This window comes from Indicator indicator, chromosome 28 (genome assembly GCF_027791375.1).
Source record: "Indicator indicator isolate 239-I01 chromosome 28, UM_Iind_1.1, whole genome shotgun sequence".
Taxonomy (NCBI): Eukaryota; Metazoa; Chordata; class Aves; order Piciformes; family Indicatoridae; genus Indicator; species Indicator indicator.
Genome location: NC_072037.1, coordinates 2,374,270 through 2,443,672, shown reverse-complemented (window position 1 = coordinate 2,443,672; position 69,403 = coordinate 2,374,270). Strand labels below are relative to the sequence as shown.

General features: G+C 53.3%; 2 protein-coding genes across 2 annotated transcripts; one reads left to right on the top strand and one right to left on the bottom strand.

The window, feature by feature from the left end:
- Nucleotides 1–27,035: 27,035 nt before the first annotated feature.
- On the bottom strand, nt 27,036–47,894 carry NELFB (negative elongation factor complex member B). Its single transcript, XM_054393421.1, has 13 exons — nt 47,793–47,894; nt 46,878–47,041; nt 46,583–46,682; nt 45,181–45,411; nt 43,244–43,429; nt 39,802–39,914; nt 38,429–38,531; nt 37,414–37,509; nt 35,033–35,175; nt 33,116–33,222; nt 30,318–30,459; nt 29,022–29,130; nt 27,036–27,437 (listed from the first exon to the last, which is right to left on the bottom strand). Exons 1-13 carry the CDS (start codon nt 47,892–47,894, stop codon nt 27,300–27,302), a joined length of 1,734 nt encoding a protein of 577 aa, XP_054249396.1. The 3' UTR covers nt 27,036–27,299.
- A 4,116-nt stretch (nt 47,895–52,010) lies between these two features.
- LOC128976371 (ectonucleoside triphosphate diphosphohydrolase 2-like) lies at nt 52,011–68,358 on the top strand. Its single transcript, XM_054393599.1, has 9 exons — nt 52,011–52,124; nt 55,362–55,479; nt 58,574–58,724; nt 59,614–59,773; nt 60,655–60,882; nt 63,661–63,921; nt 64,709–64,804; nt 66,580–66,711; nt 68,122–68,358. Exons 1-9 carry the CDS (start codon nt 52,011–52,013, stop codon nt 68,356–68,358), a joined length of 1,497 nt encoding a protein of 498 aa, XP_054249574.1.
- Nucleotides 68,359–69,403: the final 1,045 nt, after the last annotated feature.

The following is a 69,403-nucleotide window of genomic DNA, read 5'->3' as shown; positions in this document are numbered from 1 at the left end:
ACCTGGGGAACAGCCACTGTGTCACAGAGCTGAGGCACATCCTCACAGGGACTTTATGCTCTGGCATATGCAGTCTTAAGTACTTCTCCCACCTTCTTGCTCAGAAATATCCCAACACAAGCTGTGAACTTCATCTCCCAGGGCAAAAATTTCATCTCCTCTATCAGCAGAGGACTACAGCTGAGTTTCTTATCCAGCCTTCCTGGGACAGAGGAGTAGGTACATCAAGAGCATGGCACAGCCAGCTCTTTAGGATCATAAAATGATAGAATTGTTTGGGTTGGAAAAGCTCTCTAAGATCATCCAAGTCCAGCCATCAACACACCACCACCATGGCCACCAAACCATGGCCCCAAGTGCCATCCCCACAGGTTTCTTGAACACCTCCAGGGATGGGGACTCCTCCACCTCTCCAGGCAGCCTCTTCCAATCCCTGACCACTCTTGCAGCAAAGAATTTTTCCCTCATCTCCAACCTAACCCTCCCCTGGCACAATTTCAGGCCATTTACTCTCATTCTGTCACCTGATAATAGGGAGAAGAGACCAAACCCCACCTCACTGCAACCAGGGAGCTGTAGAAAGGTCTCCCCTCAGCCTCCTCTTCTCCAATGTGCCAATCCCTGACCACTCCTGCAGCAAAGAAATTTTTCCTCATCTCCAACCTAAACCTCCCCTGGTGCAGCTGGAGGCTATTTCCTCTCATCTTATCCCTTGTTATTAGGCAGAAGAGACCAACCCCCAGATCATTCCAATCTCCTTTCAGGGAGCTGTAGAGAGCAATGAGGTCTCTCCTCAGCCTCCTCTTCTCCAGGCTGAACACCCCCAGCTCCCTCAGCTGCTCCTCCCCAGCCCTGTTCTCCAGACCCTTCCCCAGCTTTGTTGCCCTTCTTTGAACCTTCTCTAACAACTCAATGTCTTCTTTCATTGCTTAACTTTGGAGAACACAAATGACAGTCCCTCAGGTGCCCCTCATTGTGGCAGAGGGGTCTGGATGCCTGACTCAGCTCTACCTTGGGCCAGGTGCCTGAGCAAACACAGCATCAAGCCCCAGGAGCAATTTGCAAACAGCCCAGCAGCAGACAAATGTGCAAATGGATCTGCTGGTGACCTCTGGATAATGAAGGCATAATCTGTTCCAACTCCCTTCCCTGTCTACTGCTGGGTAATGTGTCTGTGAGCCTGAGTCAGGCTCATAAATGGTTGGCAGCCAGAAAAAAAACACAACAACCAGGCTGTGTGTGAGCCAAACATTGTGTTCAGCAAAGGAGGCAGGCACTTGGCCATGGCCATGGGCTGGTAGGAGCTCAGGGTCAGCTCCACAGCTCCCACCCTGCTCACAACTGCTCCAGGGGGTGGCAGGATGTGACTCCTGCCTCTGCTGATCTGACTTGCTGTCTCAGTCACAGACTCTCATAAAAGAGCAGTGTTGGTTTCCTTTCCCATCTCTCTGCTCATTACAAAGTCATTCTTACATTCTGCTCAGCAGCTGGGAATGCTCCAAAGGATCATAGAAGGTTTGGGTTGGAAGGGACCTCCTGTGGCAGTTTAGGCTGGGTGCCCCCTGCCACTGCTGCATGAGATACACCTCTGGTGTCCTGGGTGCCCACCCACAGGGGTGGACACAGGAAACGACGTATTTCTACCCATAAATCCTGCACCCTATAAAGCCATCTGCAGAGTCATTCTCTTCCTCTTTCTTCCCTCTCTGCTCCCACGGGAGATGTCCTCTCTTATCGGGTAATGCCGGGGGAGTATCCTCAAGGCCTCTTAGGCCTGTCTAGGCCTAATGCCAGGAGGAGAATGGAGGGGGGGGCAGTCTCAGACCTGGCCAGCCTGAGACTTGCCTAGCAGCGGGAGGGGGAAGAAAGAGCCCTGGGGGGTTTGGGTTTACCCTCAGGTGGGAAGAAGGGAAGGATTGGGAAGCTTTGGGAATTCTGTGAGGGGTTCTGTACGCTTTGGGATACTCTTTGTCACTATGCTTTGTGGTTTGTAGTTCTCTGTAGCTTCACCAATTGCTTTTTCCATTTAAACTTTCCATCACTCTCCAATCCGTTTGTGTGAGTCTCATTCTTTTGTCCCTTTCGGGGCAAGAGACGATCTGTCTGGCCCCAAACCAGCACACCTCCAAAGCCCATCCAGCCCAACCCCCTCTGCACTCAGCAGGGACATCCTCCACTAGATCAGGTTGCCCAGAGCCCTGTCCAGCCTCACCTTGAATGTCTCTAAGGCTGGGGCCTCAACCACCTCCCTGGGCAACCTGTTCCAGTGTTCCACCACCCTCATAGTAAAGAACTTGTTCCTAACATCCAATCTAAATCTGCTCTGCTCTGCCCCTTGTCCTAATAACCACAATCTAGTGGCAGGGTCACTGCAGTGAACTGCATTTGATGGCAGAGCCCTGAGGCCCTGCTTCAGGAGCTTTCCCCTTCCACCCTTGGCTGAGTCATTTAGCAAGGGTGAAGCGAAGCAGACAAATATTCAGACTCCCAGTGACTGAGATTTACCAAGGAACCAGCATTTCCCAAGTGTCCTGACTGTCTGGGTGCCCCAGTGGAGGTACCTGGGATTGGTGACAAACTGGACACTTTGCAGTCACTTTGGGAAATGTTGCTTGCCAGCCACAAAGTCCTTCGGTGGGAGGAGAGGAAGATGAAATCATTTGGAGGCTTCCCAGGGATACCCAAGCAGGAGCAAATTTCCTTCTTCCCCCAGACAGGAGCAAATTTGCTTCTTCCCCCAGGCAGGAGCAAATTTGCTTCTTACCCCAGGCAGAAGCAAATTTCCTTCTTCCCACAAGCAGGAGAAGATTTGCTTCTTCCCTCAGGCAGGAGCAAATTTCCTTCTTCCCCCAAGCAGGAGCAAATTTCCTTCTTTCCCCAAGCAGGAGCAAATTTCCTTCTTTCCCCAAGCAGGAGCAAATTTGCTTCTTCCCTCAGGCAGAAGCAAATTTCCTTCTTCCCACAAGCAGGAGCAGATTTGCTTCTTCCCTCAGGCAGGAGCAAATTTCCTTCTTCCCCCAGGCAATCTAGAGGAGCCAGCTTTGGGAAGAAGAAAGAAAAGTCACTTCACTCTGTTGGGTGGCAAACCACTTGTCCCACCTCCCATGACCCCGATGCTAGCCGAGGTGTGTCCCCCAGCCCCTCAGCACGAAGGGATGGGCTCCCAGCAGGAGAGGCTTTGTTCCTTCTCAGCCACGCCGGCCTCAGTGCAAAGGAGAAAGCTGCAGGGTGCAGATCCTGGCGCCTGGAGGATGGTCCCATGCTGGCTGCTGCCCAGAAGTGGTTCAGTCAGTGCAGACCTCACGAGGGAAGGCTGCCTCGGGCTCAGAAGTCTCCCCCAGCAGGTCAGCCTCAGGCTTTCCGCACGATCCGCCCTGGCTTCCGCCAGTCCCTGTAGCGCTCCCTGCGCACCGAGTGCACCAGGGGCCGGGAGAAGCTGGAGTGGTTTGGTCTGCTGGGGTTGCTGGTGAGGAACAAAGGCAGACAGCATTATTGCCTGACAAACATGGTGGCCTTCTATGAACAGGTCACAACATTAAGAGATGAGGGGGGAGCAACTGATGTCACTGACCTGGACCTGAGCAAAGCTTTTGACACTGTCCCACACCACATCCTGCTCTCCAAACTGGTGACACACAGGTGTAATGGGTGGACCACGAGATGGATACAGAACTGCCTTGATGGCTGCACCCAAAGAGTGGCTGTCAATGGCTCCATGTCCCAGTGGAGGCCAGGGACAAGTGGAGTCCCTCAGGGATCAGTCCTGGGACCAGGCTTGTTCAACATCTTTGTTGGTGCCATGGACAGAGGCATTGAGTGCACCCTCACCAGGTTTGCTGATGACACCAAGCTGTGTGGTGCAGCAGACAGTCTGGAGGGAAGGGATCCATCCAGAGGGATCTGGACAGGCTGGAGGGAAGGGATCCATCCAGAGGGACCTGGACAGGCTGCAGAGCTGGGCACAAGCCAACCTCAGGAGGTTCAACAAGACCAAGGGCAAGGTCCTGCAGCTGGGTCAGGGCAATCCCAAGCACAGCTCCAGGCTGGGCAGGGACTGGCTGGAGAGCAGCCCTGAGGAGAGGGACTTGGGGGTGCTGAGGGAGGAGAAGCTCACCGGAAGCCAGCAGTGAGCACTTGCAGCCCAGAGAGCCAAGCAGAGCCTGGGCTGCAGCAGGAGAAGTGTGGCCAGCAGGGCAGGGAGGGGATTCTCCCCCTCTGCTCCACTCTGCTGAGACCACTCCTGGAGTACTGCATCCAGTTCTGGAGCCTCTATTGCAAGAGGGATCTGGAGGTGCTGGAAGGTGTCCAGAGAAGGGCCACAAGGATGAGCAGAGGGCTGGAGCACCTCTCCTATGAGGACAGACTGAGAGAGTTGGGGCTGTTCAGTCTGCAGAAAAGAAGGTTCCAAGGTGACCTTCTTGTGGCCTTCCAGGATCTGAAGGAGGCTACAAGGAAGCTGGGGAGGGACTTTTTATGGTGTCAGGGAGTGACAGGACTGAGGGGAATGGAACAAAGCTGGAAGTGGGGAGATTCAGACTGGATGTGAGGAAGAAGTTGTTGCCCATGAGAGTGGTGAGAGCCTGGAATGGGTTGTGCAGGGAGGTGGTTGAGGCTCCATCCCTGGAGGTGTTTGCAGCCAGGCTGGATGAGGCTCTGGCCAGCCTGCTGTGGTGTGAGGTGTCCCTGGGCATGGCAGGGGGGTTGGAACTGGCTGATCCTTGTGGTCCCTTCCAAGCCTGACTGATTCTGTGATTCTATTGGGGTGGGTCAGAGCCAGACCACATCCTCTGCATCCTGAAAGGACAGAGAATGGAGTTCAACACAGCTGCTGCCAGTGCTGGATCCTGCTTGCAGCCCCTGATGCTCCAGGTGCCTGTACTGCAGAGACCTGGGGTGAGCCTCTCCTGGGCACCTGATGGGACAATGAAGACCCTCTTTATCCCAGCTATTGGAGGGCTTGGGAAGAGCTGCTGAACCACAAGTGCTCAGGATCTCATAAGCAGCCCTGAGGACCATCCCCCTGAGCCTGGTGAGTCACCGAAACCAAACCCCTTGGCTCGATGAAATTTCCACTTCAAATATACTTTTGAGCATTTTTTTTTAAAACCACCTGAAAAGGTTATCCAGCCCTGGAACAGGCTGCCGGGGAAGGGCCTCAATCATCATCCCTGGAGATGTTTAAAAGCTGCTGAGGTGGAACTTCCTGGGTTCCAGTTTGTATCCACTGCCCCTTATCCTGTCACAGGGCACCACAGAACAGAGCCTGGCCCCTTCTTCTTGACACCCACCCCTCAGATGTTGATTCAGATAACCATTAATAAGATCCAGAACCATTGATAAGATGAGAACCATTGATGTGATCAAGTCCAACTCCCCTGCCAAAGTAAGGATCACCCAGGGCAGGTCACACAGGAATGGATCCAGGTGGTTTTGAAAGACTCCAGAGAAGACTCCACAAACTCTCTGGGCAGCTTGCTCCAGGGCTCTGTCACCCTCACTGTAAAGAATTTTCTCCTCATGGTGAGGTGAAATCTTCTCTGCTCCAGTTTGTATCCATTGTTCCTTGGCTTATTCCTGTGTACCACCCAAAAGAGTTTGCCCCCCTCCACTTGGTACCCAGCCCTCAGATATTTAGAGACATTGATCAGATCTCCTCTCAGCCTTCTCTTCTCCAGACTAAACAGCCCCAGGGCTCTCAGTCTCTCCTCACCAGACAGAGGTTGCAGTCCCCTCATCATCCTCACAGCCTCCATTGGACTCTCTCCAGTATATCCCAGTCCCTCTTGGACTGGGGAGCCCAGAATTGGACACAACACTCCAGATGGGATCTCACCAGGGCAGAGTAGAGGGGAATCACAGAATCACAGAATGTTAGGGGCTGGAAGGGACCTCGAGAGATCATCCAGTCCAACCCCCCTGCCAGAGCAGGGTCACCTAGAGCAGGTCACACAGGAACACATCCAGGTGGGTTTGGAATATCTCCAGAGAGGAAGACTCCACAACCTCTCTGGGCAGCCTGTTCCAGGGCTCTGTCACCCTCACAGGGAAAAAAAAAAATTCTTCCTCCTGTTCCCATGGAACTTCCTCTGTCTCAGCTCCCACCACTGCCCCTTGTGCTGGCATTGGGCATCACCCAGCAGAGCCTGGCTCCAGCCTCTGGGCACTCATCCTGCACATCTTTATCACCAGCAATGAGGTCACCTCTCAGGCTCCTCCTCTCCAAGCTCCAGAGCCCTCAGCTCCCTCAGGCTCTCCTCATGAGGAAGATGTTCCACTGCCTTCAGCAGCTCTGTGGCTCTGTGCTGGACTCTCTCAAGCAGTTCCCTGAGGGGCCCAGAACTGGACACAATATTCCAGATGTGGCCTCAGCAAGGCAGAGTAGAGAGGGAGGAGAACTTCTCTCGACCTATTGACCTATCCAGCCCAGGATACTATTGCCCTTTTCGGCCACCAGAACACATTGGTGGCTCATGGTCATGGAAGGAGAACCTCCCTTGACCACCCAGACATCATTGCCCCCGTGTCTGTAAGCAGTGGAGGGGGATAGGAAGGCAAGTCTGGTGGAGAGCAGGAGTGAGGTGGGACTCCAGGAGCAGCTGATGAATGGAAGTGTGGAGGGAGGGAGCTGCCAGCCGCGCTGGGAGCGGAGGACGAGGGAGCTGGGGGAAAGCTGTGAACGTGAGAAGGAGCTGCCTCCCAACACAGCTTGTTACTATCCAACAGCCACCGAAGGAGAGGGGGAGAGCCCTCAAACCCCTGCCTGTGCTGAGGGGGCGGGCAGGAGACAGCGCTCTCATGTCCTAATTAGCTGCTGCTTTGTCACTTCATTTCCTAATTGCTTTTCAAGTTAATTACTTGTAACAAACAGGCTGGGGAGGTGGCAGCTCAGGTCCTGTGGCAGGAGGTGAAGCTTCATCTCTCTAGCACTGGCTCAGTTCCAGGCTGTGCTGGGAAGTGAGGTGGCCTTACACCCACCTCTTCAAGGAGGTCTGCCTTGTTGTTGTTTTGGCTTTAAGCACTTACAGGAAGGTTTTGGGTGGCTTCCGGTGGCTTCCTTGGCAGGGTCTGCAAATCCTTCTTAGAAGTCAAGGATCCTGGGCTCCCAGATCACACCAGCCCCTCATCCTCATCCCTCCCAGCTCAGCTGTGATCCAGCAGTGAGAGGTGGCTCAGTGGCACAGCGGGAGCAGCTGTCACCCCCCACCGCTGCTGGCAGCCAGGCTGGTGCAGGTGTGGGCACACAGCCCCCTTCTGCCAGTTAAATCAAAGCCAGTGTGGTCACTTTCTGCTCTCAGGCTGCTGCCATATCAGCTGTGAGAGGGCAGGTGATCCTCAGGCCAGGCTGGCACAGACAGATGGCATCAGGACCAGAATCAGACCAACTGCTGTGCACTTCCCTTTTGAGCTGGCTTTGTGCTGTGGTGCTCCTGACCTGACACAAGGCTTGAGGAAGCTTTCTTGCATTGCTGAGCCATGGCTTGAACTCTTTGGAGAACCAGCCTACAGATGTCATCACCATTTCTGAGCATTTTCTGAGCACTATAGGCCCAAGCCTATCATGAAGCATGAACATCTGGCTCCAGCTGTGCTCTCTGAGCACTGGGAAACCTGACCTCAAGGGCTCATCACTCCAGAAGGTTTCAGCATTATTGCAGCAGGGGTGATGAGCCCAGGCTACAGCAGAATCAGTGTCCCTGCAGGATGATCTTAATTCATTTAAGATGATGCCAGCTCCTCCTGTAGCTTTTCAGTTCTGCAGGCTATAGAACTTCACCTGTGTGGGGTGCAGCCTGTGAACACTCCGTGTGACACACACAGCTGTGGTGGCTCTGCTTTCCCAAACTGGCTGGGGCCAGCTAGAGGAGCAGCAGGAGCAGGTATCAGAGCAGGGACAGGCTGGGCCAAGCCTGCTGTGACAGCAGGCAGGGTGGGCTGAGTGCTCAGCTCAGGTGAAGACTGCTGGGATGGCCCCAGGCTGCGAGGTCCTGCACAAACCATGCAGCCTGCTCCTACCTGCCCAGACAAGGCTGTGTTAGATGGCAGTTTCTGGAGATTTTTAGGGTTGGTGAGGCACCTTAGGTTCTCCTAAAAAAAATATATCAGCCTATGACATTATCCTGGCTGCTTGATGCAAGATGCTTGGTGGTCTCTAGGAAATAAAATGATTCCATCGTTTTTCTGTTTTCTGCAGTAAAGCCTTTTGCTAGCACTGGGGTACTCAGAGCTGGGGGCAAGTTGCTGTGCAGTGCCTCCTTGAAGGCAGCAAGGAGATCTGCATCCAACCTCCATCCTAACCCAGCAAGGAGATCTACATCCAACCCCCACCCTAACCCAGCAAGGAGATCTGCATCCAATCCCCACCCTAACCCAGCAAGGAGATCTGCCCCTAACCCCATCCTAACCCAGCAAGGAGATCTGCCCCTAACCCCATCCTAACCCAGCAAGGAGATCTGCCCCTAACCCCATCCTAACCCAGCAAGGAGATCTGCCCCTAACCCCATCCTAACCCAGCAAGGAGATCTGCCCCTAACCCCATCCTAACCCAGCAAGGAGATCTGTCCCTAACCCCCATCCTAACCCAGCAAGGAGATCTGTCCCTAACCCCCATCCTAACCCAGCAAGGAGATCTGCCCCTAACCCCATCCTAACCCAGCAAGGAGATCTGTCCCTAACCCCCATCCTAACCCAGCAAGGAGATCTGCCCCTAACCCCATCCTAACCCAGCAAGGAGATCTGTCCCTAACCCCATCCTAACCCAGCAAGGAGATCTGTCCCTAACCCCATCCTAACCCAGCAAGGAGATCTGCCCCTAACCCCATCCTAACCCAGCAAGGAGATCTGTCCCTAACCCCCATCCTAACCCAGCAAGGAGATCTGCCCCTAACCCCATCCTAACCCAGCAAGGAGATCTGTCCCTAACCCCATCCTAACCCAGCAAGGAGATCTGTCCCTAACCCCATCCTAACCCAGCAAGGAGATCTGTCCCTAACCCCATCCTAACCCAGCAAGGAGATCTGCCCCTAACCCCCATCCTAACCCAGCAAGGAGATCTGCCCCTAACCCCCATCCTAACCCAGCAAGGAGATCTGCCCCTAACCCCCATCCTAGCCCAGCAAGGAGATCTGCCCCTAACCCAATCCTAACCCATCAAGGAGATCTGCCCCTAACCCAATCCTAACCCATCAAGGAGATCTGCCCCTAACCCCCACCCTAACCCAGCAAGGAGATCTGTCCCTAACCCCCACCCTAACCCAGCAAGGAGATCTGTCCCTAACCCCATCCTAACCCAGCAAGGAGATCTGCCCCTACCCCCCATCCTAACCCAGCAAGGAGATCTGCCCCTAACCCCCATCCTAACCCAGCAAGGAGATCTTCCTCTAACCCCCATCCTAGCCCAGCCATCCCAATGCTTTCCAGCTCTTTCCTCACTGGAGCTGTCTCCACCCATGGCTGCCTTCCCAGGGCTAATTGTTTTACTCATACAACCCCAGACAGTGCAAGGTGCAGCTCAGCTTTGCTGCTCTGGCAATTCAGCCAGACAATTATCCCTGAACTGCCAAGGGACTGGTACCTGCTGCCTGCTGATTTCCAGCAAGTCATGAGTGCAGCCTTGCACCACTGCTTTCACAGAAGCATAGAATGGTTTGGGTTGGAAGGGACCTTTAAGGTCATCCAGTCCAAGCCCCTGCAGTCAGCAGGGACAGTTCCAACTGGAGCAGGTTGCTCAGAGCCCCAAACAACCTGACCTGGGATGGTTCCAGGGATGGGGCATCTCCCACCTCTCTGGGCAGCCTGAGCCAGTGTTTAAGCATCTTCTTTCTCTTGGTCTGGCCTGTGGAGGCACCTCTGGGATGTGTTTTTGCAGCATCAAGGGCAGCAGGGCTGTAACTGGGGCTGGGATTGCTGCATGTCAGAGGATTAGAATAAGGATAAGGAGCAAGCTGTGAGCTCTGCATGCTCCTTCTGCAGCTGTCAGCCCTGGAGCAAACTGGGTCACAGGCAGCTTTTTAGGTTCAAGGCTACAAGGTTTTGTTGTGCCATTGCCTGAGACCTGGCAGGAGGTGAATTTTGGGTCCTAATCACACAGATGATGGATAGCTGTCAAGAGATCTTTCACTGCAAGACCCAAACAGCACTCACCCCACCACAGCCCCAGGCACATGAATGAGATGGAACAAGATGAGCAGAGGGCAGACAATGCCTGCAGGACCATTTCTGAATTTTGAAAGGACATGCAGCAGTTTTTCTTTCACATCCTAATTTTTCCAGCTCTTTTTTTTTTTTTTTTTTTAATTTTTTTTCTTTTTGGTCATTGGGCAGAAAACAAGGCAGGGATTAGTGTAGTGGTGGGAGGAGGCAGGGAGGTAGTGACAGGCACACTGGCGATTTACCACCAAACACTCCCATTGCAAAGAGTCTCCAGAGGTTTGTGCCTCATTGAGGAATACCAGGCAGGAAGAGTAGCTCCTTGTGCTACCTACATTTTTCTGTTCCAAGGGAAAGAGGCTTAGAACCTGAACCCTGGGAATATGCTGAGTTACAGCACATTTCTACCAAGAAAACCCAAAAAAACCCAACAAATCACCCCAAATCTTGGGCATGTTTGTCTGTGAGCGTGTCAAGTGCACTGTCCCTACAGACAATACAGGCTCAGGAGATTAGCAGCCCTTAATCCTACTTCTGTGCAAAACACACAGCAGCTGAGGAGCACACACACCCCCACAAGGACCAAGGTGCAGACACAAAGGAGCATTTTCCCCACCAAAACATCCCCGAGCCAGGCACATTTTGGAACCACATTAGGCATCAGCTCACCTGGAAGACCAAACTGGACCAGCCTGCTTCTTGGGCTTGGCTATCTGCTTCTGGTACTCCATCCAGCCACTCACCAGCTCGTGAAGGATCATCACATAGAGAAGGAAAATAAGAATCCTGGGATCCATTCGTGGCACTTCGTGGTCTGCTTCATTAGGTACAGGTGACATTTGCTCGGGAGCGGTGGGGAGGGAGGCTGGAGGGGTGCAGCTCCTGCGGGCAGGGCTCTCGGGATGGGAGGGGAGCTGGAGGGATGAGGAGGTGGCCGCTGGAGGGGAGCCTTGCAGCCTGGCTTTTGTGGAGAGTCAATTAAGGCTGGAAAAATCTCCCGGGGAGAGGGGGGACGAGAGGCTGGTGCCTATTGCGTGGAGGAGCATAAACACAGCTGCAGAGGCCACGGACGCTCCCTTCAGCCGGGTGGATCACATCTTCTGGGACTCCATCCCTTTGTCTCCCTTCTCCCTCGTGCTTTGTCTGCATTACTCTGCAGCCATCAGCTTCCCACACGTCCCTCGCAGGAGCAGCCCCGCTCCGGCAGCGCTCCTTTGATTGGCGGCAGGGGCAGAGTTGCCTGCGGTGCCCGCAACCGGGGGGCACTGCCTGGCTGCAAGGAATCCATCCAGCCCCCACCAGGGACGGGGGAACCTCCCAGCTGCCTCTGCCCTCTGCCTCAGGATCCGGGGCTGCACGGAGGAGCATTACTGAGTGTTTTGCTGCTGAGAAGTCTTTTCCTTCTGGCTTTGCTCACACTCTGATGTTCTTCTCCTCATTCCTCACCTGCATCCTCAGCTGCTCTTCCCCCCACCTTGGAGCTCTGGGGGATGCCTGATGTGCAGAAAAAGCCTGGGGCCACAATTTCCTTTTTTTTTTTTTTTTCCCCACACCAAAGCTGCTCTCCCAGTTTCTCCACTTCTTTCTGTTTAGCAGGTTGGGATCCTGACCATCTGAGGACTGTTTGTGACACCAGATCCCCTCAGCCTCATCCTTCCTGCAATGAGAACCCCAGGACATCCCCCATGAAGAACCCCAGGACAGCCCCATGGAGACCCCCAAGTCCACAATACAATAGATGTAGCTGCTCTTTCTAGCAGGACAAAAGCACAGCCCAGTGTCTTTGAACCCTTGGATAAATTGAATCCAGAAATGCCCTGTTCACCCCCCTCATTTAAAGTCAGCCCTTGTCAGCATCTACCTTGGGGTTTTGTTTTTAAGACCATGCTGCATAAAATTTCTGTTCTTCCAGTGAAATCTTTCCATGAGTGTAAGAGCAAGCCCCCAGCAATTATTTCATTATCAGGAACATCCAGAAGCCAGAAGGCAAACTGAACAACCTCCCTTTGCTTAACAGAGCTGAGTCAATTCAGTGCAGAAGAGGAGGCCCACATGTGGAGGAAGAGCAGCCACCTGCACGACCTTCAGCTCCACAGCTCCTACATGAAGGTATGGAGAGCTGGCCTTGCTCCCTAGCACAGAGCAGGCTTCAACATGCTGGGCAGTGCAGTTCATGGATTCATAGAATGATGGAATGGTTTAGGTTGGAATGAACCTTAAAGACCATCCAGTTCTAACCCCCCTGCCATGGACACCTCCCACCAGCCCAGGTTGCTCAAGGCCTCATCCAACCTGGCCTTGAACACCTCCAGGGAGGAGGCATCCACAGCCTCCCTGGGCAACCTGTGCCAGTGTCTCCCCACCCTCACTCTAAAGAATTTCTTTCTAATCTCCAGTCTCAATCTGCCCTCCTCACTCCAGTTCTTCAAGGACAGGGATGACAGCCACAAAAGGAAGCATCTCACAATAAGCTTCCCACGAAGAAGGTTCTTCTCAGCTAACCCAGGTGGCACTACCTGGGGGTTTAACACCTGAGGTTAGATCTGAAGATCACCCTTAGAAACTTTTGCCCTTTGGCATTTAACTGCAGGCAAGTGCACAGAAGACAGGGGGGTTGACAGGTTCCTATGAAGGCCAGATTGGATGCACATTAAATCATAGAATCATAGAATCAGTCAGGGTTGGAAGGGACCACAAGGATCAGCCAGTTCCAACCCCCCTGCCATGCCCAGGGACACCTCACACTACATCAGGCTGGCCAGAGCCTCATCCAGCCTGGCTGCAAACACCTCCAGGGATGGAGCCTCAACCACCTCCCTGCACAACCCATTCCAGGCTCTCACCACTCTCATGGGCAAGAACTTCTTCCTCACATCCAGCCTGAATCTCTCCACTTCCAGCTTTGTTCCATTCCCCCCAGTCGTGTCACTCCCTGATAGCCCAAGAAGTCCCTCCCCTGCTTCCTTGTAGCCTCCTTCAGATACTGGAAGGCCACAAGAAGGTCTCCTCAGAGCCTTCTCCTCTCCAGACTGCACAACCCCAACTCAGTCTCTCCTCACAGCAGAGCAGCTCCAGCCCTCTGCTCATCCTTGTGGCCCTTCTCTGGACACCTTCCAGCACCTCCAGATCCCTCTTGTAATAGAGGCTCCAGAACTGGATGCAGTACTCCAGGTGTGGTCTGAGCAGAGTGGAGCAGAGGGGGAGAATCCCCTCCCTGCCCTGCTGGCCACACTTCTCCTGCTGCAGCCCAGGCTCTGCTTGGCTCTCTGGGCTGCAAGTGCTCACTGCTGGCTCCTCCCCCAGCACCCCCAAGTCCCTCTCCTCAGGGCTGCTCTCCAGCCAGTCCCTGCCCAGCCTGGATTGGTGCTTGGGATTGCCTGGACCCAGCTGCAGGCCTGCTCAGGGGATGTTAATTCCACAGGATGTCTGCATATTCAATTATCCCCATGGCAGCTTCGACGTCCCACTCAATCCTGCACCTCGCAGTGCTGTGACTTCCCTCCAGCTAACTACTGCTCTTTTATTTATGAGCCCAGAAGTGCTGAGTAACTCTCTAAATTGGGAGATCATCTTATGGAGATGGGAGTGAGCAAGTGAATGAAAGCAGCAAGGGCTGGAGGTGTTCTAGCAGCTACGAAAATGGGAATGCTTGAGGTTCTCCGGGCAGGGATAGTGGAGCTGTTCCTATGGCAACAGGAGAGAGTTGCCAGGTTGCAGGAGATGGGTTCTGATGTATGGCACAAGTCATTTGTAGTGAGGGATTTGTGACTCAAGACAACTCTGCTCCTTGGTACACGTGCAGTTAGTGATGAGTAAAGGCAATGTGACTGCTCTGCTCCTCACACAGATCAGAGAGAGCCAGCAGTGGGGTGAGAGTGGCAGAGCAGCTCCTTACAGCTCCCTCCTGCTTTCTAAGTCTTGTGACTTAAGAATCATAGAATCAACCAGGTTGGAAGAGACCTCCAAGATCCTCCAGCCCAACCTATCCCCCAGCCCTATCCAATCAACCAGACCATGGCACTAAGTGCCTCACCCAGGCTGCTCTTGAACATCTCCAGGGATGGTGACTCCACCACCTCCCTGGGCAGCACATCCCAATGGCAAATCTCTCTCTCTGTGAAGAACTTCCTCCTAACACCCAGCCTAGACCTCCCCTGGCACAGCTTGAGACTGTGTCCTCTTGTTCTGCTGCTGGGTGCCTGGGAGAAGAGCCCAACCCCCACCTGGCTACAACCTCCCTTCAGGTAGTTGTAGACAGCAATGAGGTCTGCCCTGAGCCTCCTCTTCTCCAGGCTGAACACCCCCAGCTCCCTCAGCCTCTCCTCACAGGGCTGTGCTCCAGACCCCTCCCCAGCTTTGTTGCCCTTCTCTGGACACCTGCCAGTCCCTCAACATCTCTCTTGAATTGAGGAGCCCAGAACTGGACACAGTACTCAAGGGGTGGCCTGAGCAGTGCTGAGCACAGGGCAGGATGACTTCCCTGCTCCTGCTGGCCACACATTCCTGATCCAGGCCAGGATGCCATTGGCTCTCCTGGGCACCTGGCCACACTGCTGGCTCATGTTCAGCTGCTGTCACCCAGCACCCCCAGGTCCCTCTCTGCCTGGCTGCTCTCAGCCACTCTGTCCCCAGCCTGTAGCTCTGCTTGGGGTTGTTGTGGCCAAAGTGTAGAACCCTGCCCTTAGCCTTGTTCAGTCTCATCCCATTGGCCTCTGCCCACCCAGCCAGCCTGGCCAGGTCCTTCTGCAGGGCCCTCCTGCCCTCCAACAGATCAACTCCTGCTCCTAACTTGGTGTCAGCTGCAAACTTACTGATGATGGACTCAATTCCTTCATCCACATCATCAATAAAGAGATTGAACAGGATGGGGCCCAGCACTGATCCCTGGGGGACACCACTGGTGCCTGGCCCCCAACTGGATGTGGCACCATTCACCACCACTCTCTGGGCCCAGCCCTCCAGCCAGTTCTTGACCCATTTCAGAGTGAATCTGCCCAAAGCACGAGCTGCCAGCTTTGCCAGGAGCTTCTTGTGGCAGACAGTGTCAAAGGCTTTGCTGAAGTCCAGGCAGACTACAAGTCTCATGACTCTTAGGAAGACATGGATGTGGTGCTTGGGGATATGGTTCAGGTGAACTTTGTAGAGCAGGGTTAGTGGCTGGACTTGGTGATCCTGGGAGTCTTTTCCAACCTGGATGTTTCTGTGATTTCTGTGAAAACCATGGCAGAGCCTCTGCTTGGTGCAGAGCTTTGCACCTTGATTGCTTAGTGCTGCTTGGAGAACCCCAACAGACTGAAGGCTGGCTCTTGCTCTTCTACCCAGCATCAACACCTGAGCAGAGGTCACCTAGGGATGCAAATCTGGAGGCTTATCAATGTCCCCTGAATGCTGACAAACAAGGCTGAGAGCCCTGGGGCTGGTTAGCCTGCAGAAAAGAAGGCTGAGAGGAGACCTCATGAATGTTCACAAAGAGCTGAGGGTGAGTGTCAAGAAGGGGCCAGGCTCTTTTCAGTGGTGCCCTGGGATGGGACAAGAGGCAGTGGACACAAACTGGAACCCAGGAAGTTGCACCTCAACATGAGGAGAAACTTCTTAGGCTGGAGCCCTGGAGCAGGCTGCCCAGAGAGGTTGTGGAGTCTCCTTCTCTGGAGACTTTGAAGACCCAGTTGGGAGCACTCCTGTGTGACCTGCCCTAGGTGACCCTGCTTTAGAAGTGGGGTTGGACTGGATGAGCTCCAGAGGTCCCTTCCAACCTCTACCATTCTGTGACTCTGTGATTTGGGGTTGAAAATGTCACCAACTCCTCCTTAATACTACATGAGGTAGGGAAGCCAACAGCTTGTCAGTGGTTGCCAGAGCCAACAGCTCTTAATAGGGCAGTTGGTTTCCAAACAGCTAGACACAAGCAGTATGTGCTTTGACAAGTGATTCACAAAAGGAACTGGAAAGGCTGATTTTGGAGTGATTAAAGTCCAAGTTGGGAGGGCAGGGAGGGACAGAAGATGGCAGTGGTGCTGAAGGGCCCCTCCAGCAGCTCTGGGGTATGGGAGGTACAGAAATGGACCCCAGGACTCCTGTGCTGGGGCATAGGAGCAGCTGAGGGAGCTGGGGGTGTTCAGCCTGGAGAAGAGGAGGCTGAGGAGAGATCTCATTGCTCTCTACAGCTCCCTGAGAGGAGGTTGGAGTGAGCTGGGAGTTGGTCTCTTCTCCCAAGGAACAAGTGATAGGAAATGGCTTCAAGTTGCCCCAGGGAAGGTTTAGGCTGGACATAAGGAGCAATTTCTTCTTCCCCAGATGGTTGTCAAGCCCTGGAACAGACTGCCCAGGACAGTGGTGGAGTCCCCATCCCTGGAGTGGTTTTCAAAGCCCTGTAGATGTGGTGCTGGGGGCCATGGTTTAGGGGTGACCTGGCAGTGCTGGGTGAAGGGTTGGACTGGAGGAGCTGAAAGGGCTCAGAATGATTCTATGATTCTATAAACTCAGCCCAAGGGCACAGCCTTAGTGTTGTCCTGGTGATGTTTGGTGGGAGCAGAAGCACCTGTGGGGAGCCTTCAGTTTGTGCTAATATTGTCAGTAGAGCAGTTAGAAAACTTCCTGAGGGCTCTGAAGGGCTTGGAGCAACTCAGGTGTTGCACACTTGGGTAGTCACCAGCACAAGACAGATCTGCCAAGAGTGCTGTGGGGCTGCCAGAGAACTTCCATAGCTCTGGAGTGCTCAGCACAGACAGGGACCTGGTGGAGCAGGGCCAGAGGAGGCCACAGCAATGCTGGCAGGGCTGGAAGCTCTCTGCTTGAGGCCAGGCTGAGAGAGTTGGGGTTGTGCAGCCTGGAGAAGAGAAGGCTCCAGGGAGACCTTCTGGTGGCCTTGCAGTGCTTCAAGAGACCTGGAAGAAAGCTGGGGACAGAGTTTTGAGCAGGGTCTGTTGTGACAGGACAAGGGGTGAGGGTTTGAAACTAAAAGAGGGAGATTGAGACTGGAGAGAAGGGAGAAATGTTTGACACTGAGGGTGGTGAGACTCTGTCCCAGAGAGGTGGGAGCTGCCCCATCCCTGGAACCATTCCAGGTGAGGCTGTTTGGGGCTCTGAGCAACCTGCTGACAGCAGGGGGTTGGACTAGATGACCTCTGAAGGTCCCTTCCCACCCAAACCATTTCAAGATGCTACCACAAAATGTGTGTACAGCCAAGGCCATCACTTGGCACAGGCTCCTAGGTGCTGGAGCAGACCTTACCTGCAGACCAGAGCCTTGCTCTGCTTCCCCAGCTGTCCACTGCTCTGCAAATTGCTTTCCTTGAGAGCCAACACTCCTCAGCTCCCTCTCCTGATCATTTCAGATCAAATAGGGATGAAGGCTGTGTGAAAGAAGTGACACTGAAAAACGTTCCCTGAGCCTGAAGTGAGAGGGAAGCAGAACCTGGGATGAGCCTGGAACTCAGGCAAGCTCTGAGGACAGAAACTGAAACCAGGCTCACCAGGTTTGGAGGGGCAGAAAGCCACACAGAGGACAACTCTTCCAACTCACAGCTGAAGCAGACACAAAAGGTGACAGAGCTGAGCCAGGCATGCACTGAGAGAGCCACTCTGAAGCAGTGGCAGCAGCAGCATGGGCAGGTTTGCAACCCTTTTGTGAAACCAGGGTGGAAATGGGGCCAAGCTCCTCTGTCCAGGGGGAGGAGGAGGACTCCCTGGGCTGGAAGAGCAGCTCAGAGCAGTCACTGAGCCCTCTGCTCCAGGCAAGTCCCACTGCTGCAGCACTCCCATGCTTTTGGGATGTGTTGTTGGAGCAAAGGCTCTGAGGAGCAAAACTCTGTCAGTCAGCTGCTCAGAGCCTGCTGCTCTCTTGCTTGGGTGACATTCTAGGCCTCCTCACTGCTGGAGACTTTGCAAACCAGAGGTCAGTAGGTACCAGGTGGTGCCCCAAGGGCACACTGCAACACCAAAGCTGCCCCTCCTCCAGGCTCCCTGGAAGCACACATCCATCACCCCATCCCTCCACTGCAGGTGCTGTAACTAACACCCTGGGAAGCTCACCATGCACCCAGACCTCACACAACCTCCAACCCACACCACAGAAAGGAACCAACTGTTGTTTTCTTCTTACAGCAAATCAAGGCTGACCTAAACTCTGTGCTTGACCTGTGACAGTTGTGGCCTTCCAGTATCTGGAGGGGGCTACAAGAAAGCTGGGGAGGGACTTTTTAGGGTGTCCAAGAGTGATAGGACTGGGGGGAATGGAACAAAACTAGAAGGGGGTAGACTGAGATTGGATGTTAGGAAGAAATTCTTCCCCAGGAGGGTGGTGAGACACTGGCACAGGTTGCCCAGGGAGGTGGTGGAAGCCTCATCCCTGGAGGTTTTTGCAGCCAGGCTGGATGTGGCTGTGAGCAACCTGCTGTGGTGTGAGGTGTCCCAGCCCATGGCAGGGGGGCTGGAACTGGATGATCCTTGAGGTCCCTTCCAACCCTGACAATTCTCTGATTCTATGATAATTGTTGACTTTATAGAAGGAACTTCTGAGCTGGAAAGGAAAGCCAGCAGCCTGCATTCCCCTTCTGCTGAGCCCAAAGGCAGCAGGGACTCCTCCAGCTAACAGCACAGTCAAGGACTGGAAACAGCAAAGCTCACACACACTGAGGCCAGACTGACAGATCAGGCCAAGCAGCTCCTGCAGCAGCCACAGTCCAGCATTCCAGAGGTGTCTGGGAGACACAGTGATGCCCCCAGGCAGCAGCCAGGACACAGGCAGCTGCAACTGGATGAACCTCTACTTAGATACTGTGCTAGTAAAGGTGGTCTGGGGTCCTGGAATCATAGAATCAGAATCATAGAATCAGTCAGGCTTGGAAGGGACCACAAGGATCAGCCAGTTCCAACCCCCCTGCCATGGCCAGGGACACCTCACACTAGATCAGGCTGGCCAGAGCCTCATCCAGCCTGGCTGCAAACACCTCCAGGGATGGGGCCTCAACCACCTCCCTGCACAACCCATTCCAGGCTCTCACCACTCTCATGGGGAACAACTTCTTCCTCACATCCAGTCTGAATCTCTCCATTTCCAGCTTTGTTCCATTCCCCCCAGTCCTGTCACTCCCTGATAGCCTAAATGGTCCCTCCCCAGCTTTCTTGTAGCCCCTTCAGATCCTGGAAGGCCACAAGAAGGTCACCTCAGAGAGGTGCTCCAGGGTCTGGTGTCTTCAGACACCCCAAGCAGGACCCTGTTAGGGTTGCTTCCTAGTGTTGCTTCCTTCTTCCCCAGCCACTTGTCCTCAAGCAAAGCCCACGGATGCCATCCTGCTGGGATGGCAAGGTGGAAAACAGATTCCTTTCTCTGCCCTTTGGCTGTCCTGCAAGGAAGCTACTGGGAAAAAGCCCTCTGGAATGATGTGATTAAACAGGGAACATGCTGCTCCTTTGGAGGAGGCTGTGGGCTGGGCACAAATCTGGCTGTGACCTACTGGCCCAGGTGTTTGGTTGTTGCTACCCAGGCTTCACTTCACAAGTCAGCAATGAGAGCAGAGCAGTGACTCTGACATCTCCAGTGGGGCTTGTTCAGGGCAATACACATTATCTGCAGGCACATCTCTGTCTTTCTCTCTCTCTTCTCTCTCATTCACATCACTGCTTCCTTCCTCAGCTCAGAAGCCAAACAGATCTGGAAACACAGAGGGAAGTCCAAAGAAGGGCCAGGGGAATGCTCACAGGCCTGGCAGCCCTGGCATGTGAGGAAGGTCTGAGAGCTGGGTTTGGTCAGCCTGGAGAAGAGAAGGCTGAGGGGAGACCTTACTGCCATGGAGCAGGACAGAAAGGGTGGCTGCCAGGAGGATGGAGACTCCCTCTTCACAAGGAGTCCCATGGAGAAGCCAAGGGGAGATGGGGACAAGTTACTGCTGGGGAGAGTCCCATTGGACTCCAGGAGAAAATGTTTCCCCAAGGGAACAGCTGGAGACTGGAATCATCTCCCAAGGGAAGCAGTGGAGTCCCCTGCCCTGGACAGTTTAAGCCTCATCTTGCCAGGGTGCTGAGCCAGCTCATGGCAGCTCTGCTGTGAGCTAGAAAGGTTGGAGCAGATGATCCTTGAGGTCCCTTCCAAGCTGGCATTCTGGGGTTCTGTGAAAGTGGCAATGCAGAGAGCAGACTTCAGCCTTCAGAGTGGACATGCAGATGGATTTTTCAGAGTTAAACAGAAGCTGCAGTTCTGTAGAATCTGCCAGCCCCTTCCAGAGCCTCCTTCGAGGCAGCAGTTGCTAAAACTCAAAGGGAGATGCTCTGAGACCTTCCTGCTGAGGGTTTGTAATTGCTTCTACCTACAAAGCTGGTTGAAAAACATGAAACCTGCACTCTTCATCATCAGCTCTCCCTGTATGGGATGGGAGTGACTCATCCCTGGGATTGTACAAACATTCAAACACCTTCTCATGCTGCTAACCCCCAGCAGCCACCACAGCTTCACTACTGCAGGCTGATACCAGTCTGAGGGGGAGTAATCATATTAAGCCAAGTGGTAAGAGTTGTGTCCTGAGTCCTGGTCTGTTTGTCTGTGACAGTGGTACTGGAGCCAGCAGGGGTTTAGTCTGACTTAACAGGAGCAAGCTCCTTGCCATGGAACTGCCACTGGCAGAACCTGGAGAAGGGGGAGACAAGGACACCAATGGTCGCTTGTGGGCTGCTGCCTTTAGTGCAGGCAGATCATGGAGTCATAGAATGGTTTGGGTTGGAAAAGCTCTCTGAGATCATCCAGTCCAACATCAACCCAGCACCACCATGGCCCCAGGTGCCATCCCCACAGGTTTCTTGAACACCTCCAGGGATGGGGACTCCACCACCTCCAGGGATGGGGACTCCACCACCTCCCTGGGCAGCCTCTGCCAATCCCTGACCACTCCTGCAGCAAAGAAATTTTTCCTCATCTCCAACCTAAACCTCCCCTGGTGCAGCTTGAGGCTATTTCCTCTCATCTTATCCCTTGTTACTAGGCAGAAGAGACCAAACCCCAGATCATTCTAATCTCCTTTCAGGGAGCTGCAGAGAGCAATGAGGTCTCTCCTCAGCCTCCTCTTCTCCAGACTAAACACCCCCAGCTCCCTCAGCTGCTCCTCCCCAGCCCTGTTCTCCAGACCCTTCCCCAGCTTTCTTGCCCTTCTCTGGACCTGCTCCAGCCCTCAATGTCCTTCTTGGAGTGAGGAGCCCCAAACTGAAGCCAATGTTTGAGGTGCAGCCTCACCAGTGCCAAGTGCAATAGTGAAGCTTTTCCTCTTCCCTGCTGACCAGGAGAAGCAGCAGCATGGACTCAGTGCAGCAGACTCCAGCCCAGGTGAGCCTCCTCTTGCCCCTTGTGCAATTATTTTGCAAGAGAAGGAAACTGTTGTCACTGCATCCAGCTCTGTGCTTCTGGACAAACTCCCCTTGCAGGTCCAGCAGGCCAGAATCCACCCACACAGATGGTTCAGCTGCTGCCTCTGAAGGTATCCTTCAAGCTGGGCTGACCTCCTTATCTTTAGTGTGGTCTCTGCATGCTAATGAACTCTCCTCTCTTCACTGAAGGTCCTTCTGATGGCCTGGTGAGCAGTAACCTATCCATGGGACAGCAAAGTGATCTCACAGCCAAGAAGGCAAATGGTCTCCTAGGGTGCATTCAGAAGAGTATGGCCAGCAGGTCAAGGGAGATTCTCCTCCCCCTCTAGTTTGCCCTGCTGAGACCACAGCTGAAGGATTGTGCCCAGTTCTGGGCTTCCCAGGTCAAGAGGGACAGGGAACTACTGGACAGAATTCAACAGAGAGCTGCAAGGATGCTGAAGGGACTGAAAGATCTCTCTGGTGAGGACAGGCTGAGAGCCCTGGGGCTGCTGAGCCTGGAGAAGAACAGCCCCAGAGGGGATCTGATCAATGACTATAAATATCTGAAGTGTGAGTGGCAAGAAGGGGCCCAGGGAGGTTGTGGCTGTCCCCTCCCTGGAGGTGTTCAAGGCCAGGCTGGATGAGGCCTCGAGCACCCTGGGCTGGTGGGAGGTGTCCCTGCCCATGGCAGGGGGTTGGGACTGGATGAGCTTTAGGGTCCCTTCCAACCCAACCCATTCTATGAATCTCTGAATGGGATCCTCACTTGCAGGGAGTCTCACACCAAGGCTCCCATCAGAGACACTCCTGCAATTCACCCAAAGGCAGCTGTGAAAGCTGAACCACATAACAGATCTGCCAGAGAAGTGTCTTGCAGAGTGGGAATTCGGTTTTCTGCTGTGCAGCATCTGCTCCAGCCCCTGAGTGACTCCTTTCCAATGTCCATCCCCCCCTCCAGCCCATCTGCATCACAACCCATTGTTCCCCACCACTTTCCCCAAGGCTGCCCACAGCACCCAGAACAGGATGTGCCGCCAGGGAGCAGAGGCTTTTGAGCAGTCAGACTCCTGAAGGCATGACAATGCCTCCCACTGCTGAGTCTCCTCCTCTCATTATCCTTTAAATCAGAGACTAACAGAGCCCTCCCTGCAGGGGTCCCAGCCGAGGCTTTTATGGAACGATTTGGAGAACAGAGTCAAGGAGGTGGAAACCAGAAACTGGCAACCACTTCTCTCCAGGAGGATGAGTTCATGGCTGGGTTTTTCCACTAATTTAGGTTTAACCAGGAACTGAAAACTGTTAGAATCCAGCCCTCTCCCAGGTTTAATCCTGGAGATGCAGGCTGTTAGAATCCAGCCCTCTCCCAGGTTTAATCCAGGGGTTGCAGGCTGTTAGAATCCAGCCCTCTCCCAGGTTTAATCCTGGAGATGCAGGCTGTTAGAATCCAGCCCTCTCCCAGGTTTAATCCAGGGGTTGCAGGCTGTTAGAATCCAGCCCTCTCCCAGGTTTAATCCAGGGGATGCAGGCTGTTAGAATCCAGCCCTCTCCCAGGTTTAATCCAGGGGATGCAGGCTGTTAGAATCCAGCCCTCTCCCAGGTTTAATCCAGGGGTTGCAGGCTGTTAGAATCCAGCCCTCTCCCAGGTTTAATCCAGGGGTTGCAGGCTGTTAGAATCCAGCCCTCTCCCAGGTTTAATCCAGGGGTTGCAGGCTGTTAGAATCCAGCCCTCTTCTGGGTTTATTCCAGGAGTCACAGGCAGTACACTCCTGTTGCAAAGCCAAACCGAGAGCAGGGTAAGCAGAGAGTGACCCCAGCTCCTGTGTAGTGCCTGGTGGGGATGCAGTGCAGGGCAGACAGTGCAGGGCAGTGCAGGCAGTGCAGGCAGTGCTGCAGGGGTGCAGTACCCTCTAGTGTTGCTCCCCAAACAGTGCTCAGCACCCAGCAGGGGCACCATGAAAAAAGGCTCAAACCCAGAATTCTCTTGCAGAGTCCAGCTGTGCTTCACCTTCACAGGCAATGCCAGCAGGATCTGGAGGAGGAAAACAGAGCGAGCTCCTCCAAGTGGGAATGGCAGAGCAGGACCCAGGGATCTGCAGCATCCTGGGGGCAGAAGGGAGCATCCTGCTGCAGGAGCCTGGGGAGTTCCTGGCTCTGGAGTGAAACCATTCTCACCTCAAAGGAAACAGCCTGAGATGTTCACTGCTAACCCAATGTTTTCTGAGGTGGTTTCTCTTCTCTCATCTTTGTGGAGAGTTCTCCTGTGGCTAGGAGAGCACAGCCCAGCAGCCACTTCCACTCTCTGCTGCCCACTCATTTCCCCTCCTCAGCTGAAGCAGCCACCAGCACAGCTGACAGCCACTTTGTGCTCTGGGAGTTATCTCTTTGTGGATCTAAAAAGCTGGAAGCAGACACCAGCACTCACCTCAGCACTGTGGGGACAGGCTGGGCCACAGGAGGTGCTTCTGCCCATAGTAAATCCCACACTGGATTTACAGGAGGAGAGCACCAAGTGAGCAGGTGGTGGAAGGGAACCTTTAGTGCCAGGGAAACCCCAGCACCAGCCCAAAATAACCTGAGTGTGAGCAGAGCAGGGCCCTGAGCAGGCTCCCTGCAGGGCTGGCCAGCAGCCTGGGGCTGGTTTTGTGGCAGTTCCTGTGGCAGTCTGCAGGGATTGAAAACAAACCTTGCAGGAAGGACCCCAAGGTGGCACCCAGCTCCTGTTCCCAGCAAGACCAATGCCAGGAGTGCCCAGAGCTTGCCAAAGGCAACACAGAGCCTGGCAGTGAAGGTCCACAGAGGCCATGGGGCCAAGAGGACAGTGCTCCTGTCTGACACAAACCTCACCTGCCTACCCAGCTCTCCCATGAGACAGACAAGCAGCTCCATGGAGGACCTTGGGGTGGTGAGCAGGAAGCTACCTGTGGGACAGCAAAGTGCCCTCACAGCCACCAAGGCCAAAGGTAGCCCAGGGGGTGTGCAGAAGTGTGGCCAGCAGGCCAAGGGAGGTTCTCCTGCCCCTCTGCTCTGCCCTGATGGGAGCAGAGCTGAAGGCCTGTGGCCAGTTCTGGGCTCCTCAGTTCAGGAGAGACAGGGATACACCAGAGAGTGTTCCATGGAGGCCACGAGGATGCTGGAGGGACTGGAACCTCTCTGGTGAGGAAAAGCTGAGACCTGGGGGTGGTTAGGCTGGAGAAGACTGAGAGGAGATCTTGGGAATGTTTATAAATGTCTGAGGGGTGGGTGCCAAGAAGGGGCCAGGCTCTTTTCAGTGGTGTCCTGGGACAGGACAGGGGGCAGTGGGCACAGACTGGAACCCAGGAGGTTCCACTGCACTTGTTTGGTGTGAGGGTGCTGGAGCCCTGGAGCAGGCTGCCCTGAGAGTCTCCTTCTGTGCAGACTTTTCAAGAGCCATCTGGATGTGCTCCTGTGTGATCCTGCTTCAGCAGGGGAGTTGGACTGGATGATCCCCAGAGGTCCCTTCCAACCTCCACCATTCTGTGATTCTCTGAATCCCCTGGGTACCAGGAGACAAGAAAGAGGTGAGACTCAATTTCCTCATGTAGTACTTGAGAACCCAGAAGGAAGAAAACCATGCAGAGGGAGTCAGCAGCTTTGGGGAGGGATTTTCCCCTCTGCTTCACTGGTGTCTGTTTCCCTTGTGAGGTTTTTGGATACATCTTCAGGAAATGGAGAAGTGCTCCTCAGCACAACTTGGCAGTGGGAGCACCCAAGACCCAGGAAGCAAGGGGAGAAAGACTCCATCATGATGGACAGATCAGAAACAGGATGGACAACACAGTGACAGGGCAAGGGCAGGCAAACTGCAGGAGCTAACTGTGCCTGACAAACCCCACAGCCTCCTGCCCAGAGCAGCCTGGCTTGGTGCCTGTGGGGAGCACTGCTGGCAGCTCACCTGGCCCTGGAACAGCTTTTGGCAGAGCTGGGAGAAGAATCCACCTGGCCAAGGGCTTTGATGCACTTCAGACACCTGCAGGAAACCTGCTAGGACACAGGACTCAGAGGGTTGTGACCAACAGCACAAAGTCAAGCTTCAAACTTGAACAGAGAAGATTTCAGCTCAACATGAGGAGAAACTTCTTTCCAGTGAGGGTGACAGAGCCCTGGAGCAGGCTGCCCAGGGGGGTTGTGGAGTCTCCTTCTCTGGAGACTTTCAAACCCCACCTGGATGCATTCCTGTGCAGACTGCCCTGGGTGACCCTGCTCTGGCAGGGGGGTTGGACCTGATGAGCTCTTGAGGTCCCTTCCAACCTCTGATACACTGTGAGGCTGTGAAAGTCCAGCTGGCAGCCCATCACTCATGGCTCTCATCAGGGGCCAACACTGTCCAGTGCCTCTCTTTAACACCTGAGAACAAAACATGCCCCCAGCAAGGCTGCACATGGTACCATGCTGTGGGCATGGCCAACACTGAGCAGCTCTGTTCACAGGGATCCTCCCCCCCATCAACAGGCTGGAGAAATGGTCCAGAAGAGACCTTGGGTCACAAAAACCCCAAGCAATGCTGCAGGCTTGGGGCAGTGTGGCTGGAAAGCTGCTGGCAGAAAGGGACCTGGGGGTGCTGATGGACAAGCAGCTGGATGGGAGTCAGCAGTGCCCAGGTGGCCAAGAAAGCCAAAGGCATCCTGGCTGGGATCAGCAATGCTGTGTCCAGCAGGAGCAGGGCATTGTCCCCTGGGACTCAGCTCTGGGAAGGCCACACCTGGAGTGTTGTGTCCAGTTTTGGGCTCCTCAACACAAGAGAGAGGTGGAGGTGCTGGAGCCAGGGCAGAGGAGGGCAAGGAAGCTGGGAAGGGCCTGGAGAAGAAATCTGATGAAGAGCAACTGAAGGAGCTGGGGATGGTTAGGGTGAAACAGAGGAGGCTGAGGGGAGACCTCCTGGCTCTCTACAACTACCTGAAAGGAGGTTGTGGAGAGGCTGCTGCTGGTCTCTTCTCACAGCTAAGTAGTGATAGAACAAGAGGGAACAGCCTCAAGCTGCCACTGGGTAGGTTTAGACAGGACAATAGGAAAAATTTTTCACAGAGTGGTCAGGGATTGGAATGAGCTGCCCAGGGAGGTGGTGGAGTCACCAAGCCTGGATGATTGTTTGGATGTGGTGCTTGGGGATCTGGTTTAGGGGTGACCCTTGTAGAGTAGGGTTCTGGGTTGGACTTGGTGACCCTGAGGCTCTTTTCCAACCTGAATGTTTCTGTGATTCATGAAATTCAACAAAGAATCACAGAATGGTTCAGGTTGGAAGGGACCTTAAAGCTCATCCAGTTCCAACCCCCTGCCATGGGCAGGGACACCTCCCACCAGCCCAGGTTGCTCAAGGCCTCATCCAACCTGACCTTGAACACCTCCAGGGAGAGGGAATCCACAACCCCCCTGGACAATCTGTCCCAGTGTCTCCTCACTTCACTGCAAATGAGTTAAGCACTCCTTGATCAGCTCTCAGAGGTTGCAACCACAAGATGCCAAGCTTAGAAACACACATTTTCTTTTTGAAAAAAAAAAAAAAAAAACAAAAAACCAAAAAACAAACCAACCCCAAAGTCCAGTCAGATTTTCAGTGGAACTAGAAGAAGACACTCAGCTAACTGTAAGAAAAGTAAACCTTTGCAGGGCACTGCAGCCAGAGCTTGCTAAGCAGCCAGAGCCAGCGCGTTGGGTGAACTGCAGTGTCCCCTGAAGGAGCTCCAGTGGCTGGATTTGCTGTTTCCACCACGCAGGCAGAGCAATTTGAAAGGCAGACAGAGCCCTCACACTGCTGAGCACGAGGTTAACTCTCCTGTGTCACTGCTGGCTGCAGACACAGCTCAGCGTGAGGCTGGTGTGGGCACAGTGGGCAAGGGCAGCTCCATGGAGGGCGTCTCAGCCGCCTGGGCCGGGCTGGGCTTGCGCAGCTCCAGCTTCTCGCTCAGCTGGTTGTGAAGCTCCTTCACAGCTTCCCCACTCTGCAGAATGAGGGAGACAAACACCACAGTCAGACTGCAGTCCAGCTGCTGCCAGCACCCATGCCTCTGCTCTGTCCTGCTGAGGCCACACCTGCAATACTGTGCCCAGTTCTGGGCTCCCCAGTTCAGGACAGACAGGGATCTGCTGGGGAGAGTCCAACAGAGGCTATGAGGATGATCAGAGAATCAGTCAGGGTTGGAAGGGACCACAAGGATCATCCAGTTCCAACCCCCCTGCCATACCCAGGGACACCTCACACTACAGCAGGCTGGCCAGAGCCTCATCCAGCCTGGCTGCAAACACCTCCAGAGATGGAGCCTCAACCACCTCCCTGGACAACCCATTCCAGGCTCTCACCACTCTCATGGGCAAGAACTTCTGCCTCACCTCCAGTCTGAACCTCCCCACTTCCAGCTTTGTTCCACTCCCCTCAGTCCTGTCACTACCTGAGAGCCTAAAAAGTCCCTCCCCAGCTTTCTTGTAGCCCCTTCAGATATTGGAAGGCCACAAGAAGGTCTCCTCAGAGCCTTCTCCTCTCCAGACTGAACAGCCCCAACTCTCTCAGTCTGTCTCCAGAGCAGAGCAGCTCCAGCCCTCTGCTCATCCTTGTGGCCCTTCTCTGGACACCTTCCAGCACCTCCAGATCCTTCCTGTAACAGAGGCTCCAGCACTGGACACAGAGCTCCAGGAGTGGTCTCAGCAGAGTGGAGCAGAGGGGGAGAATCCCCTCCCTGCCCTGCTGGCCACACTTCTCCTGCTGCAGCCCAGGCTCTGCTTGGCTCTCTGGGCTGCAAGTGCTCACTGCTGGCTCCTGCTGAGCTTCTCCTCCCCCAGCACCCCCAAGTCCCTCTCCTCAGGGCTGCTCTCCAGCCAGTCCCTGCCCAGCCTGGATTGGTGCTTGGGATTGCCTGGACCCAGCTGCAGGACCTTGCCCTTGGTCTTGTTGAACCTCCTGAGGTTGTCTTGTGCCCAGCTCTGCAGCCTGTCAAGGCTGGAGATGAAGGGACTGAAACATCTGTGTGATGAGGAAAGGCTGAGAGCCCTGGGGCTATTTAGTCTGGAGAAGAGAAGGCTGAGAGGGATCTGATCAATGTCTGTAAGTATCTGAGGGGTGGGGGTCAGGATGAAGGTGCCAGGCTCTTTGTGGTGGTGCCCAGTAATGGGACAAGGAGCAAGGGGTACCCACTGGAACCCAGGAAGCTCCACCTCAACATGAGGAGAAACTTCTTTGGTGTGAGGGTGCTGGAGCCCTGGAGCAGGCTGCCCAGAGAGGCTGTGGAGTCTCCTTCTCTGCAGACTTTTCAAGCCCCATCTGGATGTGCTCCTGTGTGAGCTGCCCTGGGTGCCCCTGCTCTGGCAGGGGGTTGGACTCACTGATCTCTGAAGGTCCCTTCCAACCCACACCATTCCATGATTCTGTGATTCTGTGCAATCATCCTGTGTGATTCAACAGAGAAAAGAGGAAGCCCCAAGACAATTAAGACACAACTTGGTGCACTTGGAAAGCAGAGCTCCTGTTCCATTAAGCAACCTCTGGAAAGGCAGCAGCTTTCATGTGCCTGCTCTCAGGCTCCCCTCCCTACCTGCTTGGTGGGTTCCAAAGCCTTCTGGAGAGACTCTAATTTGGCAGGGGCCACTTTGTGATGCAGATGCAGCAGCAGTCTGAGGACATGTCTGTGGACATTCTCCTTCCTGCAGAAGAGCAATGTGAAAGCAGAGGAACTGATCTCAACCAGCAGCAGCCCAAGAAGGGGAACACTGCAGCAGCAGTGCCAGGACAAGTCACACCCCCACAGACCCTCAGCTTTGCTCTCCTTCTCCAAACCCCCTGAGAACTGCAGCCTGGGTGCTACAAAGTGCTCAGCCTGCCTTGGACTTTCCAGAATTGATGTCATCATTCAAGAGCTGTGGATTAACTGTAGAGAGTGTGAGGAAGGAGGGAGAGGTTTCAAGTGCAGACCACAGCATGTGGCAGCAGCTAGGCTCTGCTGGACAAGCACTGGGCACATGCAGGAGGGAGTTTGTCCCTCTGCATGTGTGGAGGAAGCAGCAGCTGCAGAACATGGTGCTGAGCCTGAGCAGCAGCTCTCCTGAGCAAAGGCTGAGAGCTGGGTTTGGTCAGCCTGGAGAAGAGACGGCTGAGGGGAGACCTTACTGCCATGGAGCAGGACACAAAGGGTGGCTGCCAGGAGGATGGAGACTCCCTCTTCACAAGGAGTCCCATGGAGAAGCCAAGGGGAGATGGGGACAAGTTACTGCTGGGGAGAGTCCCATTGGACTCCAGGAGAAAATGTTTCCCCGTGGGAACAGCTGGAGACTGGAATCATCTCCCAAGGGAAGCAGTGGAGTCCCCTGCCCTCCCCCCCAGTTTAAGCCTCATCTTGCCAGGGTGCTGAGCCAGCTCATGGCAGCTCTGCTGTGAGCTAAACAGGTTGGAGCAGATGATCCTTGAGGTCCCTTCCAAGCTGACATTCTGGGATTCCTCACTTTTGGGGAAGCCCTGGGAGCTCAGGTTTGGTCTGCAGGCCAGCAGCTGACCCACACTGACTGACCAGAAGGAACAGATCCAATCCCAGTTCCTGTGTGCAGCTGACACTGCCAAGAGTTTCATGTTCAGGGCTGCTGCAAAGCATGAAGGACTCTGGCTTCTGCAACTCCAACTCATCAGTAATGAACTACAGGTCAGGGAATAATTCATCATATACATCTAATTATTTTGCTGCTAAATTCTTGATCGCAAAAGAGAACAAAAAAAAAATCAGCATCAGGTTAAGATTTCCACTTTACTGAACTCTCAGCTTATTCTATAGCTCAAAGCAGTATAAACCTCTCTCCCCCACCCTGTAAACTCATTTTCCCCCAAGGAAAAGCAGATTTACCTTGAGCAAGCAGTGAGAAAGAAGCCATCAAAGAGACTGGTGCAGAACTCCTCCAGTGCAAACTCATCCCCCAGCAGCGTCAGGTTCCCAGTAAGCAGATGCAGAAAAATGTCACTGAAGGCCAAGTCACTGAAGGTCTCAGCTATACAACATGGGAAGGAAAGAGACTGACAAGGAGGTGCCCAAACCTGCCCACCCAGCAGATGCTCCAGCTGAAAACCTTGCAGTGAGATTTCCTTTTAAAACAAGGAGCCTGGGCAGCTGGCTTGGATCTTTCAGACATAAAAGGTTAGGAGTAGAGGGCTGAGAAAAGTAGAAAACCCAGGACTCCAGCAAGGCTGAAGTCACAGAGCAGCTTGCTCCTGCCAAGATCACAAAGTCCCCTACAACCCTTCTCCACCACCCTCTGCTCATGGCCACATCCACCTCCCTGATCTCCTCAGACCCTGCAGTGAGCAGATCCAAATCACTTAGTGGCAACCTCCCCCCTGGAAATAAGCTGAAAATTCAGCAAAGGGTGCAAGGAAGACCTGAGCTGGGGTGAGTGGGAAGTGAGCTCCCACTGCCACTACTGGGAGCTGCAGGTCCTAACTGACTCCTGGTTTGGGCTGGGATTCATAGAGTCATAGAATGGTTTGGCTTGGAAGGGACTTTAAAGCTCATCCAGTTCCAAGCTCCTGCCATGGGCAGGGACACCTCCCACTAGCCCAGGTTGCTCAAGGGCTCAGGTGCTCTACTTGTCTTTCTTAGAGGGTAGAAAAGTGCCATGCTGTGGATTCTGTGTGAGGAGAATGCTCTAAGACACTGCTGGTTGGGGTTGCTGCTGGGGAATCAAAGACCTTCCAACTTCCCCCAGTTTGCTGGTGTGTAGGAGCACACCAAGCTGGAGGAGCATGGCCAGGACAGCTGACCCCAGCTAGCCAAAGGGATCATGGAATGGTTTGGGTTGGAAGGGACCTCAAAAATCATCTAGGAATATCTAAGATATGGGATCTGGAACACAAGAGAGACATAGACTTAATGGAGCAGGTCCAGAGGAGGCCACAGAGATGATCAGAGGGCTGGAGAACTTCCCCTGTGGGGACAGGCTGAGAGAGTTGGGGCTGTTCAGCCTGGAGAAGAGAAGGCTCCAGGGAGACCTCAGAGCAGCCTGCCAGTACCTGAAGGGGCTCCAGGAGAGCTGGGGAGGGACTTGTGACAAGGGCTGGGAGTGCCAGGATGAGGGACAATGGCTTTGAGCTGGGAGAGAGGAGTGCCAGGATGAGGGACAGGGGCGATTTAGGTTGGACATCAGGAGGAAGTTCTGCACAATGAAGGTGGTGAGACACTGGAACAGGTTGCCCAGGGAGGTGGCTGAGGCCTCATCCCTGGAGACATTCAAGATCAGACTCAGTGTGGCCCTGGACAGCCTGATCTAGTTGGAGGTGTCCCTGCTGACTGCAGGGGGGGACACAAGACAACCTTTGAGGGTCCCTTGCAGCCCAGTGCAATCTGTGACTATTCCATTAGCACAGGACATCCTGCCCAGTGTATAACCTGGGAGGAGGTGGCTGAGGTGGGGGCAGATCACTGCTGAAGCCTTGGGCAGCAGGTGGTGAGCAACTGCAGAGAGCATCACTTGGCCTTTCTTGGGGTTTCTTTCTCTTCCTTTTTGTTATACACCTCCTCAGCACTATTCTTGTTATTATATTTTATGATTATTATAATATTTTTAGTTATTAAAATGCTCTGACCCCGTGAGTTTTAGGGGTTTTATCTCATGCTCCTCCTCATGAGGTTTAGAGGTTTTATCTCATTCTCTTCCCCATCCCACTGGGAGCAGGGAGCAGAGAGGGAGCAGGTGTGTGAAGTGTAGCTGCTGGCTGGAGTCAAACCCCCATGGGTTATTCAGAGCTACCCAGAGATGTCAGTGAGGAAACCAAACCCCAGCAAAGACTTCAAGGCTGTGCTCAGCCCTCTTTGGTTCAGGTTTTTTCATCACACAAAGCCGAGTCCCAAGTTCTGGCCATCTCCAACTGTTGTGAGCAGCAGGAGCAGAATTCAGCCACCTGCTCTTTTTATCTTCAGCAGCTTCATTCCAGACAGTTCTCAACCAAACTCATCGTTGGGTCAGCCTTTGATCTTGGCAACTACTGACCTGCAGCCACTGCCCCTGCATTCCCAGATCAGCAGAAGAGCATCCTAATGGCAGACAAAACCGAACCCTTCTGCAGGGCCTTACAATTAAGTCACCAGAAGATCCAAAGGCAGAACATTATTGAGGTGCTGGAGCAGGTCCAGAGAAAGGCAACCAAGCTGGGGAAGGGTCTGGAGAACAGGGCTGGGGAGGAGCAGCTGAGGGAGCTAGGGTGGAGACAAGGAGGTTGAGGGGAGACCTCATTGCTCTCTACAGCTCCCTGAAAGGAGGCTGGACTAAGGTGGGAGTTGGTCTGTTCTCCCAGGGAGCAAGAAAGAGGATGAAAGGAAGGAACCTCAGGGGAGGTTTAGGTTGACATGAGGAACAATTTCTTCCCCAAATGGTTGCCAAGCCCTGGAACAGACTGCCCAGGACAGTGGTGGAGTCCCCATCCCTGGAGTGGTTTTCAAAGCCCTGTAGATGTGGTGCTGGGGGCCATGGTTTAGGGGTGACCTGGCAGTGCTGGGTGAAGGGTTGGACTGGAGGAGCTGAAAGGTCTCCTCCAAGCTAAACAATTCTGTCACATTAGATCTTTAACTCTGCAATCACTTTCACTCCAGTTTCACTTCCCTCCTGGGTGCCCAGTACAAGCTGTAGCATAGAAGATGAGATCAAAACTTACCCAGTGCTGGCAGCAGCCTAAGGAAAGCATTTTTGTTCCTCTGTTTAGTGATGTGGAGGATGTAATAGAGCCCAATCTCACAAGCTATTCTGTTCTCCTGCAAGAACCTGTCATGGCAGAAGCAAAGGTACTTCATCAAGGAAGCTCAAGCAGATTTGATTATTTTAAGAGGGTTTCAAATACTGCTGGATCACAATCAAGCAGCTACAGCAGTGGCTGTAGGGACACCTCACACTCCAGCAGGTTGCTCACAGCCACATCCAGCCTGGCTGCAAAAACCTCCAGGGATGAGGCTTCCATCACCTCCCTGGGCAACCTGTGCCAGGCTCTCACCACCTTCATGGGGAAGAATTTCTTCCTAGTGTCTAATCTGTCTCTCCTCCTCTAGCTTGGATCCATTCCCCCACAGTCCTATCACTACCCACCACCCTCAGCAGCCTTCTTGAAGCCCCTCAGAGCCTTCTCTTCTCCAAACTGAACAACCCCAACTCTCTCATCCTGTCCTCATGGCAGAGGAGCTCCAGCCCTCTGACCATCCTCATGGCCCTTCTTTGGACACATTCCAGCACCTCTCTGGGCAGCCTGTTCCAGTATCTGAGAGCCCTTTCAGTGAATTAGTTTCCTCTCATGTCCAACCTAAACGTTCTCTAGTGCAACCTGAAGCCATTTCCTCTTGTCCTATTGCTTGTTACTAGGGAGAAGAGACCAACCCCCACCTGGCTCCAACCTCCTTACAGTGAGGTGTAGAGAGCAAGGAGGTCTCCCCTCAGCTTCCTCTCCTCCAGGCTGAACACCCCCAGCTCCCTCAGCTGCTCCTCCCAAGACCTCTTCCTGTCCTCCAGACAGCTGGATTTGATTCTGAGCATTTCTAATAGTATGACTGAGACACTTTCTTTCAAAACTGGGTTCTAGAAGGCAGTCAGGCACCCCAAAAGGACACCAAGTCCAGTGCTGTTCTATTTTTATTTCCCCAAAGCCAGATATCAGCACTGTCACAGGGAGCACAGCTACCAGGACACTCCAGATTCTGGCACAGAGAGAAGAATTGTGCTGGAAATCAATGCAAGATCTGAACAAAACACAGCACACAGAGGTTTTATTTATCTTCTGACATCTCCAGAGCGAAAGGTCATCAACACAGAATGAGTCTGTGTGCCACAAATGAGAACACTGCCATTTACAGCAGCACTCTGCAGAGCCAAGCAGGGGCACTCCTCCAGCTGCACCCAGACATCCCTCAAACACTCATCAGTGGGAGCAGCAGGCTTGAGAGCAGCAATACCAAACACTTCCATAGGCAAACTGCCAAAAGAATGACAGGACACTTTGGGTTGGAAGGGACTTCAAAGTTCCAACCTCCCTGCCATGGGCAGGGACACCTCCCACCAGCCCAGGCTGCTCAAGGCCTCATCCAACCTGGCCTTGAACACCTCCAGGGAGGGGGCAGCCACAACCTCCCTGGGCAACCTGTGCCAGTGTCTCCCCACCCTCATGGGGAAGAATCTTCCTAATGTCTAATCTCAATCCAGCTTCTTCCAGTTTGAAGCCATTCCCCTTGTCCTGTCACTACCTACCTTTGGCAGAAGTCCCTCCCCAGCTCTCCTGTAATCCTCTATCAAATATTGGAAGGCTGCTCTAAGGTCTCCCTGCAGCCTTCTCTTCTCCAGACTCTACAGCCTCAACTCTCTCAGCCTGTCCCCACAGGGGAGGTTCTCCAGCCCTCTTTGGTAGATAAACTTTGAGGAATGATGGTGGAAACCTTTTCTGCTAATGGGACAGACCCAGCTTGATGAACCAGGACTAAGTCTTCATGTTAGCAGCTGCAGTGTTTTTCCTGTCAGTGCTGGCTGGCTCCTGGCTGCTTGACTCTGTACCCTACACCTCTGTAGGTACAGAGGAGGTGAGGCAGGTACCTACTTGGTGAAAGCTTCAGGAATGGTGCTGGGGTAGGGAACTGGCCCCTTCTCCTCCGAGGGCAGTTTCTGATCTACGTTGAACGTGTGGTCGTCCACCACAAAGGACATCAGCATAGGCAGGAACTTTGTGATCAACTCAGCTTCCTTGGGGGGAGGGAAGAACAGAGGGAGGAGAAAAAGGCTTCCATCAGTCACAGAATCACAGAACTAACCAGGTTGGAAAAGACCTCAGGGATCATCAAGTCCAACCTACCATCCAACACCGTCTCATCAACTAAGGCATGGCACTGAGGGCCTCATCCAGGCTCTTTTGAAACACTTCCACCACCTCCCTGGGCAGCACATCCCAATGGCAAATCTCTCTCTCTGGGAAGAACTTCCTCCTAACACCCAGCCCAAACCTCCCCTGGCACAGCTTGAGACTGTGTCCTCTTGTTCTGGTGCTGGGTGCCTGGGAGCAGAGCCCAACCCCCACCTGGCTACAACCTCCCTTCAGGTAGTTGTAGAGAGCAATGAGGTCTGCCCTGAGCCTCCTCTTCTCCAGGCTGAACACCCCCAGCTCCCTCAGCCTCTCCTCACAGGGCTGTGCTCCAGACCCCTCCCCAGCCTTGCTGCCCTTCTCTGGACACATTCAAGCATCTCAACATCTTTCTTAGACCAAGGAATGGTCCTAGAGCACCACAGGTAACAAATGGTTAGGGAATCTGGGGAGCCCCAGCTCACAGGGAGGAAGACAAGCCTTCAGACATCCAGGTCTAGTTAAAATTCCTGAATAATTCATTTCCATTGGCAATTAGGAAAACTTCACCTCCCTCCCAGAAACATTACACCTAGGCACAAGGGAAAACTTTGCTGTGAGGCTGCTGGAGCCCTGCAGTAGGCTACCCAGAGAGGTTGTGGAGCCTCCTTCTCTAGAGAGCATCCAACCCCCCCTGGCCATTGTGCTCCTGGGCAAGCTGCTGGCAGGGAAAAGCATTTTCTGTGTTGATGCAAAGCTGCATCACTGCTGCCAGTTTCTGCCCAGCCTCTGAGATCCTGCTTCCCTCATCCAACAGCTGTGCTACAAACTCAGTGTGCAAGTTCCCAGGAACAAGGAGCAGCCAGGGCAGAACTGAATGGAGGTACAGCTGGATTTGAACCCAGTAAGGGCCAGGCATGGATGAGGAGAAAAAGGAAGGGGGGAGGAAAGGGGAGGGGAGGAAAGGGGAGGGGAGGGGAGGAAAGGGGAGGGGAGGAAAGGGGAGGGGAGGAAAGGGGAGGGGAGGAAGGGGGGGAGGAAAGGGGAGGGGAGGAAGGGGGGGAGGAAAGGGGAGGGGAGGAAAGGGGAGGGGAGGAAAGGGGAGGGGAGGAAAGGGGAGGGGAGGAAAGGGGAGGGGAGGAAAGGGGAGGGGAGGAAAGGGGAGGGGAGGAAAGGGGAGGGGAGGAAAGGGGAGGGGAGGAAAGGGGAGGGGAGGAAAGGGGAGGGGAGGAAAGGGGAGGGGAGGAAGGGGGGGAGGAAAGGGGAGGGGAGGAAGGAGGGGAGGAAAGGGGAGGGGAGGAAAGGGGAGGGGAGGAAAGGGGAGGGGAGGAAAGGGGGGGGAGGAAAGGGGGGGGAGGAAGGGGGGGAGGAAAGGGGGGGGAGGAAAGGGGGGGGAGGAAAGGGGGGGGAGGGAAAGGGGGGGAGAAAGGGGGGAGAAAGGGGGGAGAAAGGGGGGAGAAAGGGAGGGAAGGGGAGGAAGGGGGAGAAAAGCAGGGAAAAGGGGGGGAAATGGGGGGAAGGGAGGAAAGGAGTGGGTGAAAAGGAGGGGGGAAAAGGAGGGTAAGGGGGGGAAGGGGAAAGAAAAGGCAGGGGAAAGGGGGGGAAGGAAGGGAGGGAGGGAGGAAAGGTTAAGAAGGGGGGGAAAAGGTGGGGAAGGGGGGAGGAAGCAGAGGGGGAAAGGGGGAGGAAAGGAGGGAGGAAGGGGGAGGAAAGGAGGGAGGAAGGGGGAGGAAAGGAGGGAGGAAGGGGGAGGAAAGGAGGGAGGAAGGGGGAGGAAAGGAGGGAGGAAGGGGGAGGAAAGGAGGGAGGAAGGGGGAGGAAAGGAGGGAGGAAGGGGGAGGAAAGGAGGGAGGAAGGGGGAGGAAAGGAGGGAGGAAGGGGGAGGAAAGGAGGGAGGAAGGGGGAGGAAAGGAGGGAGGAAGGGGGGAAATGGGTGGGGGAAAAGGAGGGAGAGAAATTAAAAGCAAATAGCAGGTGAGAGAAGCTTACAGCTCATCTGCCTGAGCTGCTGCTCTGTGGCCACTCTCAGAGTGTTTCTGATCAGAGGTGTGCAGAGCAAGCATTCAATCAGGGACGCAATAAACAACAAACCAGTCCAAATGTGTTGAATTTTGTGCTGAATTCTGGGAATGAGAGTGACTCACCAGTTTTGGTTCCTTGAAGACTTGGCTGTCAATCATGTCCCAGGCCCCCTGGCCCAAAGATAGCATCCTGAGGAGCAGCAGCAGATCTGGGCTTTCCTCGAATTGGAAGAGGAGGAGGAAAAAAGCTGTTTTCATCTTCCACCAGCTGCACGTGGAGATGTTTATGTGGAAGTGGTGGGTTGTGTCCAAAGCCCTCCTGGATCAGCAGCTTTATCAAAGGCTGCTGAGGAATTCAGCTCTCCAGTTTCACTGGCAACTGACTCCTCAAGTGGGAGTCAAGTAACAGACACACCTGAGGGCTGGTGGGGTTTGGAAGACTCTCTGCTGAGGCCAGAAGTGAGCAGCTGAGCTGATTCCAGCTGTTTGAAATGGCTCCAGCCAAATCAGGGTATTGAAATACAAGGGACAGGGCAGATCAAGTTCTCTCAACACAGAAAAAAAGAGGAAGAATGACAACGGGGGCTTTTGGCTTTGTTTCTATCATGCCCTGAAACCAAACCAATTTTCAGTCCGAAACTGTCATGAAGAAGTTATTCAGCCCAACAATAAAGTTCAGCAGTTCAGGGACAAAACCAGCAAACAGCTCACACTGTTCTGCCACCTGCAAGCCTACCCCCTCCTTTAACATTTAAGCACCTCCTGCAGACACCACCTGCAGGATCTGTATTGTGTTGCACCAGCAGAGCAGAACAGTGTAAACTAATCCACTGCCCTTACTGTGACAGGGATAAAGAGCTGCAGCTGTCAGGCAAACCCAGGGAAGGAGCTGTTAGGATAGGATAGGATAGGATGAGCCAGGTAAAGGCTTTGTTGTCAACACAGAGGGCTCCAGATCATCCCACAGAGCTCAAAGGGCTGTGCTACAATGGACAAGGGAGTATCACATTCCCCTTATTTCAACTTACACATGCATTTGAGAACTTTATCATACTCCTGTTCCAGTGCCAGCCCTCTGCTGCTGAAGGCTATTCACTGATGATTAGCTGGGATCAGGCACACAAGCTGTGACACTCACCCTGGGTAAGGTGTCCTGCCCAACCAGGTCTTGCAGGTGCCTTATGGTACTCAAGGCTAAGGTGTTAATGGCAAAGGGATCACACAGGATCATGGACAAGTCCCTGAGAAGCAAAAATCAAACATGTCAGACACCCAACCCTACCTTACAGCTCCATCCCCAGCTGCAGGACACCAGTGTGCTTCACTAGAGTAAGGTACTTGGGTCTACTCTTCCTTGCAGTTCTGCCAACTATCAGCTGTAACACCCAATCAGAGTGGGGGTTAGCAGAGACTGCAACAGGCTGCCCAGGGCAGTGGCTGAATCCCCAGCCCTAGATGTATTTAAAAGCCATCTAGGTAGGGTGCTCAAGGACATGGTGGCCCTGGTAGAGTTAGCTAATGGTTGGACCTGATGATCATAGGATCATAGAATCAGTCAGGGCTGGAAGGGACCACAAGGATCAGCCAGTTCCAACCCCCCTGCCATGCCCAGGGACACCTCACACTAGATCAGGCTGGCCAGAGCCTCATCCAGCCTGGCTGCAAACACCTCCAGGGATGGAGCCTCAACCACCTCCCTGGACAACCCATTCCAGGCTCTCACCACTCTCATGGGCAAGAACTTCTTCCTCATGTCCAGTCTGAATCTCCTCACTTCCAGCTTTATTCCATTCCCCCCAGTCCTGTCACTCCCTGATAGCCTAAATGGTCCCTCTTTTCTGTGGTGATTCTGTGGGAGGTGTGTGCCCTGTATTTTTATAGGCACACACACACAGAGCAGTGTTTAAGAGGGGCAGACACAGGGCAAGCACTGGAACAACCCCTGGCATGGGCTTGTAAAACCTGCATTCTTATCTGTTGTCACCTGCAGGTGTCCACCTGATGCACCTTCCCCTGCCTGCACAACCACCACAGATGTTCCTTCTTTGCCTTCACAACACATCCTCTGAAACAACCCCTCAAGGTCTGCTGCACTGAAACCACAGAGTCTCAAAATGGCTTAGGTTGGAAGGGACCTTCGAGATCGTCTGCTCCAACCCCCTGCCATGGGCAGGGACACCTCTCAACCAGCCCAGGTTGCTCAAGGCCTCATCCAAGCTGGCCTCAAACACCTCCAGAAGGGGACAGCCACAGCCTCCCTGGGCAAGCCATTCCAGAGGAAATCAGGCAGATGTCCCACAGGGCAGACTGAAGCCTGGGGAGGTAAGCAGGACAAGCTGTGTCACCAGAACACGCCTGGCTATGCCCTGGGGCATTCATGCCCAGGAACATACAGGCAGACCACACACCAGAGGCTACTAGCTGTCAGCTGGCTCTAGGGAAGAGTTAACACCTCCAATGCCTGTCAGGAGCCCAACGTCAGTTTCTCACTAAGCAGCCCAAGTGCCTTACCCCAAGACTTGCTCTTGCCCTTTCTTCACTCCATCCAGGAAGCCCTGCAGCTCCCGAGCCCTCTTGTTGTCCACAAACTTCTCCCGAATGCAAGCATCAAGGCACCAGGTGAACTGTTAGGAGAAAGCAGAAAGCTTGAGGAACCACAGCAGCAATAAAGCACACAACAGCAAGAAACAGGCTCCAAGGGACCTCCAACTATCTGCAGTTAAGGTCTTTTATCAATACGTTTAGGTATGGTAGCAAGCTGGTGACAAACACAGGTTAGGAATACCAAGAAAGATTCATAGAATGGGTTGGGTTGGAAGGGACCTTCAAGCTCATCCAGTCCCAACCCCCTGCCATGGGCAGGGACACCTCCCACCAGCCCAGGTTGCTCAAGGCCTCATCCAGCCTGGCCTCAAACACCTCCAGGAAGGGGGCATCCAAAACCTCCCTGGGCAACCTGTTCCAGTGTCTCCCCAGCCTCACTCTCAACAATTTCTTCCTCATCTCCACTCTCAATCTCCCCTCTCCCAGCTCAAAGCCATTGTCCCTCATCCTGGCACTCCCAGCCCTTGTCCAAAGTCCCTCCCCAGCTCTCCTGGAGCTCCTTCAGGTACTGGAAGGCTGCTCTGAGGTCTCCCTGGAGCCTTCTCTTCTCCAGGCTGCACAGCCCCAACTCTCCCAGCCTGTCCCCACAGGGGAGGTTCTGCAGCCCTCTGATCATTTTGTGGCCTCCTCTGGACCCTCTCCAGCAGCTCCAGGTCCTTCTTGTGCTGGGGGCCCCAGAGCTGGAGGCAGTGCTGGAGGTGGGGTGTGAGCAGAGCAGAGCAGAGGGCAGAATCCCCTCCCTGTGCTGCTGCTCTCCCTGCTCTGGATGCAGCTCAGCACACAGCTGCCTGCTGGGCTGCCAGGGACCATTGCTGGCTCCTGGGGAGTTTGTCACCAACTGACACCCCCAAGGTCTTCTCCTCCAGGCTGCTCTTGAGCCACTCCTCACCCAGCCTGGATTTGTGCTTGGGATTGCCCTGACCCAGCTGCAGGACCTTGCACTTGACCCTGTTGAACTTCATGAGCTGGGCTTGGGCTCAGCTCTCCAAAAGCAGGTCAGGGACACCAGTGTGAGTTATCTTCATGTCACCTTCCCACCTCCCTGGAAGTAAAGAGATATATAAAACACACCACTGCCCAGCACAGCCAATCCATGGAGATTTACACAAGGAGGAAGCAAACAAGAACATTATGGGATATTTTAGCCACTGTAATACCACTGCTCCCCTCGAGGAGGGGATATTAACAGTGGAAGTGCTTCTGCCTTACAGCTGTACTATCAAAATGGAAAGAGACAGTGAGGTGACATAAATGTTTTAGCTGACCTAAAAATCAGGATTTTCCCTTTTCAGAAAACAACATGTCAGAACAGCTAGTAGAAAAAAAGAACCACCTGCTGGGGTTTCTGAAATGCTTTCATCATGGCTTCCTTTCCTTGCAGCAGTCACTGCATTTTGCAGTGGCAAAAGGAGGTTGCTGAAAATGATTTTCAACTCGAAGGAGAATTGCTCTTTTTAATTCAGTCACTGTCTGGATACTTATTTTGGGAGTCTTGATCAAAAGACATCAAAAAATAAAATGCAGTGACATCATCACTCTAGGACATGTTCTCTATAAACTGAACACACATAAAACTCAGCAACGGTGTTCAAGAGGGAAAAGCTTTGTTCTAGATCAGAGTGATGCTGACCACAGAAAAAGGACCAGTAACAGGATCCTGGTGTGACATTAACAGCACATCTGTCACCACTCAATACTTTCATGGTTTGCTTTCTTAAAGTGAAGTAGGGACAGCTTGTAGGGAGAGGATGAGAGGGAATTGAAGCTGGAAGAGGGCAGATTTAGACTGGAGATGAAGAAGAAATTCTTTAGAGTGAGAGTGAGGAGACACTGGCACAGGTTGCCCAGGGAGGCTGTGGCTGTCCCCTCCCTGGAGGTGTTCCAGGCCAGGCTGGATGAGGCCTTGAGCAACCTGGGCTGGTGGGAGGTGTCCCTGCCCATGGCAGGGGCTTGGAACTGGATGATCTTGAAGCTCCCTTCCAACCCAACCCATTTATGAATCCAGTCCCCCATGTCTGGCCAAGTTCATGGAGGGTCCAACTCAAGCCATTCTATGAATCTATGAATCTGTCATTCCAGATCTGAAGGATTTAGTGTTACCCACAGCTTGCAGACAGATGGAGCTCAACAGACCAGGCACAACAGGGAGGGAAGCTTTGATTAAGAACCTGGAGCTAGCTGATATTTTGCATGTTTTTTGCAGCATCTCCACAGGTCAGAGCTGTTTTTAACACTGCCCAAGTAGCATAAGTTTGTGGCTTATGAAATGAACACCAGCTGCTGCTTAACCAGTTTTCACCTGAAGATCCAAGGGAGTTTTGGACTCAAGGTCTTCACCCTCTTCACAGAGAGATCAATTAGGCAATGTGGACATTGTGGGAGGTGTCCCTGCCCATGGCAGGGAGCTGGAACTGGGTGATCTTTAAGGTCCCTTCCAACCCTAAGCATTTTATGATTCTATGATCAGGGAGCATTGAACCCTCATTCCCTCATGCTTTTTTATTTAGCAGTGTAAAAATACCATGTAATGTCTGTGGGCACAGACACTGTGTTTGTGCAATTGAAACTGTCCACTTAGAGCAAAATGAAAGTCTTCTGTTGTGGACACCTCATGCATTAGTCATTGTGACTGTGGACATTTGATTGTGAAGATGCTTTCTCCTTTCTCTTTAGCTTTGGCCCTTTCTGGCATTACCTTACCTTTGAATTGTTCCCATACAGTGATCAGTATGACTCCACCTGAAATACTGCATCCAGTTCTGGGCTCCCCAGTGCAAGAGGGACAGGGATCTACTTGAGAGAGTCCAACAGAGGGCTACAAGGATGATGAAGGCTCTGGAGCACTGCCTGATGAGAAAAGGCTGAGAGCCCTGGGGGTGTGCAGTCTGGAGAGGAGAAGACTGAGAGGGGATCTGATCAATGTCTATCAATATCTGAGGGCTGGGTGTCAGGAAGGAAGGAACAGGGACAGGCTCTGCTCACTTGTGCCCTGTGACAGGACAAGGGACAATGGATGGAAACTGCAGCACAGGAAGTTCCATCTCAACATGAGGAAAAACTGCAGGTCAAAGAGCACTGGAGCAGGCTGCCCAGAGAGGTTGTGGAGTCTCCTCTGGAGACTTTCAAGCCCTGTCTGGATTTGTTCTTGTGTGACCTGTGCTGGATTCTATGGTCCTGCTCTGGCAGGGGGGTTGGACTTGGAAGATCTCCAGAGTCCCTTCCAACCCCTGACATCCTCTCATCCTGTGACTCCTCTGGGCTGCAGCCCTGCAGGGCAGAGGTATGGACAGGAGTGGGCAAACCAGAACATTCTGCAGTAACACTCCCATCTGTCCCACGTGATCCATACCTTGTGACAGGGGTCAACATTGCAGATTTCACTGATTTCCAGGTCATGCAGTGACATCAGGAGCTCTGCCCTCAGCGTGCAGTAATGCACATTCCTCGTCCGAAGGAACAAGGTCCTCAGAAACTGCAGCACCATGTCATAGAGCTTCACGTTCTTCCCAATCATCTGGGTCAGCTTCTGCACCACCTGAACCCCCACAAGTGGAACAAAAATGCACACTCAGCACCAGGAGAGAACTCCTGTTTCACAGACAAAATGTACATTCTTTGCCATGAGTTATCAAGCATGGGAGAGCTGCAGCGCCGTGAGCGCCGCCAAAGGAACGCCAGGAGATGGGCACCAAACCCTTCACAGTCATAATGAGAGAGGAAAAAATGACAAGGAAAGGCTCTCTTAGAATCACAGAATGTGAGAGGTTGGAAGGGACCCACAGAGATCATTGAGTCCAACTCCCAGTCAAAGCAGGGCCACCCAGAAATGCATCCAGATAGCTCTTGGAAAGTCTCCAGAGGAGACTCCACAACCTCTCTGGGCAGCCTGCTCCAGGGCTCCATCATCCTCACTGGAAAGAAGCTTCTCCTCATGTTGAGGTGAAACCTTCTCCGTTCCAGTTTGTATCCCTTATTACTGTCTTATCACTGTGCACCACCCAAAAGAGCCTGGCCCCCTCCCCTTGACACCCACCCCTCAGCTATTGAGAGACATTGATCAGATCCCTCTCAGCCTTCTCTTCTCCACACTAAACAGCCCCAGGGCTCTCAGTCTCTCTTCACAGGGAGATGCTCAAGTCCCCTAAGCATCCTCCTGGCTCTCCCTTGGACTCTCTCCAGCAGGTCTCTGTCTCTCTTGAACTGGGGAGCCCAAAACTGGACACAGTATTCCAGGTGTGGTCTCAGCAGGGCAGAGTAGAGGGGGAGAAGAACCTCCCTAGCCCTGCTGGACACAATTTTCTTGATGCACCCCAGGATACCAGAATCAGAGAATAGTTTAGGTTGGAAAAGGCCTTTAAGACCATCAAGTTCAACCACCAACCAAGTCTCCTGCCAAATCATATCCCTCAGCACCACATCTACCCAGCTCTGAAACCCCTCCAGATAGGGAGGATATTCATGCCAGTTTGATAAAGATGCTCAGCCTTCAGAATAGCTGAAAGGGGTTATTAAAGGCAGACCTCAGCAATAAAGGAAAAAATTTGGTCTTGCAATTTTTTTAAGAGCTCATGAAGGCTTTGGAACATTAATCAATTATTACACAGCACTGAGGAACCATGGAAAGAGTTCCTGCTGCTTTCATCTCTTGCAAAGGAGAACAAAGGAGAAAGAGCAAAGTATTCTCTGGAGTGTGTCCAGAGAAGAGCAACAAAGCTGGGGAAGGGTCTGGAGAACAGGGCTGGGGAGGAGCAGCTGAGGGAGCTGGGGGTGTTCAGTCTGGAGAAGAGGAGGCTGAGGGAGGCCTCATTGTTCTCCACAGCTCTCTGAAAGGAGGTTGCAGTGAGGTGGGGGTTGGGCTCTTACCCGTAGTCTCAGGTGACAGAAGGAGAGGATGTGGCCTGAAATTGTGCAAGGGGAGGTTTAGGTTGGAGATTAGGAAAAATTTCTTTGCTGCAAAAGTGGTCAGGGATTGCCAGAGGCTGCCCAGGGAGGTGGTGGAGTCCCCATCCCTGGAGGTATTCAAGAAACCTGTGGCCATGGCACCTGGGGACATGGTTTAATGGCCATGGTGGTGTTGGGTTGACAGTTGGAGTTAATGATCTTAGAGGTCTCTTCCAACCCAAACAACTCTATGATTCTGTGATTTCTTGCAAACACTTTCTGTAGTCAAACAAACTTCAGGGGTCAAGCTGGGTGGGGGAAGTGGACACTGCTGTTTGCTGAGGTTGACTGGAAGGTGGTGAATTCCACCCAGAAGGATGCTGTAAGAGGCTGCCCTGTCCTTACCTCTCCTTGTCGTCTTGTTTTGGGAGATGGGCTGAAGAAATTGTGCAGGACAGAAATGTCATTGCTGAAGAGGATGTTTTCTTTCTCCAGGATATACTGCTTCAGCAGGGGAGATACCTCATCACCAAACAGAGCCTGGTTATCCTGCCAGATCTGGCGCTTCACCTCCACTGCACATGCTTTGTACAGATCCTTATCAGCCATCACTAGCTTCAGCTTCTTCTCAGGGACCTGTGATCAACAGAGCAGTTACCAAGGTGGAGAGCAGCTTAGCTGCCTGACTCTCCAAGTAATGAGAACTGACTACAGAATCCTTCTAAATCATAACCAGCTGGCAGTGCCACAGCCTCATAGAATGAATCATAGAATGGTCCAGGTCAGAAGGGACCTCCAAAGGCCATCCAGTCCAAGCCCCCTGCAGTCAGCAGGGATATCCTCAACTAGATCAGGTTGCCCAGAGCCTCACTGAGTCCTACCTTGAATATCTCCAGGGATGGAGCCTCAACCACCTCCCTGGGCAACCTGTTCCAGTGTTCCACCACCCTCAGAGTGAAGAACTTCTTCCTGATATCCAATCTAAATCTGTCCTTCTCCAGTTTGAAGTCACTGCCCCTCGTCCTGTCCCTGCAGACCTTTGCACACAGTCTCTCTCCAGCCTTCCTGTAGCCCCCTTCAGGTACTGGCAGGCTGCTATTAGGTCTCCCCAGAGCCTTCTCTTCTCCAGGCTGAACACCCCCAGCTCCCTCAGCCTGTCCTCATAGCAGAGCTGCTCCAACCCCCTGATCATTTTGGTGGCCCTCGTCCAGACCCTCTCCATCAGGACCATGCCCTTCCTACATCATCTTTTGCCTTTTCTACTCCTGTAGCAGTCAGCCAGTCCTAAGACACTTAAAACTTCCTTTAAACCTATGTGGCTAAGACTTGAGATGATGTTTCAAAACTCAGTAGCTTAGAGAAACCCTAGTAGCTGTTTTAAGGATCCAAAGTACAACATGATGCTTCCAAACGAGCTACTCCTAGAGATTTTTGCTTCACAGAGTTGAATTTCACTCCTACTTCTATTTGCGTTCTTCAAATCCTATTCTCCACTTGTCATAGATTTTTTTAATCAACTATGGAACAATTCACATTATCAGTGAACTTGGCTGCTTTTAGGAAGCTGCATGGATTGAATAAAACAGGGAAACAGTCTCAGCTGATTATGAAAACGCCTTTTCACTTAGTCTACTAAGTTGTTACCAGATACAAGAAGGTAGTAAATCCTCAGCTGGTGGATTCCCAACAGTGAATGACAAACTGGCAGAAGGTCTGCAGATGGAGCATGCAGCCAGCTGACAGCACAGACAAAAGGAGGCCTACAAGAGAGGTGTCAAGGAACAGGCCAACCAGTGGAGTGCTCTACCTTGGGCAAGTGCTTCATGACACACATCACCACGGGCTGTATTGAGGGCATCTTGACCAGGGAAAAGCTCTTCTCTAGGAGATCTTCCAGCTTCTTGTATCTGAAAACATGTAAGAGCAAGACACTAAGTGCCATGTTACAGTAAAGGACCAGAGTGGCTCATCCCAAAGCCAATGGAACTTGATCTCCCAGGAACCTCACTTTCCTCTGCAGTAGTCATTCGTCCACTACAACTAATTTTCACACAACAACATTCCCAGGTCACTCCAAGTAACCAACAGGGTTGCTAACAAACCTCTCCTCAACCTTGCCTTCCAAGGCAATGGCAGAGACCCTCTCCAGCAGCTTCTCCCTCAGCTCGTCAAAAACCGACTGGTGGAACTCCAGCCTGGGGGTGCCATGCAGGTCCAGGAAGGGCAGGGCCGACTGCAGCGAGGGCAGGAGCACTCCATTCTCTGTCTGCCAAGAGAAAGAGCAGACAGGGACAGAGGTGTGAGGTTAACCAGCTCCAACAGCTAGTGAGCAACAGCAGGGACTGTTGAAGGTGTAGAATCACAGAATCATTTTGGTTGGAAGAGATGTTTCAGATCATCGAGTCCATTAACCCAGCACTGCCAGGTCACCACCAACCCATATCCCTCAGCACCTCATCTACACAGCTTTGAAACCCCTCTAGGGATGGGGATTCAACCACTGCCTTGGGCAGCCTGGTCTAGGACTTGACAACCCTTTTGGGGAAGGAATGGTTCTTAATGCCCAACCAAAACCTCCCCTGGGGCAACTTGAGGCCATTTTCCTCTTGCCCCATCGCTTGTTCTTTGGGAGAAGAGGTCAACTTCACTCTGGCTCCAGCCTCCTTTCGGGGGGTTGTAGAGAGCAAAGAGGTCTCCCCTCAGCCTTCTTCCCCCACACTAAAAAACCTCAGCTCCCTTGGCTGCTCCTCACAAGACCTGCTTTCTACTCCAGCAACTCAATGTCCTTCTTCTAGGGAAGGCCCCCAAACTGAACCCAGTACTCCAGGTTTGGCCTCACCAGTACCGAGTACAGGGGGGATGATCCCTGCCCTAGTCCTGCTGGCCACTCTATTGCTGACATATGCTGGTTAAAAACATCAGAAAGAGTTTAAAACCCCACCGAAGAGACCCCACTTCGGGCCTGCTCGTGCCCCGCTCCACCCCACAGCCGCAGTCCCCCCGCCCGCTAGCCCCACCTGGAACTGCTCGATGGCCTTCAGCGGCTCCGTGCAGTTGGTCAGCGTCTCCTTCAGGTCCTCGCCGTTGGCCACCCCCAGCTCCTGCAGCCCCGCGTACATGCTGGCCTGGCCTGGCCGGGCCCCGCCGGGCGCCCTGCCGCCACAGCTCCGCGGCCCGCCCCGCGCCCAGCTCCCCCCAGCTCCCCGCGCTCCCGCGCTGCGCCCGCCCCGCAGAACCTGCTCCGTGGCACAAAGGTTCCGCCGCACAAAGGTTCCGGGGAGCGCCGCCGGGGTCGCGGCACTTATCGTGTCGGGGAGCTCTCCGGGATGGCGGCCGCAGGGCTCAGGGCCCCAGGGCCGGCTGCTCCGGCTAGCACCAATACGGCAGTGTGGCAGCACACGTCGGGGGCCTGTGAGTCCATGAGGCGTCCCTCATAGTGCGGCAGCCGCGACTACATGGCTGATGATCCCCGGTGCGCAGCGATGGAAACGGGAAACGGCTAAGAATAGCCTCATAAGGGAGAAGTGGCCCTTGCCCCTTCGTGGTTTGGCCTTTGTAGGCATGTACATTCAGGACAGCTACTACAGCACGGAGAGAAACCCCCTGATATGTCTGGTGTGGGATGTGCAGCTCAGGCACCAGTGGCACCAGCCCAGTGCGCCACAGAAAGTCCTTTGGCTGCTGCCCACCAGCTGCTATAACTATCGAGGCAAACCCTGTGTGATCTAGAGCACCCCAAAACGCTTGGGTCTGTTGATGGACCCCCACGAACCCCAACATCCAGAGGATGGAGCGATGCACTCCACCATTCCCAGCCATGAACTGCAGCAATGTCCTTAGGTTCCTCATAGAATGGTTGGAAAAGACCTTTGAGGTCATTGAGTCCAACCAGTCTCTAATCTTCCGAGTCTGGAGCTAAACTGTGTCCCTCAGCACCACATCTCTGCATCTTTTAAACCCCTCCAGGGATGGGGATTCAACCACCTCCCTGGAGAGGCTGTTTCAGTGTCTGAGAACCCTTTCAGTGAAGAATTTTCTTCTAACATCCAACCTAAACCTTCCCTGGTGCAACCTGAGGCCATTTTGTTCTTGTCCTACCACTTGTTACTAGGGGGAATCACTCCTAGTGTCAGGACAAAGGCCGAGGGGATGGCATCATGTTCCCTCTCTCTGTCCCAGCTGCAAAAGCAGCCCTGCTGCAGTCTGAGGTGCACATTGCTCTGACAAGAGCAGGATCTGGCATCTCCTCAGTAGCTGCTGGATGTCCTCAGGTGCTGATGCCATATCATGATACTGCTGTAATGGGCATGAGCAGACACCCAACCTCCACAGTGCAAGCAGCCACTCCATGCATCCCACAGGGTGCATCTCTGGGACAGGAGCATGCCCGGGGCACCTGCTTTGTCTGTGGCACTGCAGCAAGATGAATGGCAGCACAATGCTCACCAGCCAAGTGCTGAAAGGCTGCCTGTGCTCCTGGGAGTGGACTCTCAGCACTCTGGCAACTGAATTCTTGTCCCCATTGCAAAGCAGAGCAATGTCAGCTCAAGTGTAAGCAACACAGCACATCACAGCATGGTTTGGGTTGGTAAAGACCTTTGGGTCCACCCCCTCTGCCATGGGCAGGGACTTCCTTCACTAGATCAGGTTGTTCCAAGCCCTGTCCAGCCTGACCTTGAACACTTCCATTCATGGGGCATCCACAACTTCTCTGAGCAACCTGTGCCAGGGTCTCATCACCCTTGTTGCAAAAGATGTCTTCCCTATGTGCAATCTAAGCTTACCCCTTTTCAGTTTAAAACAGCTGCCCTTTATCCTGTCACTACAGGACATCTGCAGTGGCATTCTAGTTGCTGACCAACAAAATATAAACTGGAAGATGAGGGAATTCTGGCACTTTGCTTAAAACAACTCTGAGATGGAGAGGTGTGTTCACAAACACTCCTGCAAGGCCAGGGAGGTGTCTTCAGCTCTGCAGACAGAGTCCTGGCGGGTGAAGTCCTGTGGTTATTGCCAATAAATGGTCCAGCTCACACCAACAAAACCATTCCCTTAAAGGAGTTGCATTTTTAATCCTCAATCCAGCCACTGGGAAACGGATGGGAACAGCCTGAAAGAAAGGACTCTCTTGGGACCAACACATTTGTCTTTAGAAATTCTGGGGTTAGGGATGTCTCTTTGTGGCAACCAGAATGGAGAAAGCAGCTACCTGCTTTTTAAAACCTAAAGGTTGGGTATCTGTCATGGGGAGGCTGTCAGGAAGGGCTGTACAGTCTCCTGTGCTGACATTGGCCTTCTGGGGATAAAAGATCAGAGCAGCCTTCACCATCTCCTACCCACAGCAGAGACCAAACCAGTCAGGGAAATCCAAACCTCCTGATGTTTTCCTGTCCCAGTGCCACCTGAGAGTGAATAAGGAGGCAAGAGCAGTCTGGAGGAAGCAGGCAGAGTGCCTACATTCTGCCTCAACCAGATGAACTCTTGCTTGCAGGGAAACACCCCAGACCCACCCTGGAGCCCTCAGATATGAAGTAAACCCAACAACCAGGAGTTTGCCAACTTTTGATTCTTGGCAGCTTGCACAGAATACCAAAGGGATGAGTTTTGCCTGCTTTCTGCTTCTCACAGGCTCACAGGATGTTAGGGGTTGGAAGGGACCTCTGGAGATCTTTGAGTCCAAGCCCCTGCCAGAGCAGGACCATAGAATCCAGCACAGGTTGCACAGAAACACATCCAGATGGGTCTTGAAAGCCTCCAGAGAAGGAGACTCTACAACCTCTCTGGGCAGCCTGTTCCAGTGCTGTGGCACCCTCACAGTAAAGAAGAACTTCCTCCTGTTGAGGTGGAACCTCCTGTGCTGCAGTTCCCATCCATTGCCCCTTGGCCTATCCCAGGGCACAAGTGAGGAGAGGCTGTCCCTGTCCCTTCCTTCCTGACCCCCAGCCCTCAGATAATTATAAACATTTATTAAATTCCCTCTCACTCTTCTCCAGACTAAGAAGCCCCAAGTCTCTCAGCCTTTCCTCCTCGAGCAGTGCTCCAGTCCCTTCATCATCCTTACAGCCCTCCTTGGACTTTCTCCAGCAGATCCCTGTCCCTCATCCTTGTAGCCCTCCTTGGACTCTCTCCAGCAGATCCCTCTCCCTCATCCTTACAGCCCTCCTTGGACTTTCTCCAGCAGATCCCTGTCCCTCATCCTTACAGCCCTCCTTGGACTCTCTCCAGCAGATCCCTGTCCCTCATCCTTACAGCCCTCCTTGGACTTTCTCCAGCAGATCCCTGTCCCTCATCCTTACAGCCCTCCTTGGACTTTCTCCAGCACATCCCTGTCCCTCATCCTTACAGCCCTCCTTGGACTTTCTCCAGCAGATCCCTGTCCCTCATCCTTGTAGCCCTCCTTGGACTCTCTCCAGCAGATCCCTGTCCCTCATCCTTGTAGCCCTCCTTGGACTCTCTCCAGCACATCCCTGTCCCTCATCCTTGTAGCCCTCCTTGGACTCTCTCCAGCACATCCCTGTCCCTCATCCTTGTAGCCCTCCTTGGACTCTCTCCAGCAGATCCCTGTCCCTCATCCTTACAGCCCTCCTTGGACTTTCTCCAGCAGATCCCTCTCCCTCATCCTTGCAGCCTTCCTTGGACTTTCTCCAGCAGATCCCTATCTGTCATCCTTACAGCCCTCCTTGGACTCTCTCCAGCAGATCCCTCTCCCTCATCCTTGCAGCCTTCCCTTGGACTCTCTCCAGCAGATCCCTGTCCCTCTTGCACTGGGGAGCACAGAACTGGTTGCAATACTCCAGGTGAGGTCTCACCAGGGCAGAGTAGAGGGGGAGGAGACCCTCCCTTGACCTACTGGACACACTCCTAATGCACCTCAGGATACCATTGGCCTTCTTAGCCTTCTTGTTCTCGTTGCACAGCTGACTGAACCCCACATTTCTGTTTACCTCAAGCCCATTTGCCTGGGGCAGTTTCGAGGCTGCACCTCGGCGAAGGCAGCGCCGGAGCGGGCACGAAGCCATCGCTGCCTTTCCTGCGTGGAAGGCAGCACTGCCTGACACATCACAGCCTGGCCCGGGCGCTGCCTGCGGTCCCTGTGGCTTGGGGCAGGGCTGAAGTCGCAGCCTGGCCCCGGCTCCGCCTTTCTCCTCTCTTTCAAGGCTGTTAAAAGCAGCCGCAGTCAGCTCCCCCTCCCGTGGCTTCCTCCTCTGGCTCTCGGCGAAAGGGGAAAGTGCTTCATGTCTTGGTGCCAGCTCCTTCCCCCCTGGCTGGTGATCGTGGCAGGCCTGACTGGCATCGTGCTGCTTTGTGTCTCCACTCAAGATGTGCCTCTCACCCCTCTTGGGACCAAGGTAAGGGCATCCACCTGCCTCCAGGAGCAGCCCTAGAGACAGGGAGAAGGTCCTGTGCTTGTTGGCCACCTTTGGTGGCCAAGCGGGACAACAAGCACAGGACCTTCTCCTTCTTCTTGAGGAGAACCTTCCTGTTGAGGAGAACCCTCCTGTCAGATGCAAGGTGGGCATCTGAGCTGCTGTGGTCCCTTGCTTTTGACATTCATTGCTCTACCAGCCCCAAACAACAAGCTGAGGAGGAGGACTAGAACAGGATTGCAAAGGAGAGGTTGGCATCCCTTCAAGGTGCTGTAGCTTTTCCAGCCAAACCTTTTGGCTGGTCAGGGGCACTACAGGCTGGATATGGTCCATGGTTCAGCAGAGATGCTCACCACAGGCTGAGGAGAGAGCCCATGCTAAGAGGTACCCCAGAGCAGCAGTGTCAGTAGAGGGGAAGAGCTAAGCTCCTCTTGAAAGCCAGTAGAAATTTGGCTCTGAACTCATGTTTCTGTCTTTAAAAATCAAATTATCTTCCATGCCTTCTCCTCCTCTGTCCTCTCTTGGCTTCAGCTGAGGAGCCCAAGTTGCTCTACACAGCAGGGTCAGAGCTGCCTGGTGACTGGGGGGTTAATGCCCATCCACCCTGCCTCTTGCAGCTGCTGAGGTGAGGCGAGTGGCACGCCATGGTTTAATCAAACAGAAGTAGGTTAACCTCTGTGTTTACAGACTCTACCCTGCCTCCACACTCCTCTCAAGCAGAACTGGAATTAAAAAAAAAAACCCCAACCCTTATTGCTCCATGCTCTGTGCCTCCTTAGTGCAGAGTTGGGGTAGAAATGTGATGACGGCTTCTCCTCCTGTGTGCTCCCATCAGCAGCCTCTCATTTGGTGAAGGAGGAAAAACAAAATGCAGGTTCCTTCACCAATGCCATCCACTTCTTCCTCTTCTGCAGCAGCCAACATGTCCCTGTGAGAGAGATGAGCTGTCACTCATGTGGGTGGATGCCAGCAGGCTTGGGCAGGGAGTTCCAGCTTCACAGGCTCACAGGATGTCAGGGGTTGGAAGGGACCCAAAGAGATCATCAAGTTTAACCCTCCCTGCCAGAGCAGGACCATAGAATCCAGCACAGGTCACACAGGAACACATCCAGACAGGCTTTGAAAGTCTCCGGAGAAGGAGACTCCACAACCTCTCTGGGGAGTCTGTTCCAGTGGTCGTGACCCTCCCAGTGAAGAAGTTCCTCCTTGTGTTGAGGTGGAGCTTCCTGTGCTGCAGCTTACATCCTTTGCTCCTTGTCCTGTCGTAGGGAGAAGTGAGAAGAGCCTGTCCCCTCCCTCCTGACACCCTCAGATATTCATAAAGATTTATTAAATCCCCTCTAAGTCTTCTCTTTTCCAGACTAAACAGCCCCAGGTCCCTCAGCCTCTCCTCACCAGGCAGCGCTCCAGTTCCCTAATCATCCTTGTAGCCCTCCCATGGACCCTCTCCAGCAGGTCCCTGTCCCTCCTAAACTGGGGAGTCCAAAACTGAACACAGCACTCAAGATGAGGTCTCACCAGGGCAGAGTAGAGGGGGAGGAGAACCCCCCTGGATCTGCTGGACACACTCTTCTCACACTCGCTGCAGCTTCCTTCCTCATTTCTGCTCCAGCTCCAGTCCCACCAGTTCCTGGCCTGGGTGCTGTGTCTGCTGCAGCTGGGAGCTCCCAGGAAGCTGGCAGCAGGCAGCCAGCTTCACTCAGAGGCTGCAGCCAGGCTCTAGCTTGTGCTGAAATCCTTTTGACCTCTCAGGAGGCTTCTCCTCCCAGTCTGTCACATCTACAGCTACTCCTGTGCAAGGTAGAGCTTAGACCATGCACTACCACACACCTCCCACATCTCAGGAGCTTCCTTCCTCTCTGTGTAGGAGATCTTTGGGGTCATGCAATAGCAGGGAGAGCAGGAGACCCTAGGCTAGCACCAGGGCTATTTTGAGTGTGGGGATATCCAGAACAGCCACAGAGCTGGGCTGTAGGCCTCTCATTTCTTAACCCTCACACATGAGGTGCAGCTCTGCAAAGCTTGGTCAGCAGCAAGTAGACCTGAGGCTGGGCTGCAAAGAGGTGGGGAAAGCCTTTGGCCTGACTGCTAGGTAGCAGGAGAGCTGTCAGTGGTCAAGATGTGGAGAAATCTCATGCTCACTGCTGCCATTTCTGCCAAGACATGATCTGCATCTCTGTGGGGCTGCTGGACACTGCTCCAGGGAAGGGCAACAAAGCTGATGAAGGGTCTGGAGAACAGGGCTGGTGAGGAGCAGATGAGGGATTTGGGATTCTTCAGTTGGAGAAAAGGAGGCTGAGGGGGACACTCTGGCTCTCTACAACTGCCTGAAAGGAGGATGGAGTGAGGTGGGAGTTGGTCTCTTCTCCAAGGAAGGACAAAAAGAAATGGCCTCAGGTTGCACCAGGGAAGGTTTATGCTCAAATTTAGAAGAAACTTCTTCACTGAAAGGGTTTTTTAACACTGGAACAGGCTTCTCAAGGAGGTGGTTGAATCCCCCTCCCTGGAGGGATTTAACAGATGTGCAGATGTGGTGCTGAGGGCCATGGTTTAGCAGCAGCCTCAGCAGAGTCAGAGAATGGTTGGACTGGATGACCTTAAAGGGCTGTTCCAACCAAATGGATTCTGTGCCTCTGTGCTGGTTGATCCCAGCACGCTGCACCTCTGACAGGTCTGGCACACAGCCGAGCAAAGCCAGCCCGTGCCACACCATCTCTGCAGTGGAGCATCAAAGAGATGTGGGAGCCTTGGGTTCCTCAGAAGTAGGAGCAAGCCACAGCCTTCAATTCCTGCACAAAGGCCTTAGCAAACCAATCAGTCCCAGTTTCAGAACCAGAATTGGTCAAGAGCCTGCATAGTGCCATTCCTCATTGCTTTAGGACCTGTTTTTCCTGAGCTCCAGGTGGCTCAGCTCTCAGTGGCAGCTCTCTGCCTGGTTTCAGGAGTAGCTACAGAGCACTCTGCTGTAGGTCTGCTGTTTTTCTGGGTGTCTCTCCACTCCTGCTGCTCCTCATCTATATTCAGAAATGCAGATGGCTCCTTGCAAATGCACATCAGCACCTGGCCTCACCCTTTTCTTTGAACATGCAAAGCCAGCTCAAAGAGTGCAGTCAGGCCCTTGGGTTCCCCACAAACACCTACGTGATGCTGAGTAACCCTACAGTGCCAAGCAGCATGCACTCAGTGATGCTTATCTGGAATGCTTTTGGGGTTTTCCAGTATGGCCTTGTTCTGGATGCTGGTCCATCCCACACCATCCTCTTCATCTACCAGTGGAGCACCACCAAGGCCAACAAGACTGGGGTGATCAGGGAATGCAGTTCCTGTGCTGTGCAAGGTAAGGTGCCTGGGTCCTGCTTGGTGGTCCGTGGGACTGGTGTGGAATGGATGGAAACAGAGATCTCCAGGCAGACCTAATAGCAGCCTTCCAGTACCTGAAGGGGCAGTGGCTTCAGTTCAATTCAATGACTTCTAATTGGGGTGTCCTTGATAGCTGAAACATCCTCAATAGGTATGTAAAGTGTGCTGCTAAACACTGTAGTCAGCTTTTGGCTCCAGCTTTTGTTCCAGACTAAACTAGCCCCATTGTAATGTTCAAACCCACACTCCTAGCTGGAAGACCCCTGCCTGAAACAAAGCCCTTGTCCTATAAGCATTGAACTGAAGAGAAGGCAGGAAGGACATGGACCTGATGGAGAGGGTCCAGGGGAGGGCCACAAAAATGCTCAGGGGCTTGGAGCAGCTCTGCTATGAGGACAGGCTGAGGGAGCTGGGGGTGTTCAGCCTGGAGAGGAGGAGGCTCTGGGGAGACCTAAGAGCAACCTTCCAGTACCTGAAGGGGCTGCAGGAAGGATGGAGAGAGACTGTGTGCAAAGGTCTGCAGGGACAGGATGAGGGGCAATGACTTCAAACTGGAGAAGGGCAGATTTAGATTGGATGTTAGGAACAGTTCTTTACTATGAGGGTGATGGAACACTGGAACAGGTTGCCCAGGGAGGCCCCATCCCTGGAGCTATTCAAGGTGAGGCTCAAAGGGGTCTGAGCAACCTCATCTATTGGAGGATGTCCCTGCTGACTGTGTGGAGGTCAGACTGGACGACCTTTGGAGGTCCCTTCTGGCTCAGACTATTCTATGATTCTATGATTTTGTGCTCTATGATTCTGTGATTCTATGATTCCATGACTGATTCAATGATTCTATGATGTGTGCATGGACCATTGTTGCAGTTTCCTTGGCTCCAGCATCACTTAGCTGTAAATTGAAAGAGTGGTGACAGTGAAGCACAAGCTGCATTTCACCATGGGTCTTCTGGGTGTGGGCATCAGAGCACTTGGCAGCAGCAGGTGACCTGCTGCAAGCAAGGAAGCTCGCAGAGAGGATGGGGCTTGTGGTGATGCCCTCCTGGATCAGTAGCAGAGCCCAGGTTGCTGAGCTCCTCATCCAGGCATGACAGTGAACAGCAACAGAGACAAATCTGGCTGCGTGGGGACTCCTGGTACCTTCTGCTGACTGATGCTGGGCAGTAAGTGCTGTAGCTCCAGCACAAGAGAGGTTCAAAGGCTCCAGCCCACTGTGTGGGGGTTGCCAGCACAAGCATGAGTTCAGCATGGTGCTGGGTGTCACATTTTGGGAAATACTGGAGTCTTCCTCACTGGTTTGAAGCAGTTTAACCCTGCCAAAGCTGAAAGGATTTCACACATTAGTGCTTGGGGTTTTCCTTCCCCGGCTCAATCTTGTTTTGAAGATGAAGCCTGATTATAGCAGGATGCTGTCCAGCCCTGAATTCTCCATAGCAGTCTGCTGTGGGAGGGCAGCTGCACAACAAGCAGAGAGGAGGGTTTGTGCCCCTTCAGGCTGCAAGCAATGCAAACCACCTACAGAAGATTCCCAGGATGGTAGGGGCTGGAAGAGCCCTCTGAAGATCCTCTAGTGCAACCCTCCTGCTAGAGCAGGGTCACTCAGAGTAAATTACACAGGAACAGGCCCAGGCAGGCTTTGATGGGGACTCCACTACCTCTCTGGGCAGCCTGTTCCAGTGCTCTGCCACCTTCTAAGTAAAGATTTTTTTCATTTTGTTTACATGGAGCCTCCTGTGTTCCAGATTGTGTCCAATGCCTCCTGTCCTGCCACTGGATACTGCTGGGAAGAGTCTAGCTCCATCCTCCTGACACACAGCCTTTAGATATTGATCAGCATTCATAAGATCCCCCCCTCAGTCTCCTCTTCTCCAGGCTAACCAGCCCCAGCTCTCAGCCTTTCTAGGTGAGGTAAATGTTCTATCATCATCTTAGTGACCTTGTGTGTGTCACAGAATCACAGAATTGTCAGGGTTGGAAGGGACCCCAAGGATCATCCAGTTCCAACCCCCCTGCCACGGGCTGGGACACCCTTCACTAGATCAGGTTGCTCAGAGTCACATCCAGCCTGGCTGCAAAAACCTCCAGGGATGAGGCTTCCACCACCTCTTTGGGCAACCTGTGCCAGTGTCTCACCACCCTCATGGCGAAGAATTTCTTCCTAATGTCTAATCTAAATCTCCCCTCCTCCAGCTTGGATCCATTTTCACCAGTCCCATCACTACCTGACACCCTAAGAAGTCCCTCAACAGCTTTCTGTAGGCCCCCTTCAGATACTGGAAGTCAAGTTGTCCCTTGACTTCCCCACGTTCACTGGCTGGGTTAAAACCTGCAGCTGTGGCTTGGTGCAGCAGTTTGGCAGCAGCAGCAGGGAGAGGTCCAGGAAGATCTCTTGCCCAGCTGTGAGAGGAAGTCCTCTGTGTGCATGGCCCAGCAGCCAGACAGCTGCAGGCAAGGAGGGCAAAGCATGTGGTGAGGGAGTCATGCAGCCAGGAAGATGAGTGGGCCAGGGGATGGGGAAGTGAGGTCCTTGCTAGGTACTGCAAACCCAGCACTTTACACCCCCCTGAACCTTGCTGGAAAGATGATGACTCAAAGCTTGCATGCAGCTTCCTCTGGAGCAGAGCTGTCTTGCTTGCAGGTGGGGGGCTCAGAAGCCAGCCCTGCCAACACAGAAGGAAGTGGCTGGAGGGGGCAGGTGACACATCAGCCTCAGCTCTGTCTGTATGGCAGTGTGTCCTTCAGCTGTGAGGCTGCCTAAAGCCACATTTCCTCCTCTGTGGGCTGAGACAGCCCCAGCTGCTGCAGCAGCCAGTGGGTAATAGGTGATCATTTATGGGATGTCTCAGGAGCAGAGCTAAGGTTCTCTTAGTGCAGTTTGGGATTTCCATGCAGACTTGTTTTAATCCCAGTACCATAATTTGGTACCACAGCTGCCTGGGGGAAGTCTTTCATTCTGCCTGGACAGGTCCTGCCATTAACCATGCCCTAGGACAGCAACCTCTTGGGTAACAACTCTCACACCTCTCTCATACCTCTCCTTAGCAAATTTAATTTCTTCCCCTGGTCCTCAGGTCTAGGAGTCTCCAACTACTCAGATTCTCCTCAGAAAGTAAGGAAGAGCTTGGAGCCATGCTTGAACTGGGCCCAGAAGGAGATCCCAGCGGAGCAGCACAGCCAAACCCCCCTCTACCTGGGAGCAACCACCAGCAGGAGGCAGCTGAAGTGAGTGACCATTGCAAACCCACACCCAGAGATCAGCCCTTGTCACACAGATCATTCTGTAAATGCACCTCACCCTTTCTGCTCTCTTCTGGGTTCCCATCCCTAACCTGCTGCTCAGGTAAACCTTCTGCAGGTGCTGATGTACTCAAGGGGAGTACAGCAGGGCTGGGTCCCCCCAAGCAGCCACGAAGGTGACAGCCTTGCTACTGCTACCAGTCTGTCTACAGCCTCCTTCACAGTTAAGGCTTCACAATGAGTGCTTGGGGAAAGGTCTGGCAGCTAAAGGGCTTTCAGTTATCTGACAAGCCACATGGGCTTGCAGAGGTGCTTCCTGTTAACAGGGTGGGAATGGTGGTGGGGAGATCATAGGATCATAGAATGATCTGGGTTGGAAAGGACATTCAGAGGTCACCTATTCCACCCTTCTTCAGTGAACAGAGACATCTTTAACTAGATAAGCTTGCTCAAAGCTCTGTCCAGCCTGACCTGGAATGTTTGCAGAGGTGGAAGATCCACCTCAGCATACACACTTTTGTGGACCCTGTTCTCTGTCACCTCATCAGTGGGACCTTTATCTCCTTTTAGATACTGGGTTAAAGAAAGGTCTGGAGAGGACCACATCAGTGGGGCAAGGCCACAGGATTCCCTTATTCCCTCCCAGATTCTTGAGTGGTGGCACAACTGCTCAAATCATTCCTCTGCTGTTCTTGCCCCCAGTGCCATGCAAGGGGAGAGAGAAGTAGCAGCAGGAGTGGGACCTTGTATCTCTGCAATACTACCCAAAGTGAGGAGCAGAGCAAAAGTCCTGCAGCTGTGCCCCCACTGCAAGCTGCTTCTGGCAGGGCCATGCCAACAATATAAATATGCCTTCTTTTTCTCTTCTGTTTAGCCTCACCCATCCCATCCTCTCTGACACTGCCCTTGCAGACCTGACTGTGGCCCTGAAGTCATCCCCCTTCGACTTTCAGGGGGCACAAATCCTGCCCAGTCCAAACAAGGAAGCATTCAATTGGGTTGCTGTTAACTATGTCCTGCAGAACTTTTTCAAGGTAAGGAACAATCCTGCCTGGGGAACACAGCCCTGAGCTGAGCAACAGCCACAGAGACATGCAGAGGGATAGTCAAAGTCCTGTACTTTAAACACTGCTTAGGCACAACTCCCACTGCCTTCCAGAGGAGAAGATTATATCCAGCACCTGATGTTGGGGGGCATAGTCTGAGATGGTTATAGCCAGGCTGAAGGAGAAGATCTCTCATATGGCCTTTCACAGACCTGTTCATGCAGTTGCCATAACAGATGTGAGTCTTCCTGGATATTCAGGATGCTCACATCAGAATCTCAGCATGGTGGAGGTTGGAAGGAACCTCTGGAGATCATCCAGTCCAACTCCCTGCTAAATCATGGCACTCACAGCAGCTTGCCCAGGATCACAATGGCCAGGAAGGTTTGGAAGCTCTTCAGAGAAAGAGAATCCACAACCTCTCTGGGCAGCCTGCCCCAGGCCTCCAGCACCCTCACAACAAATAAGTTTCTTCTTGTGTTGAGATGGAACCTCCTGGGTTCCAGTTTGTGCCCATTGCCCCTTGTCCTGTCCCTGGGCACTACTGACATGATTCTGGCTCCATCCTCTTGCCCCTCACCCTTTAGCTCTTGCTGAGCATTGATCAGATCCCCTCTGGGGCTGATCTTCTCCAGGCTAAACAGCCCCAGGGCTCTCAGCCTCACTGGTCTCTCACTGTGCAGATGGCAGTGCCTGCTCTTCTGTCCCCTCCAAAGCCATGGTTCAGCATCCTTGTGTCCTATGGGCAAAAGAAAAGGGTTAGGCTGTAGCAGAAAGCTGCTTTCTCTCTGTGTGCACTCATGCTTGCATCTGACTGTGACCCAGGTGCAGGTCCTGAGGAGTGATCTCTCTGGTTCTCTTTGGATCAGTATGACTGGCGAGGACAGTTGGTCCCCTCTGGGAAGGGGATGGCAGGAGTCCTGTCTGTGGGAGGAACCTCAACACAGCTCACTTCCAGGGTGGAAGAAGAGAGCCAAGCACCAAAAGATGGAGTAAGGCTGCAGCTGTATGGGCAGACACACCAGGTGCACACTCAGCACTGCCCCTGCCACGGCACGGAGCAGCTCCGCAGCAGGCTGCTCTCCACACTCATCCAGGTGAGTGTCAGCCAAAGGACATTTGCAAGGTTCATAGGTACATAGCATGCTTTAGGAAGGAAGAGACCCCAAAGATCATCTAGTTCCTCTTTATGGAAGGGACCTTAAAGATCACCCAGTTCCAACCCCCCTGCCACAGGCAGGGACACCTCACACCAGCCCAGGTTGCTCAAGGCCTCATCCAACCTGACTGTGAACACTGCCAGGGAGAGAGCATCCACGACCTACCTGGGCAACCTGTTCCAGGGTTTCACCACCCTCACTGGGGAGCAGGAGCTGGGGAAATTTCTGCAGTTCCTCCCTCTAAATACATTCAGATTGCCCTAGCATCTTCAGCTGGTCCTAACTGCACAGCCCAATGCCTTTGGACACTAGATCCAGGGTCTCAGATGTCAGCTTGCCTGTGCTGGAGCATGCCCAGGGGTTTGCTAAGGGAGTGGGAAAAGGTTTTCAGCTTTACCACAGACTTTGTGTGGGAAACCTGTTCAGCATGCAGCTGCAGGCTGTCCTATCCCTGCTGGCTCTGTGGAGTCCCAAAGTTTCTCTCTTAAACAGACATGGGTGAGACATGGATGTAGAAAGCTCACCATAGTCATTGGTGGGAAGCCCAAGCTCTGTGTTCCTGGATCCAACTTCACTAAGTGACAGTTGCTCAAGGTCTAAGCTTCTAATGGGCAAAATGTCAATCACTGTCTTTAACAGAGGGGGCTTGATGTATCTGAGAAAGCTCAGTGCATCTGTGAACATACTCTCCAGGCCTGAATCAATGCTCTCCAAGAGACACACAGGCACCATTCAAGGGCTTCCTACTTGCAGGCTCTGCTTGGCTCCTTACTTAATACACATGCATAAAACTGCTGTCCAGAGGTGCTAAGATCACCTTCAGGGTTAAGGGAGACAAAGACTTTCCTTGGCTCCTCTGAATGGCTCCTCTATCCTAGAAGGGGAGCCAAAAGAACAGCACCTGGGAATCAGCTGGAACTTTCCACCTGGGGAATTTCCTTTTCTGACTTCAGCTGTGAAGCATCTTGAAAAGAACATCCTTACTATTTATTTTGAAAACATGCAGGTGTTTTGGTTCTTCCACACTTGCTTTCACCTGGAGGGGGGCAGGATCTGGTGCAAACTCAGGAATCATTTTAAGTCTCCACCAAAACTGATTTGCTTTTTTCAGAAATAAACTACTCTATAGCATGGGCAGCAGTTGGAGGGAGGGGATTCTGCCCCTCTGCTCCACTCTACTGAGACCCCAGCTGCAGTGCTGGGAGCCAGCTCTGGAGCCCCCAACACAAGAAGGACACAGAACTGGTAAAGCAGGTCCAGAGGAGGCCTCAACAATGATGCAAGGGCTGGAACTCCTCTGCTGTGAAGACAGGTTGAGAGAGCTGGGGTTGTCCAGCCTGGAGAAGAGAAGGCTTCAGGGAGATCTTAGAGCAGCCTTCCAGTACCTGAAGGGGGCTATGGGGGAGCTGGGGAGGGACTTGTTACCAAGGCAGGTAGTGACAATGAGGGGCAATGGCTTCAGACAAGAAGAAGCTGGATTGAGATTAGACGTTAGGAAGAAATTCTTCCCCATGACAGGGGTGAGATACTGGAACAGGTTGCCCAGAGAAGCTGTGGATGCCTTGTCCCTGGAGGTGTTCAAGGTCAGGTTGGATGAGGCTCATCACTGGCACACAGCTGGTCAGATGTGGACCAGGGCTTCCCACCAATGACTGTGGTGAGCTTTCTTCATCCATGTCTCACCAATGTCTGCTTGAGAGACAAACTCTGGGGCTCCACAGAGCCAGCAGGGATAGGACAGCCTGCAGCTGCATGCTGAGCAGGTTTTCCCACACAAAATCTGTGGTAAAGCTGAAAACCTTTCCCTACTCCCTTAGCAAACCCCTGGGCATGCTCCAGCACAGGCAAGCTGACATCTGAGACCCTGCATCTAGTGTCTAAAGTCATTGGGCTGTGAAGCTAGGACCAGTTGAAGATCCTAAGACAAACTGAATGTATTGTAGAGAGAGGAACTGCAGAAATTTCCCCAGCTCCCTGCTCCCAAGGCTTCCAAGATCACCTTCAGGCTGAAGGGAGACAAAGACTTTCCTTGGCTCCTCTGAATGGCTCCTCTGTCCTAGAAGGGGAGCCAAAAGAACAGGCCTTGAGCAACCTGGGCTGGTGGGAGCTGTGCCTGCCCATGGCAGGGGGGTTGGAGCTGAATGATCTTTAAGGTCCCTTCCAGCCCAAACCATTCTGTGATTCCATTTGAGACCTGAATGTCCCACATGGAGACCCAGTTCAGCACAGTTATAAACTGGGGGATTTCTAGAGATAAGAAACTGATTCTCAATGGGCTGAGCCATTTTTAAGGCAGCCTCTTTCTTCTAACTACAAAGAGAACAGGATTCCTTGGAATTGTATCTCTGGTCTCAGGGAGGGCAGGAGCTCCTCAGCCTCCCACAGCAGGTCCAGTGATTGGAGTTTGTCCTGAGCTGGGCAGGAACTGGGAGCCTGCTGGAAGAGCCTGGGCTTTGCAGTTCCCTAACTGAGATAAGTTTTGGCAAAGCTTTTGCAGCTTGCCCTGAGCTGGGCAGGAACTGGGAGCCTGCTGGAGGAGCCTGGGCTCTGCAGTTCCCTAGCTGAGATAAGGTTTGGCAAAGCTTTTGCAGCCTGCCCCTGTGCTTACAACATTGTGGTGCCAGAGGAAAACTTCTTCACTGTTACATTTTGTGCAGCTGTTGGATGCCAACCTCTTCTCCTGCCACCTCTGTCCTTGTTTCATCCTGCCTCTAGGCTCAGAGAAGTGCTACAACCGTGCTGAACCCTTGCTGGCCCCTCGCCTACTCCCGGGAGGTGCAGTGGCAATCGGTGCACGCAGGGCCTTGTGCTGCCAGGGGTGATACAAGGGACAGCCCTGGCCCTCAGGAGGTCTTCAACATCAGTGGCTCCAGCAATCCCACTGCCTGCATGGGGCTAGTGCAAGGCCTGCTCAACTCTTCCTCCTCCTGCAGCTTCCTCATGCATTCCCTAAGCAAGCGCAGGACCAGGTTTCTAGTAAGTTCTCATTTACACTGGGGTAGGCAACTGGTGTGGAGAACACATGAAATGGGACCAGTAAATAGAGAGGCAAGAGCCACACTGTGCCCTCTGCCAGCCAGGGGGGCACTGCCCTGGCTAATGCTGCACACATGCACTCCTGTCTTCTGCCCACCACTGGCACACTGCTGGTCAATGAGCTTCCCACCAATGACTGTGGTGAGCTTTCTTCATCCATGTCTCACCAATGGCTGCTTGAGAGACAAACTCTGGGGCTCCACAGAGCCAGCAGGGATAGGACAGCCTGCAGCTGCATGCTGAGCAGGTTTTCCTACACAAAATCTGTGGTAAGGCTGAAGACCTTTCCCCACTCCCTTAGTAAACCCCTGGGCATGCTCCAGCACAGGCAAGCTGACATCTGAGACCCTGGATCTAGTGTCCAAAGGCATTGGGCTGTGCAGCTAGGATCAGCTGAAGATCCTAGGACAAATTGAGAGGAACTGCAGAAATTTCCCCAGCTCCCTGCTCCCAAGGCCTCCAAGGAGCTAGGGCTCTGTCTACTCATCCAGGCAGGGCCAGCAAGGCTGCTGCATGCAAGGCAGAAACAATCCTGTTTCCATCTCCAGACAGACACAGGTCTGCTTGTCTTCCTTGCACCCATCAGAGCTGTAACCACCAGCAGAGGCACACAGAAAGGACCCCCTGGCAGTGAACTCTCAGCTGCTGCCCCTTGCTTTCCCACAGGCTCTGTAGGCAACGTGGGGATGCAGAGCACAGCCCAGCCTGATGATTATTGCTGTTGTAGGTGATTTCTGAGGCCATGGACTTCATGAGAGAAACAGTACCTTCTCCTGACCTGGGACAGGCAGTCAGCAGGCTTTGTGGGATGTCCATCAAAGAGGTAACTGTGGGATAACTTGGTGTGCACAGAGTGGGAAACAAGACCCAGTCTGTTGGGGCACAGACTGAGAGAGCCATAACTTGCTGGCTCCCTCAGGGCAAAACTTGGATTTGCCTGGCTTTTGGGATTTGTTTTCACTTTGAGGAAACAGACCCCACTTCTTTTCCTTCCTCTCAAATCCCAGCTGCTGCTGGTAGCAGCTGGACTTGACTGAATGAAAAGCCTTAAGTACCTTTCACTGCCTAGGAAGAAGTAAATAGGAAGGCTGTCCACTCATTCTGTAAATCACCTTGGTCTTCCTCCTCTCCTTTAGTGCAAGGAACACAGCTGCTTAGGCTCCAGGGGCGTTCCCATTTCACCTGGGCACATAGAGACCAAGCCAAGGGGAATCTGTAAGTTCTCTCTGTCATCTGGGGGCTTATGAGGTCACCTTCATCTGCACCTGCCCTGATCATCCACAATAACATTCAAAGAGGACAATTTCAACAGGGTTTGCAAATGGGGTAGCAAAGCTCAGAAGCAGCTCCCCAGAGCTTTCTCTTCTGGAGGGAAGCTCTTGGTGATGTTCCTGTTGAGAGAAAGGCTGCATCATGAACTCAACCTAGAGAGCTCACCTGCAAGGCAGCTTTAGGACACCTGGCTGCCAGTCCTGCTGCTCTGAGATCTGCTTGGGATTTAACAAGATGGGAACAAAGGCACTCAGAGGTGGCACTGGTTCCTAGACCACAGCCCAGTGGGAGCAGGAAACACAGTTTCAGTCTGCACAGGACACAAATCCTTCCTCCAGCCCCACTTCAAGTCCCAGAGCAGGAGATGTTACAGCAGGCCTGCAGTTCAGCTGCTGAATATCTGATCCCAGAGACCTAACACAATTCAGTCCTTGTTCAGGAAGCTGACTCTGAGGCAGTCATCATTGCACGGGGGCAAGATGTTGTACTTGTCATCAGAAGAGCTGATATTTAGTATCCTTCAGCAGGGACATTCTGGAGAAACAAGGCCTTGATCATCCAGTTCCAACCCCCCTGCCATGGGCAGGGACACCTCCCACTACAGCAGGATGCCCAAGGCCTCATCCAGCCTCCCTGCACAGCCTCCCCAGGCAACCTGTTTCAGTATCTCCTCATCCTCTCTCCAAAGAACTTCTTCCTCATCTCCAGTCTCAGTCTCCCCTCTCCCAGCTCAAAGCCATTGTCCCTCATCCTGGCACTCCCAGCCCTTGTCCAAAGTCCCTCCCCAGCTCTCCTGGAGCTCCTTCAGGTACCAGAAGGCTGCTCTGAGGTCTCCCTGGAGCCTTCTCTTCTCCAGGCTGAACAGCCCCAACTCTCCCAGCCTGTCCCCACAGGGGAGGTTCTGCAGCCCTCTGAACATCTCTGTGGCCTCCTCTGGACCCTCTCCAGCAGCTCCAGGTCCTTCTTGTGTTGGGGTCCCCAGAACTGGAGGCAGTGCTGCAGGTGGGGTGTGAGCAGAGCAGAGCAGAGGGGCAGAATCCCCTCCCTGTGCTGCTGCTCTCCCTGCTCTGGATGCAGCTCAGCACACAGCTGCCTGCTGGGCTGCCAGGGACCATTGCTGGCTCCTGGGCAGTTTGTCATCAGCTGACACCCCCAAGGCCTTCTCCAGACTGCTCTGAAGCCATTCTCTGTCCAGCCTGGATCTGGCAGAGATTGGGATTGTGTTGGGATTGTCCCAGCTCAGGTTGGCAGTTTTCTCAGTTACCATTCCCAGTAACATATTTACCCTTTTCTTTCTTCCCCATATTCCTTTGACAGTGGCACCAGCTGGCTGAGGAGTCCCAGAGAAGCCTGGATTCACTTGCTGACTACTGCCTCACCTCTGCCTTCATCTTTCAACTCAGTACAAAGGGCTACACCTTGGACTTGGATGGGTCTGTCTGGACTGCATTCCAGAAGGTCAGTTAGCCACAGTGTGGTATTTCCAGCTACAAAGGAGGGCTGGTTTCACTCCAGCCTCCAGCCAGCCTGGCCCCACTCCTACAAGCCTCAATCAGCTGAGTTTCTCCAACAAGATGGTCTTGCAAAATAAACTCACAGTTGTGATGAGGAAGCAAACCAGTGTCAGGGAGCTAGAGACATTAATTGTCCCCACTGCAAACCAGATGGGTCAAAACTCTGACCTGGAACAACCTCATCTGTAAGAGTATGCCCAGGATGCATGGTCAGCACTTCATGCTAAAGACAAACTGCTGATAATATTCCCTGAACCAAAAGATGCAGCCTGACCTCTTTCCAATCACCCTCATCCTGGTGAGGGTTTATAAAGTCTGAAATAGCTTCAGGATCTGGAGCCCCTAGGGGAAGGAGGATTTGGTTGAGGTCCTCCCCTTCATAAAAGAAAGGAAAGCCTGCTCCCAGACTTCTCTTAACCCCCGCAAAGGCCTGGTGCCACTGAGCAGGGCCACAGCAGCAGCAGCAGGCTGGTCAGCCATGTGGTGATCATCAGATGCAGGCAAGATAATGAGGCAGGTCCAAGGTGCATCCAGGGAGCCCAGCCTGGAAAGCCAGAGACAAGCAACCTACAACATAGGGCTGAGGTTCAAGCAGGCAACAGGGCCAGAGATAGAACTACCCACAATGCAGACATGAGATCCACCTGGGAAAACCAGGCAGTAAGCAGGAGAAGGAGCAGCACACACCTACAGCACAGATCAGGAGAGAGGTAGCTGCCCAGGTCAGAGCTTAAATGGAGTTCCCAGGCCCATGGGCAGAAGGGGAGGGTAGAGGTGCCAGGAGAGACTGGTCAGGGCAATGGAAGCCTATTAGTGTACTCAGGGTACTGGGAGTGGGAGAGTTCTTCATTTCAAATCTAATCCTGGGATCAGTCTCCAATCACAGACTCACAGCATATCAGAGGCTGGAAGGGACCTCAAGAGATCATCAGGTCCAACCCCCCTGCCAGAGCAGGATCACTTAGGGTGGTCTGCACAGGAATGCATCCAGGTGGGTTTGGAAGGGCTCCAGAGAAGGAGACTCCACAACCCTGCTGGGCAGCCTGCTCCAGGGCTCTGTCACCCTCACTGGAAAGAAGTTTCTCCTCATGCTGAGGTGAAATCTTCTCTGTTCAAGTTTGAACTCATTGTTCCTTGGCTTATCACTGTGCACCACCCAAAAGAGCCTGGCCCCCTCCCCTTGACACCCATCCCTCAGATATTGATAAACATTCATCAGATCCCCTCTCAGTCTGCTCTTCTCCAGACTAAACAGCCCCAGGGCTCTCAGGCTCTCTTCATGGGGGAAGTACACAGAAACACAACTGAGGTGGTGACTCCTCTCCTGACCTCTCCTTCCTTTTTATATCAGCAGATGGGTGACACATCATCTGGCTGGACACTTGGGTACCTGCTGAGTCTGACCAACACCATCCCTCAGGACAGCCCAAGCTTCCTCAAGGGGATTGACTCAGGAGTTTGGTCTTTGCTCCTCATCCTCTTTGTTGTGCTGCTCACTGGCTCCTTCATGCGCATCTCCTACCGAGCGATGGTGAGGGAGAACAGCTTCAGCAGCAGGGCCAGGACCAGCAGTGTTTTTGATGACAACTGACAGCCACCCTGGGGCTCTTGCCAAAGGGCAGGTGCTGGGGTGCATTACAGAAAACAGGCAGGTGTAAGTCACTGGAGGATGAAAGTGATCTTCCTGCAGGGCTGCCAAAGCCTCAGAGCCCTGTTTCCCATGACTAGCACTTGCACTACCCTGCCTTGAGACCACAGGTCCTGCTCTGCAGGAAACCTGTGGTGCCCTGGGGATGGCAAGCTCCTTGTTCTCCAGATGAGAGCAGCCTGCACAGATCCTGCTCAGGCTGCAGCTGAGGTTCCTCTTGTCAACCTAATGAAAAGGTGCCTCTGCTCAGGCAGGCCCTGAGCTATTGGATATTGGACAATCCTGTTCTTCAGGAGAGCTGGTGCCCAAAGGAAGAGCTCTGTCCTCCTGTCCCATGTGAGAGAAGGTACATCAAGTACTGCCACTAGTGAAGATGGGAACAGCACTCAACAGCCAAGTTGCTTCCATGTTCTAGGGTAAAAGCAGGGACTTTCTGCCTGCTGCTGCTGATCTGTCTGTCCATGTTACCCTGCCCATGCATCCCTTCCAGCCTGTGCTCCTGGAGCCCTCAAAAGCAAGGCTTCATCTCTGCAAGGTGTGAAGAGCATCCAAGGACAAACCAAGCACATAGGCACACAGCTGAGTTCCTGTCCCTCAGCTGAGTCATGGCAACTCAGGGGTAAAACTATCAATGGCAACTCTTTAACCAGGACTTAATAACACATTTTATGTCCCATCAGCCAAAGCAAGGTATGTGCTGGGCTGAGCTTCACCACTTTGCTCATTTGCACTGAGCTGCCTGTCTTGTTGGCTCTGAAGATGAAGTCATCCCAGCTAACATTGTCCTTTAGACAAGAGCAGGCCCAGGAACTGGAGCTTTCTAATTGTCAGGCCCACGGCTTCACACAATCACAGAATGTTAGGGGCTGGAAGGGACCTCAAAAGCTCATCCAGTCCAACCCCCCTGCCAGAGCAGGGTCACCCAGAGCAGGTCACACAGGAATGCATCCAGGCAGGTCTTGAATATCCCCAGAGAGGGAGACTCCAC

Bases quoted from the DNA above. Each gene is read 5' to 3' on its own strand.
- LOC128976371 (XM_054393599.1), top strand. From the start codon at position 52,011: ATGTCTTGGTGCCAGCTCCTTCCCCCCTGGCTGGTGATCGTGGCAGGC. The intron at 55,480-58,573 runs GTAAGGTGCCTG...CCTGGTCCTCAG, and splicing joins CAGTTCCTGTGCTGTGCAAG to GTCTAGGAGTCTCCAACTAC. The intron at 64,805-66,579 runs GTAACTGTGGGA...CAGTGGCACCAG, and splicing joins GTGGGATGTCCATCAAAGAG to CTGGCTGAGGAGTCCCAGAG.
- NELFB (XM_054393421.1), bottom strand. From the start codon at position 47,894: ATGTACGCGGGGCTGCAGGAGCTGGGGGTGGCCAACGGCGAGGACCTG. The intron at 39,915-43,243 runs GTATGGATCACG...TTCTCCTAACAG, and splicing joins ATGTTGACCCCTGTCACAAG to TTCACCTGGTGCCTTGATGC. The intron at 27,438-29,021 runs GTAGGGAGGGGA...CTCATTCTGCAG, and splicing joins CTTTGGAACCCACCAAGCAG to AGTGGGGAAGCTGTGAAGGA.